Source organism: Archocentrus centrarchus, chromosome 14, assembly GCF_007364275.1.
Source record: "Archocentrus centrarchus isolate MPI-CPG fArcCen1 chromosome 14, fArcCen1, whole genome shotgun sequence".
Taxonomy (NCBI): domain Eukaryota; kingdom Metazoa; phylum Chordata; class Actinopteri; order Cichliformes; family Cichlidae; genus Archocentrus; species Archocentrus centrarchus.
The window spans coordinates 668,491-739,554 of record NC_044359.1 but is presented as its reverse complement, the minus strand read 5'-3'; the positions used below and the strand labels follow the sequence as shown (position 1 = coordinate 739,554).

The 71,064-nt window shown below is 45.6% G+C and overlaps 4 protein-coding genes across 4 annotated transcripts; 1 reads left to right on the top strand and 3 right to left on the bottom strand.

Moving 5' to 3' along the window:
* Window positions 1–3,552: 3,552 nt before the first annotated feature.
* LOC115791932 (GTPase IMAP family member 9-like) lies at window positions 3,553–5,567 on the bottom strand. The gene is made up of 2 exons (XM_030746232.1): window positions 5,514–5,567; window positions 3,553–4,464 (listed from the first exon to the last, which is right to left on the bottom strand). Exons 1-2 carry the CDS (start codon window positions 5,530–5,532, stop codon window positions 3,635–3,637), a joined length of 849 nt encoding a protein of 282 aa, XP_030602092.1. The 5' UTR covers window positions 5,533–5,567; the 3' UTR covers window positions 3,553–3,634.
* A 16,366-nt stretch (window positions 5,568–21,933) lies between these two features.
* LOC115791923 (dachshund homolog 2-like) lies at window positions 21,934–50,491 on the top strand. Its single transcript, XM_030746221.1, has 12 exons — window positions 21,934–22,397; window positions 26,668–26,777; window positions 39,315–39,440; window positions 39,523–39,657; window positions 39,762–39,916; window positions 39,991–40,135; window positions 40,287–40,289; window positions 45,277–45,434; window positions 47,140–47,287; window positions 47,404–47,529; window positions 49,155–49,214; window positions 49,782–50,491. The coding sequence occupies exons 1-12, from the start codon at window positions 21,934–21,936 to the stop codon at window positions 49,817–49,819; spliced, it is 1,668 nt and encodes a 555-aa protein (XP_030602081.1). The 3' UTR covers window positions 49,820–50,491.
* A 4,014-nt stretch (window positions 50,492–54,505) lies between these two features.
* Window positions 54,506–60,799, bottom strand: ik (IK cytokine). Its single transcript, XM_030746222.1, has 20 exons — window positions 60,614–60,799; window positions 59,841–59,907; window positions 59,653–59,745; window positions 59,518–59,577; window positions 58,781–58,948; window positions 58,277–58,391; window positions 58,061–58,131; window positions 57,901–57,947; window positions 57,268–57,431; window positions 57,068–57,176; window positions 56,774–56,813; window positions 56,519–56,684; window positions 56,427–56,445; window positions 56,274–56,358; window positions 55,584–55,670; window positions 55,384–55,441; window positions 55,187–55,275; window positions 54,989–55,097; window positions 54,802–54,836; window positions 54,506–54,697 (listed from the first exon to the last, which is right to left on the bottom strand). The coding sequence occupies exons 1-20, from the start codon at window positions 60,621–60,623 to the stop codon at window positions 54,670–54,672; spliced, it is 1,620 nt and encodes a 539-aa protein (XP_030602082.1). The 5' UTR covers window positions 60,624–60,799; the 3' UTR covers window positions 54,506–54,669.
* Window positions 60,800–61,432: 633 nt separating this feature from the next.
* Window positions 61,433–68,521, bottom strand: ndufa2 (NADH:ubiquinone oxidoreductase subunit A2). The gene is made up of 3 exons (XM_030746251.1): window positions 68,367–68,521; window positions 61,886–61,992; window positions 61,433–61,636 (listed from the first exon to the last, which is right to left on the bottom strand). The coding sequence occupies exons 1-3, from the start codon at window positions 68,468–68,470 to the stop codon at window positions 61,545–61,547; spliced, it is 303 nt and encodes a 100-aa protein (XP_030602111.1). The 5' UTR covers window positions 68,471–68,521; the 3' UTR covers window positions 61,433–61,544.
* Window positions 68,522–71,064: the final 2,543 nt, after the last annotated feature.

Genomic DNA, 71,064 nt, shown 5'->3' with positions numbered 1-71,064 from the left:
TGTCGAATGATGTTAGCGGTATTCCTCGCAAGTGGGAGTGTCGTCTTTGCAACATCTGCACGGGGTAGGTCTGCTCCACCAGATCTAGACCTGCTGCTGTAAATGCTCCCTGTATCTTGTACCGCTTCCGTGGGTTTTCTTTGGGGGAGATCTCGAAGTTAACCTTTGACCCTTGCAGGTGCGTGACGTCCGTCCGTACAGTGCGTAGGGCAAGAGTCTCAGACTCCCCGTTCAGCTGGAGCTGTTGAACTGCTAGCGGCAAGATCATTGTCTGTTGGGCTCCATCATCTAAGACAGCAAAGGTCTCTAGTGAATTGGAATTGTTGTGCAACAAGACCGGAACCACCTTCAGGAGTACTTTACTGGACGCTATACTCGGTGTCTAGTATACGCGACTCTCTAAGGCTCTTGACTCTTGGTTGTTGGAACGGCGCTGGGCAACATTGTGGAGCACTTGGAGGTGGATGTCACCGCAATCGCTGCAGGGTTTCTTGAGGGTGCAGCACTCAGGTGTATGGTTACGCGTACATTTCCAGCAGCGCTTGGTCTCTGTTAGCCATCTGTCCAGTTTTACAGCTGATTGCTCTTTGATGCTGGGACAGCGACTGATGTAATGCTCTTTACTGTCACAGAAGATGCAATGTACTTTAAACATCTTCCCTTTGCCAGGTGGCATGAAGGTGCTTAGTTGACTGGGTTCTGCACTATGGTAGACTGCTACACTCCGACCTTTGCCCCTAAATGGGATTTGCTCCTTCCCACTACTAGCAGGTTTCTCTGATTGATAGCGTTGTGCTAATCTGTTTGACATGCGTTGCTGTTGAGCTTTACTTTGTAGCCAGCTATTCAGGTCTTGCAGGTTGTAAGGGTTGAGGCTTGTGGTGTTAAGCTTCCCATGTAGCTGGAGGTATTCAATGAACCCATCCCTGTGATATTTGGGCAGCTTACTGAGTAGGCGGTCAACATGGGAGCAGCAGTTGAGTTCCATTCCCCGAGGTCCCTCTAAGGAAAGCAGCATGCTCACTAAGAGATGGACTCTGAGAGCGAAGTTCTGGAAGGTGTGTGCATCTCCAGACTTTACATCAGGGATTGTCAGAATAGCTGCTATTTCGCTCTGTGCTAGCTGGTGTGGCTGGCCGTACTGAAGTTGTAATGCTTGCATGGTTGCTGTGTATGGGAATGGCTCATGCCGACATGCCTGGCCAATCATCTGTGCTTCAGGAAGTTTTAGGTGTTCGAGCAGCACATGGTATTTGTATTTCTCAGTCAGTTCAGAATGGGGTTCGAGTAGGTTGTCTAAAGCTAACTTTAGGTTAGCAAACTCCCTTTCACTATCTGCCGTGAAGTCTGGGATTTTAGGTTTAGGCACACCATATATGGAGCGAGGCTGCGGACCAAAGTTGTAAGGATTCATAGTTTGGCCTGTAGGAATCTGTGACTGAGCAGCTGGGAAGCTGTTACTCACCGCTGGGAAAGGTGGCAGAGCCTGGTGTGGAACTGTTGGTGGTTGCACAGGAGCGTAGTGGTGCGAACTGTAGGTTGAGAGATCCTGAGGTAAGGTGTAGTTTGGGCCCATTTGTGATCCATGATAATCCGCTGTGGGCTTATAGGGCACACCTGTGGTCGTCAATAGCTGCTGTACCTGGGGCTGGTGCCTGGAGATAAACACCTCTTCACCGGAATACAGGCCTGTCACTTGGGACGGTGAGGGAACTGTTGTTATGGGATGCTGGTGAGTTGGAGTTGGTGTCACCATACCGGATGAGATGTCTGAATAGGGGGAGTTGGAATGTCTTATGGGTTCCGGACATACCGGTGTGAATGCAGAGTTAGCCCTTTCACTGCCAGCTGCAAAGGTGTGGTCTCTCGGCCCCACCTCTCCTTCCAATGTTGGAATCACACTCGTTGGTGTATGTCTTTCAGTGCGAGGCTCTCTATCGCATACCTGCTTCTCTGTGGATGGGGAGCAGTTTGTAGAGTCGACACAGGTAGGGGGGCAAAGTGGTGCCTGTGTTTGTGTGTGAGTGGGTGTGGTATCTTTCACACGGTGACACTCTTCATTCTCCTCTTCTTCCTGCAGGAATGATGTAATATGCTCTAACAGTTCTTGACGACGACGTTGTCTGCATTCATATTGGCGCAGTTTGTTGGTGACTTGAGCTATTTCTGCTCTTTCTTCCTCCTCACTCCTAGATATAGAGTCAATGAGTTGTTTGAGTGACACTGTGCTCAGTGGGTCACCTGTACTTGACCTGCGTGAGGTTACTTTGGTGCCTAGAAGAAACGCGGCATCTGCCTGTCCGCTGTTCACAATGGCTGCTGCTCCTCTCTGCTCCTCGTACCCTCCTTCATTGGGGTGGGAGGAAAAGGCAGGCTTATGTGGATTGTAGGCAAGGCTGTATTCTTCTAGGTGCTTGGGCGTGCGGTGCTGTCTCACATGTCGCTCCATCACATCTGTGTGAGGGAGGGATGCTGAATGTTCCTCTGATGACATATTCTACAGCAGTCAATTATCCGGCTCGAAGGACCTTTGTTGAGGATTCGACCTCTGTTGCTGGGTACCAGATTAACTGACCACTGCAGGGCTCTGGTCAGAGAGCACAGACTCATCAAAGGGATTTAAACATTTAATGACGAACTGAGGCAGCCTTGATACATGGCAGTTTCTGTAGATACATAACATAAAGAAAGATGCACAGTCATATGAGCAGGCAATCATCTGCATCTAACAGGATCTAACATTGTCAGAAGTGATAACCAACTTAAACATATCATCATGCTTTCTCATAAACACAACTTACATCGTCAGTGACTGCTGTACTGCTGCTAGTATGACAAGCGAAGCTGAACACACACCGGAAAACAGGAAATGAACTAGGCACTTTCAAAATAAACGGGTGTTTCAGAATAAAGGTCTAACTGTATGAACGTCTCTACTTGAAGAATTCTTAACAATACTGACTGTTAATGTAATTGCAAAGTCCCATAAATCATGTGATCAATAACTAATATTGATTAGTGAGAAGCAGATGTGCAGTGAGCTTACCCCCCCATCCTGAATCCACAGCTAGTTATTATTGTGTTCCTCCTGCAGTGTGCACAGGCGCTTTGAATATTTTAATGCTCAAATATCCGTATTGTTAAGTTTCCCAGACGGCGTTCCTGAGCAGGAGCAGAGTTCAGTGTTGGGATGTTGTCCTTGATCCATTTGAAAACATGAATTCAGTTTATTTTTTGCTGATTAAATAACTACATATTTTTTAGTGTTAGACAAGTTTTGCACACATTTCTAAAATATTTGTGTTTTCCTGTTATTAATGGCAGGTGGCCTAATAAACACAGAGCAGCAGCTTCTACTGTGCTCTACTCGTCCCTGAAATAGAAACTGCTGACGGCTCTGAGCTGCAGCTCGAACCGTGACAGAAAAGACAGAACAAAAAACTCGGACTGAACTTTAATATGGACAGAGTGTAAATATTTACAGTTAATGTTTACAAGGGCTGTAAACAAACACACACATACATGCACACACTAATGGGAGGAGCCACGCACATAAACAAACACATGATCATGAGTCTGTGTTGCTGCAAAGAAGATGCGTTAACAGAAAAGCTGCAAAGTTACAGTTTCCATATCACAGTATTCCACATTCTCCGTGTTTGGCTGCTGCTCCTGCAACTCCCATTAATGCTCCCAGAGCTGCTCCCACTGGACCCAACACGCTCCCGACTCCCGCTCCTATCCCCATCGCCCTGATGAACCGGTTCTTCATCTCTGCCCGTCTTCTTGCTTCGTCTTCAGGCATCCCAGGATTTCTTTTGAGAAGCAATGTCTTCCTTTTTACGATGGCTCTCTCGACCTCCATGAACATCTCATTGATGTAGTACGTTCCTCCGTTTCTCTGAACCATGGTGTTGATCTTCTTCAGCAGCACTCTGACCTGAGCGGGATCCTTGCTCCTGTTGTCCAAGACGTGATATCGGTCTCCACACTGACCAATGAAGTCACGCAGGGCTCCATTTCCAGTAATTAAAGTTTCGATGTCGACTCCATCAGCGGTCAGACTGTCTCCGTGGGTGATCAAGGCCATGGTGTAACATGCTGCTTCTTCTCCAAACAGCTTCTGGAGGATTTTCACCGTTTCTTGTTCTTCTTTGGTGAATCTGCCCATCTGGATCACAGCCAGGAACACGTGAGGACCGGGAGCAGTGAAGGAGATGCATCTAACGATCTCTCTCTTCACCTCCTCCTCGGTCAGGGTGGTGTCAAACAGACCCGGAGTATCGACTACAGCCAGCGTCTGACCTCCACACTCTCCCATCTCCTTCTGGCACCTTGCTGTCACAGAAGAAAACGATGACAAAGATTCAAAAGCATTTCTTCCTAAGATGGTGTTTCCTGTTGCACTCTTCCCAACTCCAGTTTTCCCAACAAGCACCATCCTGAGGTGTGGTTCCTCTGCACCTGCCAAAGAACACAAACAGATTACTGTGGGACTCGTCTCATAGAGCAGTTACATTGACAGAATCAGGAGTCTGATGATGGAGGACATCAAGCCGTACTTCAGGAGTAAGCGAGACATCGGCTCACTTATCCACCTCACCAGGATCTACAGAGAGGACATCGGGATGTCATTCCGACTGGGAAGTGTGGCCGGATGGTTGTAAAGGGAAGGAAGGGGATCTAGACTGCAGGCAGAATAGTGGGCGTTGAGGACAGCTAAGTGCCTGCATATCCCACATGCTAGAGGAACCATGATGAAGATGCACAGCCTAAACCGCAGATCCAGGAGCGTACCAGAGGACACAGGAGCTCAAAGCTGTCTGCAGCTGTCACCCATCTCAGGAGGAACCTTCAATAACCCGGCCAACAATGCACAGGGACTAAAACAGGAAACACTAAAGCCAATCACAACAATCCAAAAACCACCGAACGATTATGAAACCAAAGCAAAGAATTTACAGGCTGAACAGGATTCCTCAGTGAACGGCATTTATCGGGAGGAAGTCCCATAAAAGCAGTTTCGGTCATGATGTCAGGGCTGCAGATGCTGAGCTGAGACTTCCAGGGAGAGTTTGGACTCTGCAGAGCCGGAGAAATGAAATCATTTGGTTCCTGTGAACGCCTGCAGCTCTATCAAAGCTCTGTGACTCCAGGATCTGCTGCTTCATGGTTCTCAATAAAAGGCCAGAGAAGTCCTCACAGGTGCATCTGTGAGTCAGTCACACCTGTCGGGTCATCAGCTGCAGCTCTGCTCCAGGATCAGATCTCAGTCCTGTGGTTCTGCTGACCTGAGGTCAGTTACAGCTGTGACTACATTCAGAAACCTTTTTATTCCCACAGACCTGCATAAATAAATCTGCTCACAGCTCAGACACACCGCGGATCCAGACTTTTATCATTTTAAAACTTTTACCTCATTTTAAAGTCGGTGAGAGTTTATTTTTAACAGACTGTTAAATATAAATAAATAAGTAAATCATGATAATTATAAAGGTTGTAAATGTACTCACGAGTTTGCATGCCGGCCATGTTTGTGTGTTTCAGAGGGTCACAGCTTTGTAGCAGCTGGATTCCTGCTGAGCCGCTTATATGAGCTGTGACGTGGCGACTGTCCCTCCCTTTGATGCCACCACAGCCTCCACAGCATCAGCTGCTCAGAGTGGGCGGAGCCTTGGTTTGGGTCCAGAGGCCTGAAGATGTTGCTCCATCCTGCAGCTGGAGGCGTGCCCCTCAGCCCGGCTGTCCTCTGTAATTACTCTGACTTTGGCTCCAGTTTCTCTGAGCTGTGATTGGTTACTGCAGGCCTCTCTCTTCAGGTCTCTCTTGAAGAGCGATTTTAGTGTCAGTGAGACGTTGAGCTGGATTAATCAAGGATCACACTCTCGCTCTCTGAGGCGTTCACTGTCAGCTCAGCGGCGTCTGCAGTGCTGACATCCTGACTGACTCTTTTTTGGGACTTCCTTGGATGAATGAAGCTCACAGAGGAATCCTGTTGGGCCCGTTTGCCCGTCAGTTCCTGTTAGTGGCGATCATTTATGGTTCGCTTTGTTTCCTTGTTTATATATAACAGTGTGGTGGTTTTAGATCGCCGTGTTTACCTCAGAGTTACTTCCTGTTTTGATGCATTCTTAGAAGTTTTCCTCCCTTTCTGGGGTTTTCCAGTTTGGCACAGCCTCCGTCTCACCTGTGCTCCCTTCAGCACCTAAATAACAAAAACATGAAGCAGCCTCACGGAGCTGTTAGACGGTGGTGCGTTTGAAGCCATGTTATTATTATTTATGCAGTGTGAGCTGGTTTCATCTGTCTGACAGAGGTGCTAATATTAAAAATTACAGACAGCAGAATATTACAGTCAGCCTGTTACGGCTCATCAGGCTGACGGGATCATAAATAAGTTTCAGCTGGATTCAGATTAATGGAGGAAGCTGCACCACTGAAATGTTCAGAGAGCCGGCTGACTCCGACTAACTCTATCAGTAATCTGTCTGTCTTCTTCAGCAGATGCAGACCACCTCCATCTCAGGATGGGGCTGCTTGGGAGGATGGAGCTGGGAAGAAAAGCTTTAATATGTTTGCCTTCTTTTTCCTGGGTGAGAAGGAAACAGGAGGGCTCGGACCCGGCTGCAGGTGACCCTCCAGGTCTGAACTGAACTACCTGAAGAGGAGGTGAGGACAGAGATCAGCAGATGCATCTCCTTTGCTGCTCCTGGTCCTCATGTACTCCTTGCTTTGAGCCAGTCGACCAGATTCACAAATGAAGAAGAAGAATTGGAGAAGAATCAGCACGTTACACTGTGGTCTTATTCACCGTGGAGATGATGTGCAAGCAGATGGAGTTGAGAAGAAGAAGCAAAAGGACGGGCAGAGAAGAAGATGATGTTCCTCTCCGGTCTCTTTGTTCTGTGATCTGCAGTCCCTGAGAGATCATTGTTGTAACAGTTCTGACAAGAGTCCTTAGCAACAAAGTGTCACAGAAAACACACCTGAAGGAGGCGGTGGGGTTAAGGACACAGCGCTGACTCAAAAGGATTCCTGGTCAGCTGGAGTGAGAAGAAAATCCTTTCTGAGAGCTCTGAAGGATCCTCATAACTTAGATCATTTCTAAATATTAAAAGATACCTTTTCTCCTTCCTTTCTGCTGTCCTGGTCTGATGGAGTCTGAGTCTTACAGCCAAGGCTGATGTTTGAATTCACAAGAATTTCCGTGCAAAGACTCGAGGACCGCAGGACCCGGGGAACACCATTAGACCAAAGGGGGCGTGGCCAAATGAAGCCTGTGTCGAGGCCCGTTTTGTCTTTCAGAACATTACGTGATCAAAGCCAAATGAGGTCCCATTTTCTGAAATCACATGACTGCCTCGTCATGTGATCGAGAAGTATCAATAAAGCCTCCCTCCATCAAAGCACTTCGTCTGTGTATCCACAAACACAGCACACACTGTCTCTATACAATAATTCATTAATCTACCACAGCTGATCTGTTGATACTTAGATACCACGATCAGCATGGATTCATTTGATCTGGTTTAAAATACCTCAGATGGAGATATTGACATAATAACTGTATAATTATGCTAACAGATTTTCCAGACATGTAACAGAACATAATACAGTACATCAAGTGTCCAGCAGGTGGCAGCACTCCTAAATGAGCCGCTAAACGGTGGTCTGTGTGTTCAGGCTTTTGGGGAAGATGGGACACATTCACAGGGCCTCATCACAAAATCACTACTGACACAACTTAAAAACCAGCTCCATCTGCTGAGTAACCCTGAACCCTGAAACTACACACTAAACTCACAGCACATAACACATGAGCACAAACTCAGGAACCAAACAAGAAAGTCAGAGTCAAAAAACAAGCATCCAGGGTCACCCAAGCACAGGGAACAGGATGAAACCAAAAACACAGGGAGCCAGAACAAAAGCAGCTGGAAAAAAAAGAACAGTCCAAAGCAGGATGCCGTGAATTCAATTCAATTCAATTTTATTTATATAGCGCCAAATCACAACAAACTGTCGCCTCAAGGCGCTTTGTATTGTGGGTAAAGACCCTCCAATAATACAGAGAAAACCCAACAGTCCAAACGACCCCCTATGAGCAGGACTTGGCGACAGTGGGAAGGAAAAACTCCCTTTTAACAGGAAGAAACCTCCAGCAGAACCAGGCTCAGGGAGGGGGGGTCATCTGCTGAGAGGGGGCTGAGGGGAGAGAAAGACATGCTGTGGAAGAGAGCCAGAGATTAATATCAATTAATGATTAAATGCAAAGTGGAGTATAAACAAAGTAAATAAGGTGAATGAGAAACAGTGCATTATGGGAACCCCCCCAACAGCCTAGGCCTATAGCAGCATAACTAAGGGAGGGTTCAGGGTCACCTGATCCAGCCCTAACTATAAGCTTTATCATAAAGGAAAGTTTTAAGCATAATCTTAAAAATAGAGAGGGTGTCTGTCTCCCGAATCCAAGCTGGGAGCTGGTTTCACAGAAGAGGGGCCTGAAAGCTGAAGGCTCTGCCTCCCATTCTACTCTTAAGTATCCTAGGAACCACAAGTAAGCCAGCAGCCTGAGAGAGAAGTCAAGTCAAGCCAAGTTTATTTATAAAGCACATTTAAAACAACGACGTTGACCAAAGTGCTGTACAAGAACTATAACCCTAAGGACTATACTAAATTAAAAAAATAAATAAATAAAAAATAAAATATATATATAATAACAGATAAATAAATAAAAATAAATAAAATAAAGACATTAAAAGACAATAAATAACATAAAACAACTAAAAACATTTAAAACAAATACCATAAAATACCATGAAGCAATCGTCTAAAAGGAGGTAGCACTGCAGTCAAATGCCAAGGAAAAAAAATGTGTTTTTAATAAAGATTTAAATGTGTGTATCGTCTGAGCTGTGCGGATATGGAGAGGTAGATCATTCCATAGCTTTGGTGCTGCTGCTGCAAAAGCTCGATCATCTCTCTGTTTTAGTCTGGTTTTAGGCCTCTGTAAGAGCAGCTGGTTCGATGACCTCAGAGCTCTTACAGGGGTGTGACTGTGAAGCAGCTCAGACAGATACAAAGGTGCCAGTCCGTTTAAGGCTTTAAAAGTAAACAATAAAATCTTAAAATTGATTCTTAAAGGGACAGGGAGCCAGTGAAGGGATGACAGGACCGGGGTAATGTGTTCATGCTTTTTTATACCAGTTAAAAGACGAGCTGCTGCATTCTGGACTACCTGCAGGCGGCGCACAGATGATTGATCTATGCCAAAATACAGGGAATTACAGTAGTCAGAATCAGAATCAGAAGGTTTTTATTGCCATATGGGTGAACAGGTTCACAGCATTAGGAAATTGCTGCGGTACTTCGTGCTTACAGAAAAAAACAAATAAGTATAAAAACTATAAGACAATAGAGCTATAACTATAGCACAATATTACAAAATTACAAAATATACAGTGCAGAGACTAATTAAAAGATAAAAGAATGTAGACTATATTCCACTAATATGTACATCAGTGCAATCAGACAGGTGCATAGACATAGGGTCATCAGCGTTTGTGGAGGGTGGTGGTAACAGTCTTAGGGTTATTGTTCATGAGTCCAACAGCAGAGGGGAAGAAACTGTTCTTATGGCGGGAGGTTCTGGTCCGTATGGACCGTAGCCTCCTGCCTGAGGGGAGAGGGTCAAAAAGTCTGTGCCCAGGGTGAGAGTGGTCGGCGGGAAGTCCAGGCGGGAAGTAATAAAAGCATGAATAACTTTTCCAGGTCCTGCTGTGGGAGATAAGGTTTTACCTTGGCAATGACTCTAAGTTGGTAAAAACTGATTTTAGTAACAGCACTTATTTGCTTCTCCATTTTAAAACTGCTATCAAAAATAACACCAAGATTTTTTACAGCATCACGACAGTGAGAAGCCAAATGACTCGGAGTGCCAGAGGAGTTGCTTGAGGGGTCAAATTTGCCAAAGCATATGACCTCGGTTTTGCTTTCATTAAGATTTAGGAAATTGTTTCTCATCCAAGACTTAATGTCACTTAGACAGTTCAGCAGGGGTTCCCATGGATCTCTGCTGTTCAGTTTGACAGGCATATACACCTGGATGTCATCAGCAAAACAGTGAAAAGAAATATTGTGTTTCCTAAAAATTGACCCTAGAGGCAACATATACAATGAGAAAAGAATTGGGCCCAGAATGGACCCTTGAGGCACTCCACAAGAAAGCTTTGCTGCGGTAGAAAAACAGTCTCCTAGATGGACAGAGAACCTCCTGTCAGTAAGATATGATCTGAACCAAGTCAGAACCGTGCCTTTAATGCCTATTTCATGTTCTAGGCGGGACAGAAGGATCTCGTGGTCCACAGTGTCAAAGGCAGCTGACAGATCTAGAAGCGGGGCTACCAGAGTCAACAGTTAAAAGCAGATCGTTAAAAACTCGTAAAAGAGCCGTCTCTGTGCTGTGACGCAATCTAAAACCTGACTGAAACTTTTCCCACATTCCATGTCCACTTAAAAATGCTTGACGTTGCTTAAAAACAACTTTTTCAAGGACCTTGGATAAAAATGGTAATTTAGATATAGGTCTGTAGTTCGAAAGAACATCAGGGTCAAGGTTCTTCTTCTTGATTAGAGGCTGCACAACTGCATGTTTAAAGGCAGCTGGAACACAAGCAGATGCAAGCGCACTGTTAATCAGAGCGAGGATAGTTGGTCCCACTGAATCAAAAGCCTCTTTAAAAAGGCGAGACGGAACACAGTCTGTGGGAGAGTTTACAGGTCTCATATTTTGAATCACCTCCTTTAGTGTGGAGAGTGTGACAGGCTCAAACTGCTCAAAGACAGCTCTGCTGGGAGGAGGTGCAGATGAGTCTGTTTCAGCCTGAGGTGATGAAGGTCTGAGGGCAGAAATTTTTTCCACAAAAAATTTCTTAAAGTTTTCGCACAGTGCAGGACAGACCTTGGCTTGGTTTACATTACAGCGAGGATCAGCGAGTGAATTAAAAACACTAAAAAGAAAATGAGGCCTGTGACTGTTACTTGAAACAATGTTGGAGAAGTAAGCAGACTTTGCATATTTTACTGCTTTCTGGTATTTCAACAAACAGTTACGCAGGATCTCTAAGGAGACATGGAGCTTATCCTTTTTCCACCTTCTCTCAGCGCGTCTGCACTCACGTCTGAGAGCGCGGGTTGTCTCATCCAGCCAGGGCTGGGAGGAAGGTTTACTACGTTTGGTTGTAAAAGGGGCAATACAGTCCAGTACAGCAGTGCAAGTAGATATAAAAGAGTTAGTGAAGTCCTCAGTACTCAAGCAAAAGTCCAAATTGCTTAAGTCAGAGTTTTTAAAAGCAGTTGCAAAATCTGCAGCACATGAAGAGTTAACCAAGCGCACACGGCGTGCAGAGGATACTCTATTTATCCCAGAGCTGGGGAGCGCTGCTGTAAATAAAACAGGAAAATGGTCCGATATACCACAGTCACGTACCTCTGTGATGCAGACTCTAAGTCCATAAGACAACACCAGATCCAGTGTGTGACCTTTTTCATGAGTGGGACCACACACGAGTTGTGTTAGGTTAAAGGAGTCAATAAGCGAGACAAATTCTTTGACCAGCGGACCACTCTCACAACACACATGAATATTAAAATCACCAACAATTAAAAGATGGTCATATTTTAGTATGAGACCCGTCAGCAAGTCAGCAAAGTCACCGATGAAATCCTTCGTGCACTTCGGTGGTCGGTAAATCACCGCACAGAGCACCGAGGGGGAAGAGTTTATCTCCAACAGCTGCAGTTCAAAGCTGGCGTACAGGTCTGCCGAGACCTGACGACAGCGAAAACTGCATTTAAATATTGAAGCAAGTCCTCCACCTTTTCCAGAAATCCGCGGGGAGCTGAAGAAAGAACAGCTGGGAGGTAAAAGTTCGGAAAAAGGTGCAGACTCACCAGCATGAAGCCACGTCTCAGTCACAAACATAAAATCCAACTGCTGTGCGATGAAAAAGTCATTGAGAAGGAAAGTTTTGTTGGCTAAAGATCTAGCATTTAGTAGGGCCATTCGGATGTCCATATCCTTGTTAGCTGAGGCCGGGACCTGCTCCAACAGGCGAAGGTTGGCATGGTTTACGCCGTCTCCACGATCCCGCATCCGGCGCCAAGACGAAGGACGCTGAGTCTCCAGGATGACAGGTGGGACAATCGGCCTGATCCAACGACGCCCGAAATCCACAGGCAGCCCAGCAGCCTTGAGGCGGCAAAGATCACCATCCAGACTGTAAGGAACAGACAAACCTAGGTGCTCTGTTGGGGTGCTCTGTTGGGGTGATATGATACTATGAGGTCTTTGAGATAAGATGGGGCCTGATTATTCAAGACCTTGTAGGTGAGGAGAAGAATTTTAAATTCTATTCTAGATTTAACAGGGAGCCAATGAAGAGAAGCCAATATGGGAGAAATCTGCTCTCTCTTTCTAGTCCCTGTCAGTACTCTAGCTGCAGCATTTTGGATCAGCTGAAGGCTTTTCAGGGAGCTTTTAGGACAGCCTGATAATAATGAATTACAATAGTCCAGCCTAGAAGTAATAAATGCATGAATTAGCTTTTCAGCATCACTCTGAGAAAGGATGTTTCTAATTTTAGAAATATTGCACAAATGCAAAAAAGCGGTCCTACATATTTGTTTAATATGTGCATTGAAGGACATATCCTGGTCAAAAATGACTCCAAGATTTCTCACAGTGTTACTGGAGGCCAAAGTAATGCCATCCAGAGTAAGTATCTGGTTTGACACCATGTTTCTAAGATTTGTGGGGCGGAGAACAAGAACTTCAGTTTGATCTGAATTTAGAAGCAGGAAATTAGAGGTCATCCAGGCCTTAATGTCTTTAAGACATTCCTGCAGTTTAACTAATTGATGTGTGTCATCTGGCTTCATCGATAGATAAAGCTGAGTATCATCTGCATAACAATGAAAATTGATGCAGTGCTTTCTAATAATACTGCCTAAGGGAAGCATGTATAATGTAAATAAAAGTGGTCCTAGCACAGAACCCTATGGAACTCCATAATTAACCTTAGTGTGTGAAGAAGACTCCCCATTTACATGAACAAATTGGAGTCTATGAGATAAATATGATTCAAACCACTGCAGTGCAGTACCTTTAATACCTATAGTATGCTCTAATCTCTGTAATAAAATGTTATGGTCAACAGTATCAAAGCTGCACTGAGGTCCAACAGGACAAGAACAGAGATGAGTCCACTGTCAGAGGCTCTAAGAAGATCATTGGTAACCTTCACTAATGCTGTTTCTGTACTGTGATGAATTCTGAAACCTGACTGAAACTCTTCAAATAAACCGTTCCTCTGCAGATGATCAGTTAGCTGTTTTACAACTACTCTTTCAAGAGTCTTTGAGAGAAAAGGAAGGTTGGAGATTGGCCTATAATTAGCTAAGACAGCTGGGTCAGTGATGGCTTTTTAAGTAGAGGTTTAATTACAGCCACCTTGAAGGTCTGTGGTACACAGCCAAATAATAAAGACTGATTGATCATTTTTAAGACTGAAGCATCAATAATTGGAAAGACTTCTTTGAACAGTCTAGTAGGAATGGGATCTAACAAACATGTTGCTGGTTTGGAGGAAGTAACTATTGAAGTTAACTCTGAAAGATCAACTGGAGCCAAAGAGTCTAAACAAACACCAGCAGTGCTGAAAGCAGCCGAACATGAAGATAAATCTTTGAGATGGTTATGAATAATTTTTTCTCTAATGTCTAAAATTTTACTTGTAAAGAAATCCATGAAGTCACTACTAGTTAACGTGAAAGGAATACTCGGCTCTACAGAGCTCTGACTCTTTGTCAGCCTGGCTACAGTGCTGAAAAGAAACCTGGGGTTGTTCTTATTTTCTTCAATTAATGATGAATAGTAAGATGTCCTAGCTTTACGGAGGGCTTTTTTATAGAGCAACAAACTCTTTTTCCAGGCTAAATGAGCATCTTCTAATTTAGTGAGACGCCATTCCCTCTCCAGCTTTCGGGTTATCTGCTTTAAGCTGTGCGTTTGTGAATTATACCACGGAGTCAGGCACTTCTGATTTGAAGCTTTCCTTTTCAGAGGAGGATGTAAAACTATTGACGAGATAATCGACCTGACTGGGAACAGATTTTAGGTAGCTGCTCTGTACTGTGTTGGCACTGAAGAGCATAATAATGAAGGAATTAGATCCTTAAACTTAGTTACAGCACTTTCAGAAAGACTTCTACTGTAATAAAACTTATTCCCCACTGCTGTGTAACTTTGTTTTTTGGTGGTCTGGGAGCCGCACCGACTCTATGGGGATGGGGTTTTGGGGGGATGGCAGGAGGAGAGAAGCTGCAGAGAGGCGTGTAAGACTGCAACTCTGCTTCCTGGTCTCAACCCTGGGTAGTCAGTTTTTAGGAGGGTTAATAAATTTGGCCAGATTTCTAGAAATGAGAGCTGCTCCATCCAAAGTGGGATGGATGCCGTCTCTCCTAACAAGACCAGGTTTTCCCCAGAAACTTTGCCAATTATCTATGAAGCCCACGTCGTTTTTTGGACACCACTCAGACAGCCAGCGATTCAAGGAGAACATGTGGCTAAACATGTGGCTCCTGGTCTGATTGGGGAGGGGCCCAGAGAAAACTACAGAGTCCGACATTGTTTTTGCAAAGTTACACACCGAGTCAATATTAATTTTAGTGGCCTCCGATTGGCGTAACCGGGTGTCATTACTGCTGACGTGAATAACGATCTTACCAAATCTACGATTAGCCTTAGCCAGCAGTTTCAAATTTCCATGAATGTCGCCTGCTCTGGCCCCTGGAAGACATTTGACTATGGTCACTGGTGTCTCTAGCTTCACGTTTCTCAAAACAGAGTCGCCAATAACCAGAGTTTGTTCCTCGGCGGGTGTGTCGCCGAGTGGAGAAAAAACGGTTAGAGACGTGAACAGGTTGGTGGTGTACCCGGGGCTTCTGCTTAGGACTACGCTTCCTCCTCACCGTCACCCAGCCGGCCTGTTTTCCCTGCTGCTCAGGATCTGCTGGGGGGGAGCTAACGGCGGCTAAGCTACCATGGGCCGCACCCACTACAGGGGCCTGGCTAGATGTAGGATTTTCCATGGTGTGGAGCCGAGTCTCCAATTCAGAAAGCCTGGCCTCCAGAGCTACAAACAGACTACATTTATTACAAGTACCGTTACTGCTAAAGGAGGCCGAGGAGTAACTAAACATGTGACACCCAGAGCAGGAAAGTGCAGGAGAGACAGGAGAAGAAGCCATGCTGCTAGTGAGTTGGCTAAGGGCTAAGCTACTAGCTGCGCTAAGCTAGCGAATTTCTAAAAACAAATAAAGTGAATAATGTGAATACAGGTGATTCAGCAAAGAGTGTGCTCTAGATAAAGGAGGTGAAGATTACACTAAAATATTTTGTTATCCAGACAGATCGAGCTATGCAGATTTAACAACTAACAGACAGCAAAACACGACTGTGCTCCGAAACAGGAACAGGAAGTGATACAATACCGCAGTGAGAGCCAACACCAAGTGACAGCCGGACAGGAATGGGGCCGAACGGAGGCCCAAAGAGCTCAGGGGTCTGCCAGGGCCCGGATGTTTCCACGCAAATAAAAATAAGCTGAAACATGAAGCTGCTCCCACTCAGAAGCTTCCTGGATGAATCTGACTAGAGGAACAAAACCTGGGGCTACTTCTCTGTGTTCATGACTCCACCCGCTTAAGTGTGGTGCTGAAGTGAACACCACCAGTTTCAGAGTAGAGGAACAAACTTTAGTCAGTCAGGTCTTTCTGGCTGTTTTTGTCCCTTAAAGTGATGAAAGTGTCTTCATGCCGCCGCCTACATCCAACATATGCAGGAGCTTTTCTGATTACAGGTAACAAGCTGCACCTGTCCTTCATTTTCTACACACTGCAGTCCAACACATCCGTCACCACAACCTGATTCAAGGAGGGCGCCGCCAATCTCTGCACGAGTGGACCTGCTGGATGCTCAGTGCATCGATGCAGGCATATTCCCAGGAAACGGAGCCAAAACCGGACGAGTGTCCAGCACCTCACTTTCTTGTTGGGCTTTTTGTGTAGCTGGAGGCTATACACAATCTCAGCACAGGACTTCTTTAAAGAGAGGTTTGTGGTTTGTGTGAGGACAGAAAGCAGGTTAGCCAGGCTGCTGATTAACCTGCTTAGTGTTGGTTTCTCCCCTTTATAAGGAATTTTCACTTATTAGAAATCCTGTTTAGAACTAAAGTCCAGAATGCCAACCCATCATAGGATCATATTCTATGATGGGTTGTCGGAGACGGAGACGGTCGCACTATCTCTCTCTCCCTGCCCTCCCCATCTCTCCGCTTGCTGCTTGCTGTGAGAGCGTCTTTTACACACTGTCCGAATAAGAACAAGATTGAAACATGGATCTGGCAAACTGGGCATTCTCCATCATTGATCGAATTTTTTCCACTATGAGACCCGGGACAGGGGAGCCTGCGTGTCCGAGTGGAACAGACCCGGTTGGATACGTCATCGACTCTTGGAGCTCGTGGAGACCGGTGTGCTTCTCAGCCCTTGGAGTGGAAGACGTGGAAGACGCATATATATTCGGCTTTTTGGTAGCGGTATCTTCTCTGTTTGGGCTCGGTGGATACCTGCTTTACTGGCAAATTAAGAAAATCTGGACGGCGGTTCGACATCTGCAGAGGCTGCCGACCCAGGTGGAAGGGCTGAGCAGAGCCATACAAACTCAGACTCAAAGCCTGGTGGACCTGAGCTTAGATTAGCGGGCGCGCAGGCGAGGGGGGTTAGATCAGGAGATATAGTTCAGTTCTGCACAGTGAGGACGGCAATCAACGAATTTGGAATATTGGATTTTTGAATGGTTTCCCAGTAAGACTGAAGGCTGTTGGAAAAACAAGCAGCCTGTTCCAAAACAACATTTGTTATCAGGAATTCGGCTCCCCTGCCGGCCTTGGGTTGGCAACCATATCTCTCTCCAGGGCTCTGTGTGCGGCTGCTCTTCCCCCCACTCCGCGTGATGATTTGTGAAGCTGGGTCTGGTGTACCACGGCCGCTGATGAAATTCCACCACTATCAGCAAACTGTTTTGGCTGGAACCTGGCATCTGGCTCCACAATGCCCCCACTTCTCGTCTCTGTCTGCATTCCCTCCTGACCTGACCTCACCTACCGCCGCTGTCCTAGCTTTACATGTGCAAATGCTTTGCTAAGGTGGTTTTTTTTGGACCCTGGTATAGTACTCTTTTTGAGCACTGTACCAGATGACTTTTTTTTAACCTAACTTCCCCATGATGTGTTGTTTTCTCCTCCTGCCAAAGGTAGTGCTGCAAGTCGGCTGCATGACCCCAGGACACATATCCCCCCATGTGTGTTGTGTTTTGTGTATTCTTGGATGGTGTTCTGTAACTGCAATTTCCAATGTGTGAACTTGTTCACCCACATGGCAATAAACTTCATTCATTCATTCATTCATTCATTCATTCATTCATTCATTCATTCATTCATTCATATTCTCCTGTGGTGCTGAGACAGAAATCACATTATTCTCATACTGAATATTAGATAGATAGATAGATAGAACTCTGTGCCAGTGGAGGAGATCAGAGGTCAGCCCTCCTCACTGTGAGAGTCCTCTCAGTCCTAATATCCTTTAAGTTAAAGCAGGTATGTTACATTCACTACATCATAACCCAGCGACGTTCTCGAAGCTCACCTGTTTGGAGCCTCGGATAATACGCTGAAGCGGTCTTGCAGAAAGCGTGTTTCTGATCAGATGAAGGTGTGTATTTTCTGTGATTTATTTTGCTATAACGTAGGGGAATCCCCCTGGACAGCCTCTTATTTTATTTTATTTTTTTTAATTCTGTAAAGTCTTCCATATTGAGCAATTGCTTTTGAAAAACTCACTGAAGTTTTTCTGTTTACATTTGTCATGCCCAGGACACTCTTGAAAAAGAGATTTTAATCTCAGTGTGTTTTTCCTGGTTAAATAAAATAAAAAAATAAGTTAATGTCATTGATTGATTGATTTAAGTCTTATATTTTACCAGCTTGCACTTCTTGTATGAACACATTTTTAAATAATGCAAAATATCATTTATTATTGTTATCATGAAAATTACAGAAAATATTGAGCTAGTTTTTGTCAATATCGCACACCCCTACTTCAGATGCTGACCTGCTGATGGAGGAAATGATACGTAGATACTTCTGAGGGTGTTTATAAGAATTCAATTTGAAATGAATAATAATTATAAATCAGAGTATAACGTGCTGACACTGACACTGCAAAGGTTAGACACCACCATGTACTCGTTTACGGTTTGGTTTTGGTGAATGATACAAAACTCTTTCTCCTTCATCATCAGCATCGTCAGCACTACAAAGACAGAGCGCATTTCTCCATATGGGCTTCTCTTCATTGGCTCCCTGTTAAATCCAGAAGGTCTTAAAGACCTCACCATACCGTATCAGCCCATTAGAGCACTTTGCTCTCAGACTGCTGGCTGGGATGTGAAACATGGATGTATGGAGGCTGATTGACAGCATGAGCGGCTCTGAAGCCTGTCATAGGTAGAACTCTGTGGAGCTCGCTCTAATGTTAAAGTTTTCAGAGCATGTGCAGCGCCATCGTGTGGCAGTGCAGACTGTGACACCAGGGGGGGCGCTCTGTGCTTGAGTTTGTTAAACCAAGGACATACTGTCCACTTTAACTTTAAACAAGGTTTAGAGTTTGATTCCCACGGGTTAGTTGGTTGGTTAGTTGGTTGGTTAGTACTGTGTGTGTTGGGAGGATGCTGTTGGCTTATAGTGAAACACAGACGTTCATGTGAAGAGCTGAAATGTAAGCAACTGTTTTCCTGTTCTGAGCTGCTGTCTCTCAGGGTCACATGACCTGTTCAGGCTTCCTTTATGATCGCTGTAAAATCACAGTGAGAAAAGTCCACAGCTGCATTTGAATACCTCGCCACCTTCAGCTTCATCAGTGCCCTAACAGCCAGTCGACCACGGCTGATTCCATCTACGCCACCCTTCATACCCGCACCTGTTACCACCTGAACCAGCCTCCACTTATCTCCTAACCTCAGTCCACCGCGGTCACCTCTGTGTCTCTGAAGGCTTCTTACAGCAAACTCTCAGACCTCCCTCAGCTCTCACACTGAGGTCTGTTCCTGTTCCTCTCACCGATCCATCAGCTGAACTCTTCTCTGAGTGTGGCAACAAACTCCACCCATCTGTTGGAGTCAAAGTTGTTTCTCTTCCCCTCTCACTTAATCTCTGAATCTTTGTTTCAGTGTTTAAAACACTTTGGCAGCTGATCACAACCGTCCTATCAGCACACAGCCCTTGTTAACACTTCATGCTAACGAGCTGCAAAAGGCCGTTTAATGTGAGGAACAGAAGAGACGTCGGGAAGGACTTAAGAGAAGAACGCTTTGTTTCCTCTTTCCAACACACTTCAAAGAAAAGACACACACACACACACACACACACAGTGACAGAGGTAATCGGAGTACTGGGGGGTGTCAGACTGCAGCAAGGTTGCTCTGTGTTGGTTCATATTCAGGTCTATATGAACACAAGCTGATATCCATCAACAAACTGCACATTTAAACCTTTATGTTTATACTTTCTGAGCTCTGTGCAGTGTTTAACGACAGTCTGGTGGGTGGTAATCCCCTCTGTGACCTGATGATGGCAGTGTTGTGTAGACTCACAAATGTGTGAGTCTGTAGTCCTGTCACAGGTCAGAGATGCATGTTCTTTAATGCTGTTTATTAATCATTAGTAACTTTGGAATTACTCCATTAATTTTTATGATAAAAATTATTACAGTAATTACATGTTGGATTTGGAAAAAACGTTACAACTCACTGAGAAACTGAGAAAACCTTGATTTACTCTGGAGGAGGCTGTAAAACCTTATTAAAGAGTCTGAAATAAGTCAACGAGTCAGAGACTTTTGCTGCTGACTGATGGCAGCAATCCTGATGGGACCTGTGTTAGCTGCTGTTAGCTCCTGTTAGCTGTTGTTACCTGCTGTTAGCTTCTGTTAGCCACTGTTAGCTCCTGTTAGCCACTGTTAGCTCCTGTTAGCTGCTGTTAGCTTCTGTTAGCCACTGTTAGCTCCTGTTAGCTGCTGTTAGCTCCTGTTAGCCACTGTTAGCTGCTGTTGGCCATTGTTAGCTCCTGTTACCTGTGTTAGCCAGCGTTATTGAAACATCTTTGATGTAGCTGGTGGATTCTGAGGCTTCCTGAATGAACTTAATTAAACTGAATAAATGAAGTGAGAATGTAATCAAACTGTTTATCAGGATGATTTTAGGACACTCGAGCCTAACGTTAGGCTAAAATTAGGCTAACATTAGCCTAATGTCCCATTCATAAAACCTGAATAGTCAGAAGGCAGACATCCTTCCTGACCACTGTTTCCTTTTTTCCTATTAAATAACCTCCAAAAATGATGGACTGTACCTTTAATCTGAAAACAGTATTACACAGTAATGGTAATGGACTAGTTCTTATACAGCGATTTTCTACTCTGAGCACTCAGAGCACTTATACAACATGTTTACATTTAACCATTCATACAGGCACTTCCATATGTATCTAAGCTAAGTGCTTTTATTGTTTAACACACCAACGCTTGCGTCGGTGTGTGAATTCAGTATCTTGCCCAAGGATACTTTGGCATGCAGCCCGGAGCAGCCGGGAATTGAACCGCCAACCTTCCGATTGGTAGGTGACCTGTTCTACATCCTGAGCTACAGCTACATAAGTGCTGCGTACGTTTTGCAGCTCAAACTCTTATTTTGAAAAGTAAAAATAAGCTGTCAGGTAAATGCAGTGAAGTATAAATGTAGTTTGGTGGAAGTTTAAGGTATCAAAAACCGCAAAACCCAAAGTAAAAGTACACAGAGATCTGCGGGGTTATTAGATCTCAGTGAGGCATAGTGTCTACAGCTGGTTATTAAATGCAGACATGAAGCTCATGTTTGTTTGATGGAGAGGTGTCAATAAAGATCTGTGACAAAAATACAAATAAAATCTTATAATAATGATCACAGCTGAGCTCTCCTTCTTTGGTCCTCTGGAAGCCTCCAGTGTGGCAGCTGCCCAGGACCAGATCCCATCAGGACTTAATGTTCTCACGATGAATACGAGGCCCTCGTTCTGCCACACGATGATCAAACAGACATCATCAGAGCTGACGAGCCATTCAGGTGCTAATCTGCTCTGCAAAGGTTAATCTGAGGCTTTTAATGTGAAAGTCAGCAGACAGATGAAGCTCGTCAGCCTGCTGATTAAAATAACAGCAGTTTATTATCAGTGGAAGCTGAAGCTGAAATGATTGATTAGAAACGGGAAATGAGCATGAAGAACACAGCGATCATAGATGTGAGCTCAGATATAAATGATGGTGAGGGTGAAGGTCAGACTGCTGTTAACCTCTGGATTCATTCATAATCATCAGGAATCCCCACATCTAAAAAAAAAGAGAATAAATGTGTCCGCAGGAATAAACCAGCAAATATACAGATTAATTAAAAAGCTCCGGGAAAACAAAGAAATATAAAATAAACAGAGAAACCAACTGAAAGAATAAATCAGCAGCCGTGAAACTCACCTGTCACTCACCGCTCCAAAGCCCCGCCCCCGAGCAGCGTCCTTCACCCAATGGGAGGCTTGTCCGTCTGTGGCGCCTGCGTGTGATTGGCTGGATCATAATGAGGAGCTGGAGGCAGAGAGCGGAGTGAGAGCGGAGTGGAGTCAGTGTGAGCGTGTCGCGCTGACAGACGCACGCGGGGCGCGGATCAAAGCTCGACTCTCCGCTTCTTCTTCTTCTTCTTCTTCTTCTTCTGTTTTCTGCTCTGACATGGCGGGCTCCTCCACCCCTCCCACCGACCCTTTCTTCCAGTCCGACCCGCCTTACAGCGCTCCTAACCCGGCCACCTCCCCGCACCTCCCCGGAGCGTTCCTGAGCGGCAGAGTCCCGGTCAGCGTGAACGGGACGAGAGGCGGCGGCTGCGGAGGGGAGACCCCCCACACCGAGTGCAGGATGGTGGAGGTGCACGGCGTGAAGGTGGCGTCGTTCACGGTGAACGGCGCGGAGCTGATCTGCCTGCCGCAGGTGTTCGAGCTGTTCCTGAAGCACCTGGTGGGGGGGCTGCACACCGTCTACACCAAGCTGAAGCGGCTGGACATCAGCCCGGTGGTGTGCACCGTGGAGCAGGTGCGCGTGCTGCGCGGGCTCGGAGCCATCCAGCCGGGAGTGAACCGCTGCAAGCTCATCACCAGGGCCGACTTCGAGACGCTGTACCGGGACTGCACCAACGCCAGGTGAGCCGGGGCACCGGGAGGCGGGGCTCGACCGATTAGTGAGCCCAGACAGAGGCTCAAATCTGAGGGATTAAAATAATAACCTCACCTGCTTTATTAAAAAAAACTGAACAATGAAAGCACAAAAAGCTGATTTTTATTTTTTCAAAATGAATCAATCAGCAGCTCACGCTGACGTCACTAATTAAAGTGCAGTGAAATTCAAAATCATCTGTTTTTAAAACATTTGGAGTCAAAGATTTATCAGAATAAATTCTGTTTATTTCTGACAATCAGAGAATTGATCCTGATCACAGCTGATCCTTCAGAATAAAACTAATCAAACTAAATGATGAGCTTATTGATAAATCAGTTTTATTGTTTCAACATTAGAATAAAGCGATGATCAGCCTTTATCAATTACAGATCAATAACTGAACAGATCTTAGTTGGACAGCTGCTGCTGTTTCAGTGACTCAGCCTCCTGTTATTGACACAAACTGAATCCATCAAATTATTGATCTCATCTCACGTTTTATTGATTACTGATTTTTTCTTGAAATAATCAATAAAATATAATAAAAAAATTACGTCTTTGTCAAAAATGAAAATTGAGGAGATTCGGTGTAACTGTTTTTATTGATGAGCTGACTTCTTTTAACACAGCTGACAGACGATTATTGGTTATTCTTAATTGATCACCTCTCAGGTGGGATCAATAATCTCTCAGCTGTGCTTACAGGACGATCACAAAACACTCAGAACGTGAAAATAAGAAACTAAGATCATTTTTATTAAAGCGTGCAGACGTTCTGCTGCAGCCCGATGACACGAGTGTGACATCAGCTGCTCCAGTTTCACATCATTGATCAGATACTTTGTTGTTTTTATTCACGCTGATGAAGAGTGTTTAAGGAAGCTCAGTGATTGATGGTGATCAGTCATCATAATCAATAACGTCAGGCATGAATGTGAGAGCTGCTCTGCTTCCAGCTGTGCTGCTTGTTTCAGTGTTTCAGCTGTGGATGTCTGCATAATCAATACCACCGATCAGCTGCAGCCTCCTTACATCAGACCCTGCACACAATGATCTAAAACAATACTAAATTATAAAAAGGTCAGAGGTCATCAGAGCTATAATCAAAGCCCGGCTGGCCTCCTGACCTTACGGGGACGCGTGCTGTCATCATATCTGCTGTCGGGAGTGTAATAGAACCAAATCCTGCAGAGTCTCCACGGCTTCCACGACCGCCATGAAGTCCGTCAGCCTGGTTCTGAGTGCTGAGCGGCTCCCTGTGAGTCAAAGAAAAATGTTTCACAGGTTGTAGAAATAACTGTTTGGTTTGCAGGTTTGTTTAGTTTTCACCTATAAAACTGAGCATCATTGACGGGAGGAATTTACCTGCAGACCGTGAAGATGTTTATGAGGACACAGACGTCCCCGTAAAACAGAAATGAGCTCAGGCCACACAGGAACACAAAGACGAGTTCACACAAACACACAGATTCTCCGAGTCAGATCAAATTAATGTTTGCATTGCCTGCAGGTGTGTGTGTGTGTGTGTGTGTGTGTGTGTGTGTGTGTGTGTGTGTGTGTGTGTGTGTGTGTGTGTTTAATCTCATGGAGGTAGGTTTCTGCTGAATGTGGATCAAAATGTTTTTTGATTGAATTATGTAAATGAGCTTCAACTAATTAAAGAATTAACAAAGAGAGGCAGTGTGTTTGTGTGTGTGTGTGTGTGTGTGTGAGAGCGACAAGTGTTAAATTAGGACTGTCAGTAAGGAAATCACAGCTTTACTGTGAACAGGCTGTTTGTGTTAATCAGCTTTAATCTCCTGATTCATATTAAACTGACGATTGACATGTGTGTGTGTGTGTGTGTGTGTGTGTGTGTGTGTGTGTGTGTGTGTGTGTGTGTGTGTGTGTGTGTGTGTGTGTGTTTGACTCCTGCGTTTGTTAAACAGTCGCTGGTCAAACGATGGTGGAGGTTTTTGTAGCTTTGCATTAAAAATGCTGTCAGTGGCTCTGGCAGCTTTACCCATCTCTCACCCTCAGACGGCAGCCCGTATTGTTGTCAGTATTTACAGGTGTGTGTGGCTAACCTTCATACAAGACCACACACACAGCAGAGCTGTGATTGGCTGATTGATAGTTGTCCTTTTGCAGCTACCTGCTCTGCTGCCCGCTGAGCAATAACGGCCCTGATTGTGGGGTATCACCTGGGACACCCTGGTTCATGCCCTCTTAGGGCTTTTGTTTCTCTTTTTTCACTTCTGCTGACTGGACAGGTTTAGACCCAAAACTCCCTGATTAACAATGGTTTAACAACAGTAACGATGCTCTCTGACAGACAACAACAGATACCTCCCTGCCAGGCAATGCACCAAGAGGACCCCTTATGAACCAGTTTCATTGGTCAGTCAGGTCATCAGCATGCTTTAAGCTGTCAGATTTTCAAAATAAAAGCCCACTATTTAGTTTTTTTTAATGCTACCTCTCTTCAGCTTTTCTCAGCAGCCAGTTTATCTCCAGCTTCTTAATACCAAGGAACACACCAAGTCCTGCAACAGTAATCCCACCACAGCCTACTTTATTATTATTATTATTATTATTATTATTATTGGTGTGATTAATAATTGCCTTTCTGGGCATGTATGTGTTTTATACTGATGCTGTGTCAATGAGCGCCCCTCCTCCGCTGACAGCACGCAGACACAATGATGCGTTTCACGGACAGTTGGTGTGAATTACGTGCTGTTAGCATCGTGCTAATGCAGCTGATCGGCTGATTAGGGAGGAAGGCCTTGATCCATGGCCTCTGCTTCCAAACATACAGTATACCCCCACAGAAACGCCCATGTGTGTAACTCCAGGCTGCAACTCACAATTTTAAATGTGCACAATAAGACTGTAAACAGCCAAAACGAGACACAAAGCAAAAATATGCACAAACACAAAGCGAGAAAATGACACAAAATGACAAATTACACAAACTGACTCAAACGGAAGACCAACGTGATGCTGAGGAGACCAAAGACTGACCTCACACACTTCTCCGCTTCTGCTTCTGCAGTTTGTTGGTTCAGCATTTTCAAAAGTACCTGAACTGGTCTCACTGTGTTACACTGGGTTTACTCCGTGTGTGTGTGTGTGTGTGTGTGTGTGTGTGTGTGTGTGTGTGTGTGTGTGTGTGTGTGTGTGTGTGTGTGCGTGCGCGCTACATAAAGGACATCTTGTCCCAGTTTAATTAAGTGTGGAAACCCCAGACACACACACACACACACACACACACACACACACACACACACACACACACAGAGCCTGTCATGAGGAATTTAATTTATCGTGTGTGGGTGGGTTGTGTCAGACCTGTCAATCAAACTGTGACCTGTGGGTACACCCCATGATTGTGTGTGTGTGTGTGTGTGTGTGTGTGTGTGTGTGTGTGTGTGTGTGTGTGTGTGTGTGTGTGTGTGCATGCGTGAGTGTGTGTGTTAGGGTTCAGGTTTGTGTCCTGATAATCCCTTATACAACTCAGGTCCCCACAATGTCAGTAAAACAAACGTGTGTGTTCTCAACCAGCTGCAGGGCAGGGTTTCAGCAAGTGAGGTAACTCTGGAACTTTAAAATACATGTAATCTGATTACCCTGTGACATCATCATCTGCACAGGTAAAGCTTCTTTATGTTATAAACTGAGTGGTAATATTTCATAAAATTAAGGAAACACATTGTGGACCTGCTGCGTGACGCCATGACTGAAGCAGATTTATTTTTTTAACCTTTGATCTGATTGTTTTCTGTTTCTATTATTTTAATTCAGTCTGATTACCTTTTATTTTGGTTCTGTGCTTTGTTGCTGATGCCTTTGATTTAATCTTTTTTCACTCACTGTTTTACTAAAATAGCTCGATTCCTGCATCACTTCCTGTTCTGCAGGTAAACAGATAAATCTCAATGTGTATGATTAGTAGTGGTGATGTTTTAGTTCCTGATGTGTGTTTCCTGCCAGTAACGCTGGTTCCATCTCTCTTCACGGACCACGCGATGCGTCTCTGAAAGTCTTCCCTGGGGATGATGAAAGGGCCTTCAGCAGAGATGAGATGAAACAGATTAATTCATGAAGTTAAAACACAACATTAACCTGGAATATTAAAAGTGAGCAGGGAGTAAGAAAGGCCGCTCCTCGTTAATTATTCACTGCTGCTATTTAAGGTGGAATCTTTTAAGGTGTTCAAGCCTTCTTTAATGGAGCGCCCCACCGAGGTTCTAATGTGTTTGCTCCTCTCAGCTCTCGTCCAGGTCGGCCTCCAAAGAGAACTCTGGGCGTGGCCTCCATGACTGACGGATCCAGGCTCCTCCCACACAGCCTGTTAAGCCCCACCCTGCTGTCTCAGAGAGGTGAGTGTGGCAAATGATTAACAATGAAGTGATTGATGATGAGGAGATAACAGCTTCATCTGCATTGAGCACTGAACTCAGTTCATGCTAAAAAAATAAATAAATCAAATAATCAAAAGTAAAAAATAAAGTAGTTTTAACTGATATTTGAGGTGCTGTTAGTTAAAACAAATATTTATCTGTCCAGTCATCCAGCCATCCGTCTTCTTCCACTAATCTGGGGCTGGGTTTGGGGGCAACAGCCTAAGCAGAGAAGCCCAGGCTTCCCTCTCCCCAGCCACCTCCACCAGCTCATCCAGAGGGACCCCAAGGCGTTCCCAGGCCAGCCAAGAGATATAATCTCTCCAGTGTGTCCTGGGTCTACCCCGGGGCCTCCTCCCAGTAGAACACACCCAGAACACCTCACCCAAGAGGCAGCCAGGAGGCATCCTAATCAGATGCCCGAGCCACCTCAACTGGCTCCTTTCGATGTGGAGGAGCAGCGGCTCTACTCTGAGCCCCTCCCGGATGGCCGCACTCCTCACCTTATCTCTAAGGGAGAGGCCAGCCACCCTTCGGAGGAAACTCATTTCTGCCGCTTGTATTCACGATCTTATTCTTTTGGTCACTACCCAAAGCTTGTGACCATAGGTGAGGGTAGGAACGTAGATTGACAGGTAAATCGAGAGCTTCTTTTTTACACTAAGCTCCCTCTTCACCATGACAGACCAGTGAATCATTTGCATCACAGGAGACGCAGTCCCGATCCGTCTGTTGATCTCCCGCTCCCTTCTCCCGTCACTTGTGAACAAGACCCCAAGATACTTGAACTCCTCCACCTGGGGCAAGAACTCGTCCCTGGGCCAGAGAGGGCACTCCACCCTTTTCCAGCTGAGGATCATGGCCTCAGACTTGTCATGCCAGCCGCTTCACACTTGGCTGTGAACCATTCCACTGCGAGCTGGAGGCCACCACCTGATGAAGCCAACAGGACTGCATCATCTGCAAAGAGCAGAGACGAGATTCTCAGGCCACCAAGGAAGAAGCCTTCCGCCGCATGGCTACGCCTAGAAATTCTGTCCATATAAATTATGAACAGAATCGGTGACAAAGGGCAGCCCTGGCCAGGAAACGAATCCGACTTACTGCTGGCAATACAACACGAGCTCTCACTGCAGTTGTACAAGGACTGAATAGCCTGCAACAGTGGTCCAGACACCCCTTACTCCCACAGCACCTCCCACATGATGAGGCAGGCCTTCTCCAGGTCCACCAATCACATGTAGACTGCATGGGCAAACTCCCACACACACTCAAATATCCTCAAGAGGATGAAGAGCTGGTCCAGCGTTCCATGACCAGGATGAAAACCACATTGTTCCTCTTGAATCTGAGGTCAACCAACGGACAGACCCTCCTTTCCAGCACCCTGGCATAGCCCTTACCGGGGAGGCTGAGGAGTGTGATCCCCTGAAGGTTGGAGCACACCCTCCGGTCTCCCTTCTTAAAGATGGGGACCACCACCCCAGTCTGCCAATCCAATGGCACTGCCCCAGATCTCCAGACCATGTTCCACACCTCCATTGTTGAGGCTGCTGCTCAGAGCTGTGGCTGCAAGGTGGTTGGTGCCTGTTGTGGTGGTAACCCCCAAACTAGATGGTGGTCACCAGAGATGAAGGGAGCCATCAAGCTGAAGAAGGAGTCCTATCGGGTTTGGTTAGCTTGTTGGACTCCACAGGCAGCTGACGGGTACCGGCAGGCCAAGCAGAACGCAGCTCGAGCAGTGGCTGAAGCAAAAATTCGGGTGTGGGTGGAGTTTGGTGAGTTCATGGAAAAAGACTATTGTAGACTATTTGCTATTGTAGCAAACCGTCAGGCAACTCGGGAGGGGAAAACCGTGCTCTACTCACATGGTCTATAGTGGGGGTGGGGTGCTGCTGACTTCAACTGAGGCTTTAGTCAGTCGGTGGAAGGAATACTTCCAGGACCTCCTGAATCCCATCAGATAAATATACTGATTATGGAAATAAAATGTAATGTAACGTGGCAGATGGTGCACCCTCAGAGGTCACCGTCTTAACTGAGGCACCAACGTTTGATTAGCCACAGAATCATTAATACATCATCACAGATGGAGGCGCACAGGTGACCTCAGCCTGCCGATAGAGAAAGCTGCAGGGTTTGGGTTAAAATGCAATATGATGGAAATCATGTTTTAATGTGAGGAAGGTCAGAGTTTATTGCTCCACAGAGCTGATGGCTCTGTGGTGTTGTGGGTGGGCTTTAGGGGCCGGGGCTCGCCCACTTGAACATCCTGGCTGCCCGTGAGAAGCATCAAAATAATTACTGTAAAAAAATAAAATTAACATCTTTAAAGTTTATCACAGATGGATTCTGACCACACTGACCCGTACCTGTGAAACATGAACCAGGTGAGCAGAGGATGAAGAAACTCACCTGTATTTGAGCGTATCCTGCTGTGGGAGGTTCCCTCAGGTTGAGTCTGAGCTTCCTGTTGCTGTTTATGACATATTTACAGTCTCAGTGGGAAAACTCATTCTCCATGAAGTTGTTAACAAATAGGTCAGCTTTTTCATTTTTAATAAGAGTTTTAATAAGAGGAAGGCTGTGCAGTATCCGGTTACAGCTTCCAACATTTCCTCCTGGAACCAAAATAAAAACTAGAGAACAATGAGATGGCAGGTAGAGCCGAAGGCCTGATTTATTTTCTCTGAGCTGGTTTCTGTTGATATGAATCAATTTGCAGCTCAGTGCATCGCTGATGTCACCCAGCAGCCTCTCTGTCACCTATACCACAGTAATCCCTGATGTTCATTTGATCACACTTTGGATCTCTGTTTCAGTGGATGGATGGCACAGACTGGTCTAGTACTGTTTCCCTAACTTGTACCCGAGTGCTCTCATTTGCAACAAACAGAAGCATTAAAAACCTGAACTTCTGCTGATAAAAACTGCAACTGTCCAAAATTAGAATCCTGCAGCCGCTCAGTGGTTTCATAGTTTTTATTTTTCATAATTTTAAGATACAGACGTTTGGAGACAGAGTCAGAGAGGCTGAGATGGTTTGGACATGTGCAGAGGAGGGAGGGTGGAGCTGAAGATGGAGCTGCAGGCAGGAGCTCAGAGGAGGTTCATGGATGGAGGACATGCAGGGGGGGGTGGAGGCAGATTACACGATGTAACAGTGTTTGTTTTTAATGGTAAAACAATAGAAAATGTCCATTAAACTTTGTGTTTAATAATCAAGGAGGTTCCTGAAACTTCTGAATCTTCTGAACTCTTGAACTTTGGTGTTTGATCTGAATCGCTAGAGAAAGACTTGATCAGACTGAATATTTGTTACATCAATTTGTTATTTTTCTTTTAAATGAATTTTCTACCATTTTAGAAGAATTTGAAAAAAGGTTCAAAGCTAAATGAAAATTATTAGTTTGGTTTTAAATGGGAAAAATTTTTAAATTCTTGTCTGAATCACTAAAACAGTGTTTTGGCCTCAAAATATTATTTTTAGTTTTTGATGTACAGAAGAAGAAAAACAGTTTAAACCAAAGAAAAGACAAAAGTAGAAATTTGTTACCTGTGTAATCTGCTGTAGCGCCCCCTAAAGGCAGCAGACAGAACAAAGAAAAAGTGACATCATTAAAACATTTTAAATGTTTTCCTGATTTCATTTTTATTTTTCTGCAAGTAAACATGAAATCAGGCGGGAGTGAAAGTGAGCAGCTTTCAGGACAAACACATTTATGATCTTCTTAAGCAGCTTTAAAGCTCATCAGAAGATGAAACACACACACGCACACACACACACAGCTTCGGGTGAGACTCCAATCTGTCAGTCACTTTGACAGCTGCTAATTAAGCCTGCTAATTATAGCAGTAATCCCACAGTTGGAGTGTGCAGTAACTCTGAGTGATGCTCAGGCAGACGACAGCCAAACATCTTCATTCGGTTTCTTTATTAATTCGACGGCTTGCCGTCAGGCAGCGTTCAGGGTCAGATCTGCACCGTGGGCCAGCAGCTCATCGGGGATGTTACAGGATTGTGTTTCATCAGGATTATGAGTGGGGTCCACTGCAGGGTTGGCCAGCTGGATGAGTTGTGACCTGTGATTGGTCGAATCCACCACTTCTCTGATTTTGTACCACAGTACCACACCTAACATGTGTACTGCACAGTTTAGCCTTCAGGTGACCCCATAGCCCTGCACTCCTCTGTACCACTAACATATTATTAATTATGAAAATGTTTCCTAAACAGTTTTTACAGGAACTGGTCCGCTGGTGTGGAGAGGAGAGCAGGAAGTGGAAATCTTACAGGCTCTGATCTGATTGGTTTGGTAATCATTCCATAATGAGGCGTCCCGTTTCTCAGCATGCTCTAAAGTGTAAATGGTAATTTAAATACCTTTGTCTGCAGAGCTGTGTGTGCAGTAGAAGCTTCCTTTCGGCTGCTCCCTGATTCACAGCGTGTAACTCCATGTTTGATTTCATAGATTCATGGGTTTTACACTGAAACATCCTGATATAATCCCAGAGAGATTCATGTCTCCTGCTGGGATTAAACCAGTAACCTTTCATTAATTAGGCAGGTATGTAAACCAGTACACTGTGATCTAAGTGTTCAATACAGATGTTATCCGTTGTGGCCCACCCTGCTCCATAAAAGCAGTCAGTCAGCAGTTTTTATTAGTTCAAAGCAACAGACCAGCTCTCAGCCAATCAGTCTTCATCAGATCAGCTCTGAAACTGGGAAACAGCCTTCCTCCTTCATCTTCCTCACTGACAGGGTGACTAAAAACACCTCCTCTTTCTGGCTTCTTCAGTTTATCTTTAGTTTGCAAATGATGTGTTTCCTGTGGCTCCACAGTGTGATCGATCAGTGAGGAGGATCAGGGAGGAGGATCGGTGAGGTGAATCAGTGAGGTGAATCAGTGAGGTGAATCAGTGAGGTGAATCAGTGAGGTGAATCAGTGAGGTGAATCAGTGAGTGGAATCAGTGAGTTGGATCAGGGAGGAGGATCAGGTGGAGAATCAGTGTGGTGGATATTGTAGTGTCTGTTAAGACCTGGAAGAAGATGGTGAGAGATTGCCAGTAAAAGTTGCCCTTTTATTAACAATTACATGGTTGCTGTGTGCCGCAACCACACCAAAAAAACAAAACGGGACTCCAGCTCTGACTCTCGCGCTCTCTCCCTCTGTGCACACATATGTTCAAGTACCAAAAAAACGGTGGGAAATCACAGAACATCTGCATAGAACCATCTAACTTTAACAGAATCACTACAATATGAAAGTCACTTTGCCAAAAACTGACTGCAGCTTCTACCATGTGACAGAAATGTTCTTTATGACTCAAAATGAATTGATATCATTCATAGGAGATGATGTTTGAGATATCCTTGACAGATTATAGGCCCGCAAGTCATTTACAACAATATAAATACCAGCAATAATTTTGGGGGCAAATACTGGAAATCACTCTTTGGCTCAAGACCGGCTATTCAGATGGCAAACTGCTCCACTGCCACTGTGTACAGTGTGGCAGCGTGTACATTTTACATACATGCAGTACAGTACACATTCACATCGTCGCAGCGACGGAGAACTTTATACAGTCTGAGGAGGGTTTTTTTTAAACTCCTGATCCACTCCATTCCAGTAGGTGGCAGTAATGCAGCTCTAAGCTAGTTAGGTCAACCGCAGACCCACAAGAAGAAGATGACGACAGAGAACTGTAATGCAGATAATGTGGGTCGGATTGGGGGGGGCCTCTGGAAAATGTCGATATCTGTGAATCGTCCCTAAAAACAAACTGCTCTCCCTGCTGTGTTGAGTCTTTGTGGAGGAGAGCGCAGCAGAAGCAGCTTCCTGTCTGTGATGTCGGACTCTTTCAGCTTTCCTTCTTATCTTCTGTGCAGCGGTTTGATCCGAGTCTGCTGAAACATTCTGATCCCACCTGTTCATGAATGCCGCTGTTCAACAAGCGCCTTTCCTCTGTTTTCCATTATTATTGAGTTGGCCTGAAAGTCCTGTGATGTCATTTGTATGCGACACAAACACAAACAGTGGCTCCGCCCAGCTTCTTCTGGATTCTGTCATCATTCGAGCACACAAACATCTGTCGGTTTGTTTGCAGATGTTTCTTTTGCTGCCGGGTTTCGAAAACAACAGGTTTGATTCTTGTGAAGTAGTCGCTCTTGTGACACGTCTAATGACCTCACTTCCTGACCAATCAGATGCATGCAGGCTGTTGACATCACATTTTTGGCTTGACTCAGAATCCTAGCTGAGTAGGTACTAAAAAAGCACCTGGTACCAGGTACTAGCGCCTGATGGAAAAGCCCATAAACCTGGGGTATGCCTGGAAACTCAGGGCTCAGTCATTCAAACTTAAAGCAGCCGGCCTGTTTCAAACAGCTGTTTCTCTGTTGGGGGCGTGGGGTCATCAGCAGCCATTGTTGAGCCTCGATGAGCTCATAAAATACAGGAGCGTACACCACCTGTCATTGGGTGAATCTGGGCCAAAGAGGCTGTGGCTTTTATTTTGACAGAGTCCCTCAGCGTAGCTTCCCTCTCCGGCTCCTCAGAGTTTATTACCGAAACCTTTGAGGTGGTGAAAGAAGAAAAGAGGAAACATGACGCTGAGATGCAGCCGACTGAGCTCAGAATAAACAGACAAATAAGAAGCAGAGGCAGAAATAAACACATGTCACTTTGATGAATTTGTCCTGTTTCCTGTCTAAATTGTGTCCAGTGAAGGAGGAGCAGCTGCTTCCTGCCGGATCGGCGCTGCCGTCCTCTGCAGGACACACAGACTTTCCCTCCCTGCATTTTAATTAACTGTGTGTGTGTGCAGAGTTAATCACTGCCGTTTGATCTCTGCGTCTCTGACCCCGCGGTGTTTAATAAAAGCCGGACTGTGTTTTCATTAAGCTGTCAGGTCTGTCAGCGAGGTGACAGAGGTGAGGGTTCGGTATGCGCTCCGTCCTCGCCGTGACCGGCCGAGCGTCTCGGCTCGATTAAAGCTGAAGCATCACAGAGCTGCTTTGTTTCTCCCTCAGAGACTCCAGCAGCCTGAAGATCACCCAGCATTTAATAAAGTCAGGAATCATCCAAACAATGTACAGCTCAGCAGCACTGAGGCAGCAGGCAGAACCCTCAACCAGCACCGGGTCTGTCCAGGATCCACAGGCTTCCCCCACAGCCAGCCTCCATTACTGTACATGCACTCATCCCCAGTGTGAGTGTGCCCCTCCCCCTGACCCGGCCGAGTCCTCCCAGCTCAGATCAGCGTGGCCTTCAGCCGACAGCTCTGATCCGAAGTTTGGAATGACTGCTGTGAATGCATTAACCTCTGAGGCCGTGTTTGAGCATGAATATGTGAAAGAATCAGATATTTAAGTTTTAATCAGAGAACTATCAGGAAACTTTGGGCATTAAAACAAAACTTTCTCCATTTTTGGGACAGTTTCATGATTAAAAGTATTCTGCATGCTTTATTTTACAATACTGAGAAATTTAACTAACATTCACAACTTGTCTTCTGTAATGTGATGTTTTTGTATTAGTGTGCGCTCAGATATAGGATTGTGTCTTCATATTTTAACTAGCAGACATGTTTAGACAGATTTGTCCCAGATCACAGATCCTGGTGTTGATCGTAAGAATGACCAGTGAAAATTTCAGGCTTTGATATTCATGTTCAAACAGAAGTGGATATATAAACAGCATATTAATATTCCCACTAGGGAAAATAATACATTGGATCACTGCTATACAGTACTTAAAAACTCATATCGCTCTGTTCCTCGGGCAGCTTTGGGACATTCTGATCACTGCCTGGTTCATCTCATTCCAACATACAGGCAAAAGCTAAAATCTGCAAAGCCTGTTGTCAAAACTGTGAAGAAATGGAGCAGGGAGGCAAAGCAAGAACTGCAGGACTGTTTTGACTCTACCGATTGGAGTGTCTTTGAAGCTGCTACTGAAAATCTGGACGAACTGACTGACACTGTGACATCCTACATCAGTTTTTGTGAAGATATGTGTGTGCCAACCAAGACCTTTCGCACATACAGTAACAATAAACCATGGTTCAGCGCCAAGTTAAAACAGCTTCGTCAGAATAAGGATGACGCCTGTAGAAGTGGGGACAGAGACCTGTACAAGCAGGCCAGGAACACACTGACAAAAGAGATCAGACGGGCGAAAAGAACATACACAGAGAAACTAAAAAACAGGTTCTCAGCCAACGACCCGGCATCAGTGTGGAAAGGCCTTAAAGTCATCACAAACTACAAGAGTCCACCACCCCCTACTGAAGCAAACAAAGACCTGGCTGATGATCTCACCAGCTACTACTGTAGGTTTGAGAGAGACAAGTCTACATCTCCCACTCACTCCAGCCAGACAACAACTGCCCTCTTCACACCCTTACCCTCTCTCCCTGATCAAACTATTGTCAGTCAATCTACTGGAATGACAATACATGAAAAGGAGGTGAGCCAGCTTTTCAGGAGACAAAAGATCAGGAAGGCACCAGGCCCAGACGGTGTCTCCCCCTCCTGCCTCAAAACCTGTGCTGACCAGTTGGCTCCGGTCTTCACGCAGATCTTCAACAAATCCTTAGAACTGTGTGAAGTCCCCTCCTGCTTCAAAAAATCCACCATCATTCCAGTACCAAAGAAACCCTCCATCACTGGATTAAATGACTACAGGCCTGTCGCACTGACGTCTGTAGTAATGAAGTCCTTTGAACGTCTGGTGTTGGCTCACCTGAAGAATGTCACAGGACTCCTGCTGGACCCCCTGCAGTTTGCCTACCGAGCAAAAAAGGTCAGTGGATGATGCTGTTAACATGGGACTGCACTACATCCTACAACACCTTGACAGCCCAGGGACATATGCTAGGATCCTGTTCGTTGACTTCAGCTCTGCGTTTAACACCATAAAACCCGATATCCTCTCCTCCAAACTCTCTCAGCTCACCGTACCTCCTGCCATCTGTCAGTGGATCACCAGCTTCCTGACAGACAGAACGCAGCCAGTGAGGCTGGGGGAAATCACTTCAGATACACTGTCAACCAGCACTGGAGCTCCTCAAGGATGCATCCTGTCCCCACTGCTCTTCTCCCTCTACACCAACGACTGCACATCGACAGACCCGACAGTTAAACTCGTTAAGTTTGCGGATGACACAACAGTCATCGGACTCATACACGATGGTGATGAGTCTGCATATCGGCGGGAGGTTGAACAGCTGGTGCTCTGGTGCAGTCAGAACAACCTGGAGTTAAACACGCTTAAGACTGTGGAGATGCCAGTGGACTTCAGAAGACACCCCTCATCAATGATCCCCCTCACTATAACCAACAGCCCTGTGAAGAATGTGGAAACCTTCAAGTTTCTGGGAACCACCATCTCTCAGGACCTGAAATGGGAGCTCAACATCAGCTCCATCCTCAAAAAGGCCCAACAGAGGATGTACTTTCTGCGCCAACTGAGGAATTACGGTCTGCCGCAGGAGCTGTTGAGGCAGTTCTACTCCGCGGTTATTGAACCTGTCCTGTGCTCTTCTATTACAATCTGGTTTGGAGCAGCAACAAAACAAGACAGAAACAGACTGCAGAGAACTATTAGAACTGCTGAGAAAATCATTGGTGCTCCTCTGCCAAACCTTCAGGACTTGTTCACTTCTAGAACCAGGAAACGGGCAAAGAAAATCATCTCAGACTCCTCACACCCTGGACACACTTTATTTCAGCTCCTTCCCTCAGGCAGGAGATACAGATCACTGTACACAAAAACCACCAGACACTCAAACAGTTTCTTTCCTCATGCCATCACACTCATTAACAGCTGATCAGTAACATTGATCTCTACACAACTGCCTAATGTTACAAACTTTGTTGTCACACTACAATGCACACTACACTTTATTTTATTTTATTATTTATTAGATTTTGGATATTGTAGTTCTTAAATTACACTGCACCTTCCCTTCCCAGACCTGTATTGTATATTGTGTATTGTATATTGTATAGCATTTAAGTTAAATTATAGGACACTGTATAATACTAGAGAGACACCATCAACCGGAACCAAATTCCTTGTGTGTGTAAACATACTTGGCCAAAATAAACCTGATTCTGATTCTGATTCTGATCAATGGGCCATTTTTCAGGAAACAGAAGCTAAACTTGGGACCAGAAGATCGTTAATAATCAGAGACCGTCGAGCTCAAAGTGTTCTAACAACCTGAGATGACTGAGCCGGGATGAGTCCCGGCACACGAAGCCCAGGCTGGATATTTGATATGAATATTCTGTGAAAGGAAGTGTTGAAGCAGGGCAGTAAATGCTGCCCCAGGTGCTTGCTGCAGGTAGAAATAAAGAGGAGCCGAAACACCTGTTTGGGTTCTTGGTCTCCACCTTTTTCCTGCTCACTGTCAGAGAGACTGCAGCTCCACCAGAGGCTACAGCAGCTTCATCTTTGCTGCTGCTGCTGTTTTAAACCTTTAACTGAGAAAATCTTAGAAACTTTGATTCTCCCACCTGAGAGTCTGAATGTGTTCCTGCAGCAGCACCTCCTTCATTTTCTACAAGAACAAACCTTTATTTCAGTCGCCTTTTATTTTCCATCTACCGTGACCAGGGGTGAAAGTAGTTTTAAATTCTTGCCGATACTATGACAAACACACACACACACACACACACACACACACATATATATATATATATATATATATATATATATATATATATATTTTGGTTGTTAAGGAACTGAGATTTTTGCACACTTACAACTGATGACCACCTCCACGCATTCTGGCTCTGTCCACCAACACAAAACTTCCAGACAGAAATAACCACCAAACTTTCTCAAACCTCAGTCCTCTTGGCATCTACTGTGTTTTGGAGCTGAATGCGCTCTCATGTAGCGTAAATGAAATCTCTGGTCATAAGCAGTGTTTTTGAGCTGTGCTGTGTTGTTGAAATTGAGCAGAATAACATGAAACACAATTAGTTAATCTCTCTTTGTTTTTAATTGAGATAGTTTGTAACAAGCAGACTGACATTAAACGTAGCGGTGAAAGTTTTAACCTGTTAACTGGCTGAACCAAAATCACCTGAAAAAACTACGCCCTCTGGTTATTATTGGCTCTGGAAAACCCCTGTCGTTGCCCGTTAACTTGCAGTGTCCTGTCCTCCGGGATGTAGTGTATTTTATATGACAGGCTAGACCCTCCCATTTTGATTGACACCTCATTCGGCCAATCATATTAAGAAATGGGTTTTCCAGAGCCAATAATAACCAGGGGGTGTCACGTAGCGTTTTGGTTGATTTTGGTGCACCCAATTACATGATTGGCTGAATGAGGTGTCAATCAAAATAGGAGGGTCTAGCCTGCCATATAAAATGCACTGCATCCGTCCCGTAAGCAGAACGGATGCAGTGCATTTTATATGGCTGTCCTCGATCTCTGAGGGGAGAGAAGCTAGAGACTTGAGGCTCCAGCATAGCACGAACAGTTCAGAATCAATTTGAAATGAGAAAAAAAAAGCAATTTATTAACTGATTACGTCGTGTTTTAGACTGCTTATTGCTAGCGGATTTATTCTGACCCAAAGTGCAGCTGTGACCGGTTCTGAATGACGGCTTTACAGCAAACAGCCGCTCCAACTTTTGCCGGTACTGCGTACTGGCGCAGAATCTTTTAGTGGTACACAGTACCGGACCGTACTGGCTTACTTTCACCCCTGATCGTGACCATATTAGAAAAAAGAGAATTGGACCTTTCTGGTCCTCTGAGCTGAAGTAGCTGCTGTGGCCTCGAGGCCTGTGTGCTGCTCTGTGTCAGCTTTGGCTGAGATCAGACTTCAACACCCTCAGCAAATTTGAGTTAATTATACCTGCGCCCAGACTCAGGTGACCACCCTGATGCTAACAGTTTCCCCTTGCTTCCAGTCTTTGCACTACGCTAGGCTAATCACACCTCATCACAGAATCTGCTGCAGGAACAAGATTCAAACTTTCTTTGTGTTTTTGTTCATCGGGAGGAGTTTAACGAGCCGCAGGGAGGGCCGACTGCTCGTTAGTAGGATTCCCTTGTTAATACTAAACGAATTAATTAGTGGAGCCAATTAACTGGGCCAAGTGGCTGCAGGGAGAGAGACGTGGGCGAGCGACACTGACAGTCACTGGAGACTTTCAGGCTGCTGGGTTTATTAATTATTAATTATTGATCAACTCAACTCAGTCAGTAAGTTCCTAGAAACACTTACCTTCATCGACTCCTCCTCCTCCTCCTCTCTAGGTATGAAAAACTTTTATGACCAACAGTAAAAAAAAAAAAGAAAGATGATTCAGTTTAGTTCTGATTTCTGAACAAACATTCACAAGGTGAACAAGCACTGCAGGGTGACATCATTTCCTGTGATATTTACAGGAGACAAAATCCAAACATTCCTGATGTGAGTGCAGCAGCGCCCCCTTCAGGACTTACTCTACCATCATTCTTTGCTTTCCTGCCTTCAGGTTTGACAGCGGCGGCAATGGCCGAGGCTCTGAAGCTGCAGAAGATGAGGATGCTCATGCGTTTCCATGGCAGCAGTGATCAGCAGCGACATCACAGCGGAGCCGAGTCAGAGAACGATGACACAGGTTCGATTCCTTCAGTTTGTTCTGGTCTGACTGTCCAACCAATCAAAAGAGAGCACCAGAATCTAAAAGTTTATTCCCTCAGCAGGAGGCAGTGAAGGATCCTGGGAAAAGGAGCAGCAGCTCCTCTCTCCTTCCTCTTCGATTGTAGCGCCACCTGCTGGTTCAGCATCTCTACACTTCAACACTTTGCAGCAGCAGAGCTCGCTATTAACCAACCGTGAGTCACAGCTCTGCTCTGATTGGATAACTGACCGTTATTAGCTTATCATTACAGTGTATAAATATTTGGTAACCTCTCCCTTTTCATTTTCCTCCCCTCAGGTCTGTCGGACCTTCCTTTCATGGTTATGCCACACCCCCTCCTCCCTGTGGGCTTGCCTTCTGCCAGTGTTGCTATGGCGATGAATCAGATGAGTCAGCTCAGTAGTTTAGCAAACATGGCCGCTGTGTCACGGGCCCAGACAGAAGAGAGCAAGGTGAGGCTAGCAGCAGCAAAAATAGCACGGCTAACGCTACCAGAGCTAACGCTAACGGTCTCCTGTGTGTTCAGACATCTCCTATAGGAAGCTCCTCCCCATGCCCCACTCCAAGTGACGATGAGCTACACCCCCAGGAACCAACCAGCCAATCCCCTTCCAGGGCATCTTCATCTGCGTCATCATCACCCCCTCCTCCAGCACACACGCCAGAGCTGGGTAACCACTCACAGCTTTGCGCTTTCTGTCCCCAAAAAGAGGTCAAGTCCTTGCAATGTGACTGTGTAACATTATGTCCCCACCACACGTGTAAACAAGAATACACACAGTAAAGCATAGAGAACAGTCACTGCTCTGCATGTTTCCACAGATGGTGAGCCAGAAAACATTAAAAAGGCTTTGAAAGAAAAAGGTGAGTGAGTGTGTGTGTGTGAGTGTGTGTGTGTGTGTGAGAGACGATGGAGCAGATGGTACATGAACAGTAACATGTCCTGAGGTGTTTGGATACAGACTCATATTTCCTCATATTTTATTGATGTCTCTGGGTTTATGGCCCTGATTCACTCATCCTGCATCCTTTCATACTCTGATGGACTCGGATCATCCAGCAGTCCGTATTTAATTGTAATTTACAGGAAGAGTTTTGGCTGATTTCAGGGAAAGGTTCAGGAGATGCTCGTGTAACTCAGGGACAACCAGCAGATGATGTTTGGACAGACTTCAGTTTTGTCATTACACTGTTAACCACGCCCCTTTCACTTGCTTCCTGTACAAAAGCATTCAAAGTCCAGATCAGGTGTCAGACGCCCTCTGGTGTTTGTATCAGCGGTGATCAGCCAGCTGTGCCCAAATTCAGGGGCTGCATCCTTCGAAGGACCCGTCCTCCATAGACCGGGTCCTTCGCGGCCCACGAAGACCACAAAGGCTGGAAGTGACCGTCTGTGAAATTGGACGGTCTAGCCTTCATATCAGCGTCACCTGTTCTCACCTCTGCGTAGCTCATGTTGCCTAGCAACCGTGACAGTGCGAAGCACAGCTGTGTAAAAGCAGCTGGTTAAACGGAGAACGAACTTTTGCTCCTTTTTGTGGTTTGATTTTAAATCTTTAATTCAAAATAAGCTGTTAAAATAATAAACACATTTCAACATCAAGGAATACAGCTGAGCGAATGATTAATATCCAACTATATTAAGTGAGGCATTAACGTTTAATTAAAAATGTTTAATAAATATTATGATGCCTAATTTTAATTTCAGCTAAACCGATTTGCTGAGGAACAAATGAAACACGGAAACAAACCAAACATCAGCTGTTAGAGATCATCTGACTGAGTTATAACTGTGCTTAACTTCTACTCAGCGGTGAAAGCCAGCTGGGGTTTGAAAAGGATGTGCCGGCAGTTGGACGTTCTCTCCGGCTAAAGCTCGCCTCCATAGCCCGGTCAGCACACAGCTAGTGAGGCGAGCTGCTGGTAGAGCAGCAGCAACAGACAGCTCCGAAAACAGAGGAGCACTTTTTGCAATTAAGCGATATCTTGATAAAACGAGCTGATATTTGAGGTTTACACATTTACATTCTCGCCTGAAAATATTTTAAAAGTTTATTTTGTGTCACAGAAACAGTTATTTTTCTAACTCTTTGGCCACTATCCTCCGCCATTGTTGTACTTAAGTTTTCATGCACAATGAATCATGGGATATGGTAGGCCAGGAAGGATACACGGACCCATCCTTCAAATTCGAGAAAAGAAGGACGCATTCGTTGACCGCATTTGGAGGTGTCTTCGAATTTGGACAGCCTTCGTCGCCTCACTGTGACATAATAGGCCTTCAAATGTGGCCTTTGAAGGATGCGGCCCCTGAATTTGGACACAGCTACTGTAACACATGGTGATGTAGTGACACTGAGAGGACAGTATGGAGATAAAAGGAAAGGAGCCCACCCACCACTTTAATCATACTCTGGATCTTGTCCTAACATATGGCATAGAAACTGAAGACTTAACAGTATTCCCTGAAAGCCCCCTCCTGTCTGATCATTTCTTAGTAACATTTACATTTACTTTAATGGATTACACAGCAGTGGGGAATAAGTTTTATTACAGTAGAAGTCTTTCTGAAAGTGCTGTAACTAAGTTTAAGGATCTAATTCCTTCATTGTTATGCTCTTCAGTGCCAACACAGTGCAGAGCAGCTACCTAAACTCTGCTCCCAGTGAGGTCGATTATCTCGTCAATAGTTTTACATCCTCACTGCGTATAACTTTGGATACTGTGGCTCCTCTGAAAAGGAAAGCTTCAAATCAGAAGTGCCTGACTCCGTGGTATAATTCACAAATGCACAGCTTAACCTGTTAACTGGCCGCTCCAAAATCCCCAAAAACACCTAAAAAAATATACCCAAATTAAATCAGCTGCTGTTCCTGAACTCTTTGGAGTACATGCAAAAGTTCGGTCTCTTTGTGAAGAAGACAACAGGGCTTTCAAATTGTTTTGGAGTAGCAGGGGGGCGTGCCAAAGTGACAGAGACCTTTGCTGTCCTCCATGGGCGTCTTTTCCCATCTGTTTCACTTTAATGAGTATTATCCAGTGTTGCCAGATCTCCCGATAGAAACAAGCAACCAGCTCTATGAAAACAAGCCTAAAAAATGAGGCTGCTTATAAACAGTATAGCTCCAGTGCAATATAGCTCATTTCTTTGTTTTGTCTCATTGTGTTTTGGAGCAGTGAAACCTGTTTCTTAGCCTCATAGAAGAGAAGGGTGCACAGTTTGTTTTGTGTGCTTCTCTGTATTAGCACGTTGAATTAAATCAGGGTGGTGAGCTCATATTTCACACTTGCAAAATCTGAAGAATGCCTTTGATATGTCTCCCATCAGGACCGCAGCTACCCCCCCCCCCCCCCCCCCCATAACACACACACACACACACACACACACACACACACACACACACACACCCTCTCAGGGTTTACTCTGTGTTCATGCCTGCAGATCTCACCTATTCATTGACTTATAAAATACAAGATTTCTATTACAGGCTTTTATTTTCTATCAATCACAAACAAAAAAAAATGTGTGTATGGGGGGGGCGACAGGCGGAGGGGAGGTGAAGGAGCACAGGGGTGCCTAATCAGCACCGTGACTCTGTTATTGATCATATCATATGCACAGTAAATACAGAAAATGCAACTACAGAAATAATTTTGCTGCATCTTTGGCGCGCCCCTCTTGTGCGGCGCCCCTATGCACTGCATATAGTGCACACCCACTTCGTGCCCCACTGTCTCCCATCTGAGCTCAGATCCATTCTGTAAGTGCGCTCTCTTTCTCACACTCTTTATTATATGTATTCTATATTTTCCCCACTTACTGGAGTTCATTCTTGCGCTGCCTCCTCACTCTGGGCTGTTATGAGTGTTTGTTTGGGTGTGCGCCCGGTCAACTTGGGCGGAAGCGATAAACAGGAAACGGGGGCTTGGAAGGGACAAACTACCTACCACTCATCTTTTGCTTTATTACGGGGCGCCGAGAGATAATCAACGAGATTTACTCGTAAAGAAAGTCAAGCCCAGATAAGCAACTTGACGTTCAAAAACAAGCCCAAAAAACCGCAACCCGCGTCTCACGAGATTTGCAGGCGACTTTAGAAAAAAACAAGCCCAAAGTCGCTTATAATAAGCGGACTTGGCAACACTGGTACTATCCCCTAAATTTTATTACTTTTTAAAGACTTTCATTCAATACTCCCATAAATATATCAAAGTTACTATAAATGAACAACTTCTACTATGAAAGGAAGAAATGCCATGGCCGATGTGTTCACAAACCATTACTTATATACAATGTTATGGTTTAATTTTAAATAATTTTTAAAGTAAATCTTCAAAAGTACAGAAGCATATTATTTTATGGTCAAACTTGCCCCTGAACGAACAGCACGGTCTGCTCTGAAATTCATCATCCAATCATGCAGACGATCACCTTCCACGAGGCCGGCGACCTTTCTCTCATCTGATCATTAGAATTCTATTCTTCACATTGATCATGTATACCTCGATCACTTACTTTCAACCTCGGACGTGGGCTTGAACCGTTTCTTAAGCCCAATCATCTGGTCCCCATGCCTGGCAGCCACTTGTGACATCTGCTGTTTTCTCTTATTTCTCTTACATGCATGAGAAGCCATGACAGCAGCAGACGATATTAATAGTCACATGGCAGTCGTGAACCAATCAAATGGCTCAGATTGAAAGAATGTAAATATTGCCACGTGCGTCCACATGGCTCTGGAAATGGAGACGGCGGACGGCGCAAAATTTTTTTTTTAGGAAAATTAAAAAGTAGACGGTGCAGAGTGGTGGAGTAGGTGGAAAATGCACCTGCTGCCGGCATAATTTGAAAGCCCTGAATTTCAGTAGTTACTTCCTCCAAACCAGCAACAAGTTTATTAGATCCCATTCCTACTAGACTGTTCAAAGAAGTCTTTCCATTTATTGATGCTTCAATCTTAAAAATGATCAATCTGTCTTTATTAGTTGGCTATGTACCACAGACCTTCAAGGTGGCTGTAATTAAACCGCTAAATGTAATTAAATTAAATCCTTCTCCTCACATACAAGGTCTTGAATAATCAGGCCCCATCTTATCTCAAAGACCTCATAGTACCATATCACCCCAACAGAGCACTTCACTCTCAGACTGCTGGCTTACTTGTGGTTCCTAGGATACTTAAGAGTAGAATGGGAGGCAGAGCCTTCAGCTTTCAGGCCCCTCTTCTGTGGAACCAGCTCCCAGCTTGGATTCAGGAGACAGACACCCTCTCTATTTTTAAGATTAGGCTTAAAACTTTCCTTTATGATCAAGCTTATAGTTAGGGCTGGATCAGGTGACCCTGAACCCTCCCTTAGTTATGCTGCTATAGGCCTAGGCTGCTGGGGGGTTCACATAATGCACTGTTTCTTCTCATTCACCTTATTTACTTTGTTTATACTCCACTCTGCATTTAATCATTAATTGTTATTAATCTCTGGCTCTCTTCCACAGCATGTCTTTCTCTCCCCTCAGCCCCCCCTCAGCAGATGACCCCCCCTCCCTGAGCCTGGTTCTGCTGGAGGTTTCTTCCTGTTAAAGGGAGTTTTTCCTTTCCACTGTCACCAAGTGCTGCTCATAGGGGGTCGTTTTGACTGTTGGGTTTTCTCTGTATTATTGGAGGGTCTTTACCCACAATACAAAGCGCCTTGAGGCGACAGTTTGTTGTGATTTGGTGCTGCATAAATAAAACTGAATTGAATGAATGAATGTGAGGTGGATGTGTGTATTTGTTGTTTCACCATTGTGTGTTTGCTTTTTGCCTACCTGTAGAAGACAGCCTGCTGCCCCGCCCCCTCATCAAACCAACCTATGAGAAGCTGGCACTCACCTCTCAGCCACTTTCAATCAACCACACACACACAACCTTTGGCCCCTTCCTATTGGCTGACGGTCTGTTGTCCATGGAGACGCTGCTGACCAACATACAGGTGATAATGTGGAGGTGGTGAAGGTGCGAAATTAAGGCGGAGCCAGCAGAGGTGATAAGGACAAACAGAAACTGATGCAGAGACAGGAAACAGCAGATGGGAAAATATAAACCAGGAACAGGAAGTGACAGAATAGTTTGAAAACAAAAATAATGGGTAGGTATTAAAGTACAGTACTGTGCAAAAGTCTTGAGTCAGCCTTCATTTCTTATATTTTGCTATGGAAATGGATGAAATGTGCAAACATACATGGGAATATGAGGCTGTTCTAACGAGCTCTGCTGTGACCTCTGAACTCTCGGAGGCAGCTTCCTGCAGTTTCTCTAAGCAGTCTGCAGGAACAGGTCTCCAGGCTTCCTGAAGGACCTTCAGAGCTCTTCTCTGGATGTTTCCACCTTTGGTTCTGATCTCTGTCAGGATGATCCAACATTGCCTCAGTAATGCTGAGGTCCGGCTCTGGGGGGCCCGTGGCCTCCTCACAGCTGATGGCATTTCTGAGGAAGCTTCAGGAAGAGCAGGTGGATCAGCTGAAGGTCCAGATGATCTCTCACCAGATGAGCAGGATGCTCGATACTGACGTTTCCAGACTGCATCGAGCTTCCGAACCTCAAGCTGCTCTGAAGTGTGACTGGAAACACTCGGATCATGTGACTGTAGCTAATTGAGGTGTTGGCTGAAGCTGCCTCCGACAGCGTTTCCCTGTTTCCATGAAGATGTCTCCAAAACATCTTCATCATAATTACTGAGGTGTAATGAGACCTGATCAGCGGTGTAATAAGACCTGATCAGAGTCATTGTTAGAACAGTGTGATCAGGATGTGCTGATAGTAAAAGTGTCCAGCAGGTAGCGCTGTGGAGCTCTGCCCATCACTAACCTGCAGCCTCTGAGTAACAGCAGACAAACCTTCATGATGATGATGATGAGTTGAAGCATGAAGGGAAACACACACACCACAAACACACAACAGACTCAAGGGAACTAAACACACCTGACCTACCAAAATAAAACAGGACACAAATATACATAAATGACAGAGAATACTACATAAAAGTACAAAGACTCAGAAACAGGACACTCGGGTCCTGTCGGGATCGGTTCCTGTTTCTGAAGGGCGTGATGTCACATCCTGATCATCTTCGTCCTCTGTCCTCCAGAGTCTGTAAGGACACCGTGCTGGGATCTTTGGGGATCAGCTTGTTGGTGCTGTTTTATGCTGTCAGACTGTTATCTTCATGGAGCTAAAGGAACAGGAACAGATGATGCTCCTGTGACGGCTGAAAATGAGTGAAGAACTTTGAAGAGCTTCATAACCTGAGAACTGTTCCTCAGGAACACTTTAAACACAATAAGTCTGGCTGTCGGGAAGCTCAAGACTTTTGCACAGTACTGTAGAGGTGATGATACAGAGACATGAATGTAACGTAGCGACGGTGAAGCAAAGGCTGGTTTACTAAAGTGGAACCAGAGATGACCTGAAACATTTCACCATCATCATAAACATTTTATTCATCATAGATGGAAAAATGAAATCAAATCAGCCTATAAGCTGGTTTATTGTCTACTTGTTTTTCTGTTGTGTTTAATACACAAAGCAGATGCTAATGCAGCGGTGTTAGGGTGCAGAAACTTTACTGAGCCAGGCTGTAACAGACACAGGTTAGGACGACAGCTCACAAACACTGCTCACCTGTGTGCGTGTCTCAGGGTCTCCTGAAGGTGGCGGTGGAGAGCGCTCGCTCGCAGGACCAACAGAACCAGCAGGAGAGGAAAGACATGAAGCTGGAGCTGCAGAGAGAGAGGGACGCCCGGCAGAGCCTGCAGAGACAGCTGAGCTCCGAGCTGCACGCCAGAGGTGAGAGAGGGCAGAGGTCAGACAGGGGAGATGGGTCAGACAGGTGAGGCAGTCAGAGAGGTGACAGACTGTGGCAGTACAGCAGCCCGTTGTCACTGCCTCCTCTTCCTCGTCAGTGTCGGTCCAGAGGAGGCTGAAGAAGGAGAAGAAGGCGAAGAGGAAGCTGCAGGAGGCGCTGGACTTCGAGTCGAGGAGGAGAGAGCAGGTGGAGCGAGCTCTCAAACACTCCGACTCGCTCACAGGTGAACACAAACACTCTGCACCCCACTGTGATTTTAATAGTGTCACACAGACACACAGGAGCTCTGTGATTGGCTGAGGTGGTGACTAACACCTTAACCTGTATAACAGGTGTGTGTGAACATAAAAAACTGAACTCACCTGTGTGACTCTGTGCTGAGACAGCACCGTCCTCTTCATCGTCTTCACTGCACCATCAGTGCTGCTCTGTATGATAGTTACATGTTTTCATTTGTTTATCAGCTGTAAAACCTCATAATTTATACACATTGATCATTGGTTCAACCATTCGTCAGCATTTTTAAATTTTAGTCTCCATCTTGTATCTATTACTACTTTATTATCTCTGCATTTCTCTGATCAGTTCTACAATAACATGTTTTTATACACTATACTGCCAAAATTGTCCACTCACCATCCAGATCACTGAGTTCAGGTGTTCAGTCACTTCCACAGGTGTATAAACCAGCACCTGTGCAGACTGCTGCTTCACTGCATCGGTGAAAGAACGGGTCGCTCTCCAGCGTGGTACCGGGATCAAACCATCAACATAAGGACTCGGGGGGGGCTGAACCTGTCAGCGTGGACATGAAGGAATGAACAAAGTGAAAAAAAGCAACAAAAACTAGAGGGACAGAAATGTTTACAGCCGAAAAACAAACTGAGCACAGAGAGGGAGGAGCCAGGAGGGGAAGGTCCCAGCATTCTTGTTTCTGTCGGCACCGCAGGTGAAACACTGGGACACGATTAACACACATAACAGACGTCCGCCACTCGCGTCCGCCAGCACAGCAGATTCAGGCCTAGCAGTGAGTATCTAACTGAGCTAGCACCTCTGAGCAGCTCCTCCAACAGAGAACCAGCATCGCAGCAGGTGACCATAACGGACCGTTTTCAGTGAAAGAGACAGATACATATTTACAGACATATACACCTTCAAGAGTTTATTGGATTTTTCTTTGTGTTGCTCCCTGTTGATGTCTCGTGATGTTCATGTGTGTCCTTAATATTACACATGTAACACATAATGCTGCTGTGAACAGTCGGTTGTTGAATACAATTTTTAATGGTATAATTTGTTGGTCTTATTACACAGTAGTTACTCTCGCACCTGACAAAGTATGAAAAACTAAAACTAATGAAAACTAAACTAAAACTGAGCTTAAACAAAAACTAAACTATGATGTAAAATCCAGAACTATTATAACCCTGGTGGGATCAGTTTGGGGATGGCCCCAAAGCAGGTCCATTAAGGCTCTGTCACCATCTCTAAATAATAACATTACATCATTGTTTATTGTCCTCATTATTAAATCATCTCATTAACAGTTTATCCCGTTTAATAATTATCATCTGTGTCTTTGATGTTCTGTTTGAATGTAACGATCTAAACGTGCAGTTTGAGTCATTCTGTGATGATGGTGATGATGATGCTGTGATGTGATGATGATGTCACACTGATGATGCTGTGATGATGATGATGGTGATGATGATGCTGTGATGTGATGATGATGTCACACTGATGATGCTGTGATGATGATGATGGTGATGATGATGCTGTGATGTGATGATGATGTCACACTGATGATGATGCTGTCGCTGTCATTGGCTTCCTGTTGGTTTTTAGATGCTGCGACTCCTGAGAGCGAGCTGGAGAACAAACAGCAGGAGAACTCAGCAGCTCACGGTAACACACACACACACTCAGTGTGAATCTGTGTGTCCGCCGTGAAATTGAATCGTGGAAACAATCACGAGGCGAGCAGCAGAACCGAACACCTGACGGGCGCGTGGCGGCAAGCTTCCTACACACGGACGTCATAATGAGATTCATTAATCACAGCCGTCACCGTGTCATCAGCTGATCTGAGCTGCTGATGACATCACAGCTCAGAGGGAGGTGCTGCAGCCCAAACAGAAGAATTACAAACATGAGGCTCTGCAGTAAATCCTGTGGAGCAGCTCAGGCTGATTTTTATTAATCACATCAGTGATTTTTATTTCCAGCCTCTCACACCGACGCTTTAATTCATTTCATATTTGAGTCCTTTCATTGGTTTTGCTTTAAAAGAAGGAAACAGGATTTAGTTTTAGATTTAAAAAAAACATCTTTTGGTTTGGAAACACTTGGCGGTCTCCTGATGTTCGTACCTGCTGCTCAGACCTCACCTGGTCGTGTTAAAGAGCTGAAACAGGAAGTGTGACGCAGTGATGGCGTCTCAGAGGCTTTTTTCTTCTTCTGTGTTTTCTGCAGAGAGCCGAGTGTTCAACAAACCTCCGCTGCTCTTCTGAGACGCTCGCTCCACGACTCAAACAGCCACCTGTCTGACCTCATTATGAAGAGTGTGGAGGACACCAGGAAGAGGGAGGCGTTTGTGATGTCATTAGGTGAAAAATGACCTCACGAAAAAGCTCCACCCATAGGATCTGCTCCTGAAACTAATGTGGAACTGGGCTCAGTGTGAACTCAAGCCTGCCGAAAAGAAAGATGTTCTCACCTGAAGGGGCGGAGCCACACCTGGACTCTTTTTTTTTTTTCTCTTTTCTTGATAAACTTGTATCTGATGTTTGTTACCTGAAACTGATGCAGCGACACAGGTGTGGTTCTGCTTTGGTCTTTATGCTCTTCATCACAGCTGGGTGGCGACACGGCTAACGAGCTGAGTCTTAATGAGGCAGCAGTCTCTTTCTGATTTATTCTGTTCTATTTACTGTACAGTTTCATTATTTTGATTCTATTTTGTTGTTGTAAAAAAAACGAATCCCTGATTAACTCGTTTCATTGACTTTGTCGATGATTGCAGACAGAACCGGGACAGGCAACTAATTACTGATTATTGATCAACAGTTTGGTCCTGAACGACTCTTCAGACCTCACATTAAACTTTGTTTTAAAATCAGCTGAAATAAATGTTTCTAATCTACCTGCTGCTGACCAATCACACATCTTCCTCCTGTCCTGCGTCCTGATTGGCTGGTTGTTGGGTCACATGGTTAAAGGCGTCTGTACGAAAAACCAGTCCAGCAGAAACTGATGATTAAAGCCTGAATATTCATATTTCATGTGTCACCGCCTCCTCCTTTAACCTTTTTCCCTGAGCACAAAGTTTATCCTGACCAAAGGGCACAAACTGAAGTAATGATGTCACAGCCAGAATCACCCGTCTCACGTTTGAAGGTCCATCAAACATTTTCATGTAAACACACAAACGACCGTCTGAATATTCAGATTTGATTCATGAAGCGAGCAGCTGAGGAACAAAAACGATTCAAACTGAGAACACTGAACTCTGTTTCCTCTTATAGTGACCTTTGACCTTTAGTACAGTGACTGCATTATGCTGTTTTTACAAACAGCATTTCCTGGATGTTCACTTGACCAAAAATGTTTATTGTGAAACATTCTTACTTTTATGTTGTGTTCAGTTAACTAGGAGTCCTGACCGAGAGTCCCACACACACACACACACACACTAAAGAGTAAAAATCAACCAAAGCATGTAAATCTGAACATTAGTGAAGCATCAACATCTGCAGCTGAGTCTGAGACTCTGAGTCTGAGACGGCCTGTAAGCTCTCCCATTGGCTGAGAGTCACACCTGAGAGCCGCTTCATAATTCACATCTAATCCCACTAAAGTGGAGGACGAGCGGGCGAGACGACTGAGAGACCTGAGGAAGACGCAAAGGCTGATGAAGAGGGTGAGCCCAGCCCCCTGTGGTCACCTGACCTCCTCAGCACAGAAACTTTATTGATCCCAAAAGTTTGGAAATTCCTGCCGAAGCCAAAACACAGAAAATAGCTGATTAAAATAAAACCCCTGGAGGAGGAGCTCAGAGAGGGGAGAGAATCTAACAGTAACAGTACATTCATGCACACCACATAACAAGAACCATAGGTCAGAGGTCACAGGTCAGAGGTCACGGTCGTGTGAAAAACAGGATGTTTGCTTGTCATTGATTGGTTGGATTGAACAAACCAATGAGAGTCAGAGTCAGATCCACGACAGCTTCATCCCCCCCCCTGCAGGGGGAGCTGAGCATCACCATCACACAAGCTGACAGCACATCACCATGACGACACGCCAACATGAGTTTCTGATGCTAAATGGAAACAAAGCAGAGCTACAACGAGCCGTCCACCCAGTTATTATTATTGTTTTATTATCAGTTTGATAATATTAAGACCAAAAATTTAATGGACAAAAAAAAAGAACGTGACTGTATCCAAGCATCCGTCATCATGAGAAGGATTAAAGTTTATTAACAGAAGCAGATGAAACAAACGAATCTGTGCTGACAAAACACTGAAGCTGATGAAACATCTGGAACCCAACATGGCGGCTCCACAACTGTCTGACCCCATGAGAGGACCCTCACCTCAAACATGCTCCAGGAAATCAACAAGTCACAGAAAACAGGCCAACAAAGAAAGAAGAAAGCAGCTTCATCGGGGTCCTCAGGAGCAGCTTCCTTACAAAGATCATCTTCTTTCAATCAGCTGGAGACAACATCCAGGTGTGCTAACGATGCTTCAAACAGACTTCAGTGCAGATTTAAAGACACACACACACACAGACCTGCTCTCTCCATCCTCAGCTTCATCCTCAACGAGTGCACACACACCTGTGAGCACTCACACTGTAACGAGTCAGGTTTTCTGAGGATCAGGGACCGGGGAAGGCATGATAGAAATCAGGGTCCCATAAAGATGGAAAGGCCAGTGTGTGTGTGTGTGTGTGTGTGTGTGAGTGAGTGAGTGAGTGAGAGAGAGAGAGAGAGAGAGAGAGAGAGAGAGAGAGAGAGATGGTGGTGGGAATTGTGTTGTGACATTAACCTGCTGTGCTTTAACCTAATTTCCACTCTGTAACACACACACACACACACACACACACACACACACACACACACACACACACACACACACACACACACACACACACACACACACACACACACACACAGCTACCTTGTTCCTATGGTGACCCAGTTAAGTAAATGAGGACTGTGGGTCACCTTTTCGCCTCACTGGCGTGCGCGCGCGCACACACACACACACACACACACACACACACACACACACCTGCTGTGTTTGGAGCCAGCGTGGTGGTATCTGATTGGCCAACTCATTCTGTCACTGATGGATGATATCACCAGCAGAGCAGGACAGTGGCGAGGTTGACCAATCAGAAATGAGCATCAGTGTGTGTCTGAGGCTCGTTTGTGTTGCTTCATCAGGAATGATCTGTGTTACTGAGGACAGTCTGAGCCCCATCACCAACCACGGTGATCAGAAACGATCAGTAACGAGAATCAGCTCAAAGAAACCAGGAAAGACTCACAGCTGCAGCCGGCCACGCCCAACCTGTCTGTCACACAAGAAACAAAGTCCGGTGATTACCGATGAACACATTTATGATGGACCAGAGTGAAATATACATGCAGTGCTGATTATTCCCACACTGAAGCTCACTGCTGGACCTTCACTCAGAGAACCTGTTCTCACCAGCTCTCAGTAACCACCACAGCTCAGACCTGTGCCGCTGAGCTCGGAGGATGCAGAGGAGTGTGTCGTGTGTGTGATGCAGTCAGCTGAGCAGGTTTCATGTTTTTAGTTTAAACTAACTTATATTCAGTGTAAATGTCACACAGACCGCCTGCTCTCCCTGATTGCTCACTGCTGATTTGACCTTTTAAAGTTCATGTTAGTGCTGCAGGTTTCACTCTGCCTGCAGCTCCTCCTGATGGGGCCGAGGGTGCGAGCAGTAACATGAAAACAGCTGAGTCCGGATAGGCTGCTCACACCGGAGCTCAGAGTTTAACAAGTTAACGAGGAGAAGATTGATCATTAAATTAAAGAGTTTGAAGTCGGGTCCTCTTAATAAATCAGGTCATAAATATAAAAAAAATTAAAGACAAAGTTTGTCTTTGATGTTCATACAACCACTTCCTGTCAGAACTTCAAGTGGGCGGGGCTCCGGGGCCTCATTAACATCTTGTTAGCTCCTTGAGATGCACACAGGTCCATATTCATCAGTCCAGCCGTCCATCACACTCTGAGGGGAATTAGCTGCCTCTCGTTAGCCTCTCTGATGCTAATTTGGGGATGAATTCATCCAAAGATGCCAAACAAACAACAACAAAGAGTTTGATCTCTTAACGAGCTGCTGCGGTCTCCTCGTTACAGTAGGTGTTAACGATTCCTGTAATGAGGAGGATGCTTAATGAGATCAACAAACACTGATTAGTACAAACAAGCTGTTTGTACACACACACACACACTCAGCAGGGTACCTGGTCTAAAAACAGCACTCTCACTGATCTGCTCTGATCCAGGTTGAGGGTGAAGTTCAGATCAGTTTGATGGACTTCTGCTTGTGAACCTCATTAAACCGTTCTCCAGGATCTGTGATGACCTCTGACACGAACGCCTGGTGTGCAGACCTCAAACACAGACGGAGGTCAGACGAGTACATTGTGACCTTTGCTGGAAGGAAACCTCAGCTGGGAAAGAAGATCGTACATGAAGCAGCTGCTGCACGTGCTCGCCATCCTGAGACCACCATCTGCCAATCAGTGTCTGTGATGTCATCATTCCAGTTTATTAGTGTACAGCTGGCTAGTAAATATAGTTATATTAGCTTCTTAGATTAGCATTCTTCCACCATTAAGATGATCTAGAGTTGGTGTTGTGTGTGTGTGTGTGTGTTGGAAGGTTAAATGTAAGCAGCACCACACTGACACACCTGTAAGACACACCTGCTGATATTAAAGACTCATTTACATGAGAACGATGCACCAGAAACTGAATCTTTTTTTAGCATGCAGACTCAAAGTTTTAAAAACGATCCCCATTTACGCCGAAGTGCGAGAGTGCTGCAGTTTCCAGCCCCCCTCCCTCCCAGATGATTCGTGGTCTGGCTGCTGATTGGCCCTTTGGAGTCAGAGGGTGGGACAGGTTTGATCATTCTCAGGGAGCTCAGAGAAACCTCGATCACAACACAGTTTTATTCAAGCTGATCAATAACAAACAATAACACACTAATCAGGGTCAGTGACCTCTGACCTCACAGGGTCTGCACATTTACATGTTTCTAATCACTACATCATCAATACAGATCCTGGGTCTGCAGGTGGAGGTCTTCAGTATTTTGGTCTCTTCACGTCGACCCTGGGAAGTTAGAAAACAGGTTGTTTATCTTCCTTTATGAAGTCATGAATAAAGTCAGACTGCTACTTTCTGATTGGCTGAGGAGGTAAACAGGAAGTAGTTACCCGTCAGCCTCCATCTTCTTCCTCTTCTCGATGATCTGAAACACACACAGCTCCTTCAGCTCCGCCTTTCTTTACATGTTTGTGCTGTTTCCTTTATTTACAGGTGTTACCTGATGTCTGCTGGTAAGTGTTGACTGTGTGTGCAGCATGTTGTGTAGTTTGTGTGTGTGTAGTTTGTGTGTCTCACCGCGCTGATCTTCTTCCACTGGCGGTCGAGCTCCGCCTTCTCGTTGGTCTCTTTGAAGCGGCGCGTCTTCCTCCCTTCAGACATCTTGATGCCGTACTGGAAGGCGGCCCTGCAGGGACACACAACCTCACAGTGATCTCACACAGACACACAGGCTGCTGCCTGTCAGTCACAGCTGAGGGACACACTGACACATACTTGGGCAGCGCCTCCTTGTTGTTCATGTAATCTGAGTACTCCTCCTGAGTGTCGAAGTCCCAGCGGCCCAGAGGACCCTTCTTATTGCCCTGAAACACACACACACACACACACGCACACACACACACGCACATCAGCCACTTCATTGCGTTGCTGTGTGGGGATGAGCTGCAGTGCATGCTAGGAGTCAGCGTTACCTGGTCCATCTTACTGTAGTCCACCTCTTCATCACTGTCCACGGCCAGGTCGTCCATTCTACACACACACACACACACACACACACACACACACACACACACACACACACACACACACACACAGAGATTTACAGTCACAAACACACCACACAGAGCAGGTATGAACATTAGAGGTGTGTGTGTGTGTGTGTGTGTCTTACGTAGCAGGGTAACACTCTGCGTATGAGTTTGATCCTCCAAAGAAATCTCCCAGCTGCTCTTTACTGGAGTCTCTCCTCTGAGAACCAGTACACACTGGTTAAGGACAAATGCTGCAGTAATACCACACAGAGTACTGCAGTATAGTAATACTACACTGAAAATCCTTTAACCTGCAGGCTTTTAAGTGGCCTGCAGGGGGCGTGTTTACAGAAAGCCTTCAGTCAGCCCTCCGCTCTGGATTATCCAGGTGTTGGCTCCGCCCCTCACATCCACTTTCAAAGCTCATGGCAGATACAGAGGGTTACCTAGGTGACCAAAGCCTGAATGACTCCAGCGACCAACCAGCAGACACGCTGAGAGCTCTGACATCACCACAGACCTCCCACTGAGAGGTTTTCACACAGAGACCAAACAGGTGATCAGCGTCAGTGTGAGGGAACGCATCACCTGAACGGAGCAGGTGTGCCAGCCCTGAACATCCAGAGAACGTAACGAGATCCAAACAGCTGACCTGGAAGCAGCCAACAGGTGAGCACGTGCTCGGACACACACACCTGTGAGCAGCTCTACCTGTGGACAGGTAAACCCAGCTCAGAGCGAGAACCTGCTTCATGTTGGAGGTAATAGGTTAACACTGTGATAGAGTAAGCTCCACCCCCTCAGAGGAGTCCAATCATAAGAAAGGATATGGCTCCTGGCCCTGCCATTGGCTGCCTGCTGCTCCTGCAAACTTCTCATTGATCATCTTGATCTGGTCTCTGACTGATCCAGGACCTGCCGGACACACTCGTTACTGACCAGCATGATGGTGTGATAAAGGTGAGGCGGAGTGAAGAGCTTACCTGTGTCCACCTCCATCACCTGCACACAGAGACACACAGTTAGAATCAGACAGAAAGATGAAGCACAAACACCCTCCTCCTCCTCCTCTGACCTGGTGCTCGTCTCCTCGCGGCTTTTCGAAGTAGCTGTGTCTGCGGCTCTTGGCCTCGTCCTCGCGCTCTCGCTCTCGCTCCCGCTCCCGCTCCCGCTCTCTGTGCCGCTCTTTGTCTTTGGTGGGTTTGGCCGACGGGATGTAGTCACCGATGTCATCGAAGATGCTGAAACACACACGCACACACAGAGGCTCAGCCAAAGCTCTGAGACAGGAAACAGTCTGATGAGGAGGAGTGATGATGAGTGAACTGACCTCAGATCAGCCTCAGGAGCCCTCTTATCGTCCAGTTTACCTGAAACACAAACAGAAGGGTCAAAGGCTCAGTCCTGTCTCAGAGGAGGCAGAGCTCCGTGATCAGCCCCACACTGATCAGACTGCTGCTGGAGCTCAGCTGTGATTACCACAGGAGGCTGATGATGATGATGATGATGGAGGAGGACCGGTGTTCTCCAGGTAAACAGCAGCAGTCTGACACACAGACTGGAGAACATCTGGCTCCTCCTCCTCAAACGTCTCCATCACCTGGGGGTTAACTGCACGCCTCACCTTTGTCCTTCTTCTTGATCTTCTTGTGTCGGGTTCCCTGTCTGAGGTAGGACAGGATCTGAGTCAGCTTGGAGATCACGATGTCGTTGGTGGTCAGCGTGGTCTGAGCCTGAAACACACAGAGAACCTCAGGTCATGGCGCTCTGCAGCATTTAAATCCTTCTGAGCAGAACTTCCACTTTCCCGTCGGCGCTCCTCACCTCCATGCTGGGACAGTCGGCTTTACTGCGGATCAGCGTCGTGGGAATGTCGGTGTCGGTGAACTCGTCGTCCAGGTCGACCACGTACGCCATCCTGCCGGGTAGGAAGAGCTCGTTCCTCTCGGGCACTCCGGACCTGAACACCACGCGGTAGATGTTCCTGCCTGAGGAGAACACGGAGGCATCGGGAACGTTCGGAGAACATTCAGGACTTCACAAATGCGTTTCTTCCAAAACATTTACAACGGCCCTGAATTTGTTCACGTTCCCCTCAAAATGTTAACCCTGAGGTGACCCGCCTGAATATTCCAGCTGTTCTCAGTCATCTCGAGCTTCTCTGATGATTCTCCGCTTTTCCCCCACAAATTCCCGACTCTCTCCAAATATTCAGACTTCTGCTCCCTCAAAGTATTTTGGCTCCAACTCAAAAATATTCTCAAACTACTCTTCACCTCACTACAAATATTCCAACTTTTCCTCTCAAACTATTCCAGACTTTCTCCTGCAATTCCAACTTTTCTCACCTCCAACCTTTCTTTTTCTCAGTTCCCAGTTTTCCTCCTAAACGATTCCACTCCAGAACAACATTTTAGTCCTCAACTTTACTCAAAACCATGTGCGATCAGGACTCACCGAGACGCGTCTTAAACTCCATCTTCTCCTCGGGCTCCACGTCTTTCCTGGCAGACAGGTGAGAGGTCAAAGGTCAGGCAGACAGGTGAGTCTCAGTGAGTTATTGATCATCTATCAGAAACTGATTCAGGGACAGATGGTTTGTTTCTCCGTTTCTTACTTGGCTTCTTTCTGGACCTTCTCCATCATGTCTTCTTCTTCCTTCTCCTTACTGGTGATCTCAGCTCTCACCTGTAACACACACACACACACACACACACACACACACACACACACACACACACACACACACACACACACACACACACACACACAGGTAAACAGGTGAGCAGGTGATCTGCCTGCACACATTCTCCTGATGCCTGCAGCCGCTGACCTTCTGCAGCAGAGCGAAGTCCAGACCTTTCACCAAGTGAGTGTGCTCCATGTCACCTCCCAAGAACTTGGACTCCTGGATCAGCTGACGCCGCTTCTCTGCCGCCGACTTATCACTGACACACACACACACACACACACACACCCCGATGTGAATCATCTCTGAGGAACATCAAAGTGTCACCTCGAGCCTCGTCTGTCAGAGACCTGCAGAGACACCTGCAGCCTGCAGGGGGCAGCCTCAGACAGGCTCAGCTTCAGCTCCTGCTCTTCACAGGTTTACAGCAACAATAGAACAACAATAGAAATATAATAAATTTAACTTTAAATTTAATTTAAAACATGAACTCTATAAAACCTCTTTCCTCTGATTCAGGATTGAAATGTTTCAGCTGTTTCCCTGAAACAAACTGTTTTTAAATCAGGGTTGGCGTTGCGCTCAGAGCTCAGCGGCTTATCTCTGATGGCGCGTTTCGCTCGGCGACTGTGCGGTTATCGTACTCACGCCTCGGCGGTGGGTCCCACGGCGCGGTAGTTGGCCGTGGTGCTGATGAGCTCGGTCTCTTCGTAGTCCTTGTTGACGCCGTCTCGCCGCTCTCTCGCTCGGTCTCGGTACTTCTCGGCGAGCTCGCGCTCTCGTTCCATCTCCTGCTGACGCAGCTTCGCATAATAACTGCAACAAACCACAACCAGCTGTTAGTGATCACATCTGATCAGGGATCAGTAACCGGGATCTGAGGGCCAGAGTAATCACACTACTGAAAACACCTTCCAACCACGGACAGCGTCACGGCCTCCAGTCCGCCCCCATTCTCCCAGAATATTCCAACATTTCCCCAAAACACTCCAAACTTTTCACTTTATTTTATTCACATTTAAATAGATTTGATTACTTATTTTCCAACTTTGTCTACAATTTATATCCCAAAGTATTCCAACTTTAATCTGTGTCAAACCTTTCCCACTCATTGGCTCCTTAACATGTTTTTGATCATTTATTCAAAAATGTTTCTTTAAATCTTCCAAACAGATTTTTCTTAGAACAAATCCCAAAATTATTCCTCGGAACAATCAGACGTTCCTTCCTGAATATTCCCACCTGTTCCCGGGATAATCCCCTCTAACAATAATCCTGTGATGTGTCTCAGCTTCCAGCTTTTACTCAGCGAGCCTCTGTGGGCTTCAGGTGAACTCTGACCTCCTGAAAAACCCAATAAGACGAGCCGGCCAATCAACACCCACCTCTTCTTCTTCCTCCTCCTCGCAGCGGGGTCTTCATCCTCGTTGTAGTCCCTCGGCATTCTGGGAAATAAAAACATCAAACTGTAACATCTGCTCTGAGTAAACACCTGTCTGCTCCTCTATGACATCACTCACTCATGATGTCTGGACTTGGAGGGCGGGGCCGAGGAGGGCGTCGCCCGCGGTGTCATCAGCAGCTTCCTGAAGTCATCATTGGTCAGTTTGGACCTGAGGACACACACACGCATTAGAACACACACACTGGAGCACAGCAGCAGTAAAGGGTGTGTATCTGTGTGTGTGTGTGTGTGTGTGAGACTCACTGAGCTGTAGCTCGGTGGTCGTCCACATCGTGGCCTTCAGGAGCCAGAGGGTTGGAGTAGCTCTCAGCTGGAAACAGACAGAGGTTAGAGGACAGACAGCAGGGGGCGCCGCGCTCACAGGTGTTAGAGGACAGACTCTCTGCTTCCTGTGAGTTTAAGTTATTTATGGACACCTGCAGATGTCACCTCAGAACAGTTTTCACCAATTTCCATAATCTTATTGATCAGCTCATCGACTGATTGATAGACAGTCAGCTGCAGCCTGATCTGAGGAACAATCGGGATCAATTATAATCAATCAGGCTTTACTGATTCCAATCAGAGAGCATTAAAATACATCTGAAGGTTTGCCTGTATCCGGGTACAATAACTTTATTTAAACGAACACAGCTGTTTGCAGCTCTGCTCTTCAGTCCAGATGTTCAGTAAAAACAGAAACTCTGATTTCTGGGATGAACCGGCTCAGCCGACTTGAACAGGGGCTCCTTCGCTGTGCTGGAGTTTTACCAACAGCGTCTCATCAGCGCTGAGTTTCTGCCGATGTGCAAGGCAGCTTTAAAGCGGCAGAAATGTGAGCGGAGTCTGGTGTGGCGCAGCGACAGAAGCTCTGCTAACGGCTAACAGCTGCTGAGAGGCTTCTCCTGGTTAACCTTTGACCCAGCGGAGCCACAGCTGCGTTTCATTTAATCATTTAATAATTATGGTTTTTATTGTTGTTCTCATCAACCACATCTGCTAACGGCTAACGGCGCTAACACGGAGACAACGCTTACTTTCAGGCATCTCTGCGGTTAGCTGTTCCTCCTGCGGCCTGAACCCGATCCAGACCGATCCGGTCTAAGGGTAACACTGAGGTTCGGTATTCGGTTCCTCTGAGCCGCTGCAGGTCGATCCGATCCAGTAGCCTCAGGTTAGCTTCAGGTTAGTTCTGCGTATATCCGCGAGGCTTCGGCGTCACTTCCGCTTTAATCACACAGCAGACACAGCGCCTCCTGCAGGAGGGGAGGAGACAGCGCAGCTCCGCGGAGAAAGCGTCTTTAAAAAACTAAGTTATCACAAATGACAGAGTAAACAGTAACACAAAAATCTGAGTTTAATGATCATTTTCATGTAGAGTTTGAAATACGTGTTATTAGATTTTATGATGCAAATGCGTTTTTCTTCTGGTTTGATATGTGTTTTTATTCTGGGAGCTTCTAACGGCTGGACTGTTCCTCACTTTCAGCTCTGATGGTTTCACACAGCGCCCCCAGCAGGTCAGCAGAGTCACAGCTGAAGGTTCTCCAGGACCAGCTGGAGCTGCTCCACCTTCATCTGCAGACCCACAGAGCTGCTCCAACAGTCTCCAACCGAATCCAGCAGTTAGAGCCAAATAAACCCCACAAACCCTCATTAAAACACCCGACACCCCCCCCCCCCCACACACACACACACACACACACACACATATGAAGAAACGCAGATACACAGCCCAACATCCTTGTGTTGTGGTGTGTGTTTGCGTGAGCCTCCTTAAATCCAATTAACCCAGTTGAACCCTGCTGATAACCATTAAAGCCAGTGACCTCTCAGTAAAAGCCTCTGAAGCAGAGTCGTTCATAAGGTTCACTTTATTCACATCAACACATTTACAGGAAAAAGAAAACATAGAAAAAAAGGTGAGTCGATGGACTGAACCACTGCAGCTCAGATGGGGGGTGGGGTCTAGGGTTTGGACTGAGCCAGAGTCTGCAGAGCTTTGGCCACCTGATCAGCTGACATGTCCTCCACGGAGACGCTCGTCTCTTTCCCGAAATCTGAACAAAGAATCAATCGACACAGCGTCAGTAACTCATCAATATCAGGTCAATAACAGGGTTGAAAACAGATCTGTAACAGATGGATATCAGGTCAAAATATCAGGATCAAAAACAGGTCAATAATAGGTCGATAACAGAGTCAAAAATAGATCTATAACAAATGGATAACAGGTTGATAACAACAGGATCAATAACAGATCGACACACTGGTGATCAGATTGGATTCTCCCATGATGCCGAGCTCACCGTAGCGGGCCCAGAGCCGGGCCTGGACTCCGGAGCACTCCCGGATGAGGAAGGGGAATTCTGGGTTGGACTTCTTCAGGGTCACATAGTTCTGCTCCACAAAGTCTCTGAAACACAGGGGGGAGGGCGGGACAGTCAGCTGACCTTTGACCTCACAGAGGGAGCCTCACTTAGCCAAGCCACATTTATTTATAAAGTAAGTAAAACTTTATTTATATAGCACCTCTCAAGACAGATGTCACGAAGTGCTTCACATCAGCTATACACAGTAAGGGAAAACAAACAAATGCAAAACTAAAAAGATGAGTTTTTAAAAGTCCTTTAAAAGACGTCACTGGACCCTCCGCTCTCAGATGGACAGAGTTCCAGAGACGGGCAGCTTTAAACTGAATTCTGAATTTCACGGGGAGCCAGTGCAGCTGGATCAGTATCGGGGTGACATGTGAGTACTTAGAAGATTTAGTCAGAAGCATTGCTGCAGCATTCTGGACAGCCTGTAAATGTTCTAGGGAATGTTTGATAAGACAGGTAAACAATGCATTACAGTAGTCCAAACCTGAGGATATGAATTCACGAATAACTATCTCAAGTTCAGTGGAATCCAGCTTAGCAATATTCCTTAGGTGGTAGTAGAAACAAGAGTGTGCCGAGCATTTGACATGGGTGTCTAAAGTAAAGGCAGAATCAAAGGTTACTCCAAGGTTCCCTATGGAAGACTTAGCAAAATGAGCAAGGCTTCCATTATATTAGGGACAGATCTGTCTAGAGCACAAATAAGGATTTCAGTTTTATTCTCATTAAGTTGGAGAAAATTGTCAGCCAACCAACTTTTATTGGAATCTAAGCACATTATTAGCACCTGTAGCTTTGAAACATGTTCATGCCTGAAGGAAATATACAACTGGATGTCATCCGTACAACAGTGGTATGATATTCCTTCAAAGGTGCTAAGGATATGCCTTAAAGGGAGCAAATATAACAGGAATATAATAGAGGGCCCAAAACAGAACCTCGGGTGACACCGTAAGCAGCATAAACTCAGAAACAGCCACATGAAAGCGTTGTTACGACAAGTATGAGGTGAACCAGTCCAAAGCAGATCCTGATACACCCGCGCATTTTTGCAGATCCAACATCAACAAGACGGAACATTCTCCTGCATCTCTGTAACAGAATATCATTAGAAACTCTAAGAAGAGCTGTTTCTGTAGAATGGACTCTACGAAAACCGGACTGAAATTTATCCAAAATATTGTGTTGTTCCAAAAAGTCTATAAGCTGGTTTTCAACAACACAATATTTTCCAAGATCTTAGTTAGAAATGGTAATTTAGAAATCGGTCTGTGTTTATTTATAAAGCACTTTAAAAACAGTAACACCGACCAAAGTGCTGTACATGAAACACATCAGGACAAGAGAAAATTTAAAAAGGTAATTAAAAATTTTTTTTTACATAGATAACATAAAATAAATAACAATAAAATACACAGTTTATCCTAAAAACAGCAGCTCATACTAGTCAAAGGCCAAATGAAAAAGATAGGATTTAAGAGCAGATTTAAAACTGGCCAATGAGGAGGCCTGTTTGATGCCCAATGGCAGAGAATTCCAGATTTTAAGAGCTGCCACAGCAAAGGCTCGGTCTCCTCTGAGCCTCCGCTGTGTCCTTGGCGCATCATTGTAGAGCTGGTCAGCTGATCTGAGTGACCGGGAAGGAGCATGTAGGTGCAGCAAGTCAGAGAGATAAGGTGGGGAAAAGCCATGTAATGACTTAAAAACAAATAAAAGAACTTTAAAATGGACGGGCAGCCAGTGCAGTGAGGATAGAACAGGAGTAATACGCTCCCTCTGCCGTGATCCCGTCCAGAAGACTGGCTAACACCAACATACAAAGCGTTGCAGTAATCCAGCCTAGCTGTGATAAAGACAGGGATCACTTCTGCAAAGTGTTTTTTTGATAAAATATTTTTTTTATCTTTGCCAGCTGCCTCAAATGAAAGAAACTAGATCTCACCACTGCACTGATCTGACCCTCCAACTTAAAACTCTCATCCATCATAAAACCCAAATTTGTGACAGACGGCTTCACATATTGTGATAATGGACCCAGGTCCACGGGTGGAGATCCACCAGTGGTACGAGGGCCAAAAACAATCACCTCCGTCTTTTTTTCTTTAAAATGAAGAAAGTTTAGAGCCATTCAAGATTTAATTTCATCAAGACACTTAATTAAAATCTGTACAGAGTTGGCTTCCTTGCATTTTAGGGGCATATAAATCTGTGTATCATCCGCATAGCAATGGAAAGCAATTTTATGCTTTCTAAGGATGGAGCCGAGGGGGAGTAGATATAAAGAAAACTAGAGAGGTCCAAGTTTCGAACCCTGTGGCACCCCACATGACAAAGGAGCAGGGGATGATCTAAAATCGCCTTGGTTAACATAAAAAGACCTATCAGCCAAATATGACCTAAGACACTCTAAGACAGTGCCTTGGAAAACCACATACTGCTCTAAATGAGAAATTAAAATACTATGATCCACAGTGTCAAAGGCGGCTGTCAAATCTAAGAGAAGTAAAACCACGTAGTCTCCTGCATCTGTAGCTAAAAGGATATCATTAAAAACCCTCAGCAACACAGATTCAGTACTATGAAGAGGTTTAAAGCCAGATTGAAAGACCTCAAGGATTTTATTTTCACCCAGGTCTCCGTCACACAAAGGAAATCAATCCATTTGAAGTGAAGAAATCCTTAAGAATAAAAGTTTTATTTGAAAGGGATCTAGCATTTACCAAGTCAATCCTAACAGGAACCGGCGGGGCCGGGATGCTAGTACTGCAAACACCCCGACAGAGAGCCCGGAGATTCCTCAAATCCACTCCCTGCTGCTTGGAGTGACACGAGGAAAAGTGGCGAGGCCACGACCGCTGGAACACCAACCAGGTGTAGACAGGCTCACGAGAGCACCAGAATAAACTTCTTTCAGTCGCCTCAGCATACTGCGCTAAGCAGACCTTCAACCTCACAAGCCTACCGCTCCATCTCTCACGGGAACGGTGGCGCTTTCTCTGGGAAGGTGGAGCCAGAGTGCAGAGAAGGTATTCCTGAACCTCAGACAGAACCGGAGGCAAAGTTTCTTGCCTCAGCCAGGGGTCGAAGATCCAGAAGAGTTTGGCGATCGTAGACCAGTAGAGTGCTGATATAAAAATTCTGAAAAACAAGTGTTGATAGTAACACCAACGCAAGCAGACAAGGTAGTGACAGATGGCAAGCCATACACACGGCACCTACACCTGTTTATGCTAAATAAACACACTGGCTGAGTCCAAATTCAGGGGCCGCATCCTTCAAAGGCCACATTTGTAGGCCAATTACGTCACAGTGAGGCAACGAAGGCTGTGCAAATTCAAATTCGGTCAACGAATGCGTCCTTCATTCTCGAATTTGAAGGATGGGTCCGTGTATCCTTTCTGGCCTACCATATCCCATGATTCATTGCGCATCAAAACTCAAATACATCAATGGCGGAGGAGAGCGGCCAAAGAGTTAGAAAAATAACTGTTTCTGTGACACAAAATAAACTTTTAAGATGTTTTCAGGTGAGAATGTAAATGTGTAAACCTCAAATATCAGCTCGTTTTATCAATATATCGCTTAATTGCAAAAAGTGCTCCGCTGTTTTCAGAGCTGTCCGTTGCCGCTGCTCTACCAGCAGCTCGCCTCACTAGCTGCCAGCTGACCGGGCTATCGAGGCGAGCTTTAGCCGGAGAGAACGTCCAACTGCCGACACATCCTTTTCAAACCCCGCTGGCTTTCACTGCTGAGTGGAAGTTAAGCACAGATATAACTCACTCAGATGATCTCGAACAGCTGATGTTTGGTTTGTTTCATTTGTTCCTCAGCAAATCGGTTTGGCTACAATTAAAGTTAAGCATCATAACTGGATAGTTTTATTCAACATTAACTTTAACTTAATATAGTTGGAAATTAATCATTCTCTCAGCTGTATTCCTTGGTGTTGAAATGTGTTATGCTTGTTTTAACAGCTTATTTAGAATTAAAGACTTAAAATCAAACCACAAAAAGGAGAAAAAGTTCGTTCTCCGTTTAACCAGCTGCTTTTACACAGCTGCGCTTTGCACTGTCACGGATTCTAGGCGACATGAGCTACGCTGAGGTGAGGGTAGGTGATGCTGATATGAAGGCTAGACTGTCCAATTTCACAGCCGCTCACTTCCGGCCTTTGCTGTCTTCGTGGACTGCGAAGGACCCGGGATACGTAGCGGGCCACTGGCTGGTAGCTGGCCTGGTGAGACAAGGTTCTGTTCCACAGATATCCAGAACATCTCTGTGGAAGTGCTGCAGGTAAATCCTGCAGGTGAGCAGCACTGAAAAAGACCTGAGAGGTTCTCTTTGCTCTGAGAGCCACTCACCTCAAACACCTCAAACCTCAATGAGGAGAACGTTCCCATACTGCTTCACCTGTGCTCTGACCTCCCGGTTCCACTGTGGGAAGGATGCTCTCTGTTAGAACCTCTAACACAGATCTCCTCCTCCATGCTGCTGGTCCTGGATCAGCTCTGCAAGGTCAGACCAGGACCTGCAACAGGAGCTTCATGAGCAGAACCAGGGTGACCGGACTCTGCAGGTTACAGGTGTGACAGTGAGTAGATATATTTTAATCTGACAAAGCTCTGAGGAAGTTCTCTGGTCTCTGTGGTTCCACCATGACGTGACTCCTGACAGCAGGAGACGTTTACGAGCTCCTCACTCCTCCTCTGCCCATCAATGTGCTGATGCTGCTCAGCCCCACAGACAGGGATCCACGATCATCTGAGCAGAACCAGGCCCAGTCCCAGAGGAGGTCACTGGATAGTCCTTCTCACAGTCCACAGCATTAAAATGTTCAGAGCAGGCCTCAGTGTGTTCCTAATCTGTTCTTGTAGCAATGTTCACCTCAGGAACCACTACAGGAGCAGGAGACCCTCCTGAACATCAGGCTGTGTGAAGACACTGAGGTCGTGATGAAACCAACTCTCTGACCGCTTTTCCATCGACGGGGTTCCGGTGCCAATATTTGAACCATTCAGCGGTTTTTCCACCGTGAATGCACTCGGTGCTTGGCCAAAATACGGGTACAACCCGCAAGCTAGCAGGTCTCGAACCAAGAACGCATGACGAAAGCAGCAGAAGGACGTGACTCTGCCATCTCAACATTAAGTTTTTTACGTGTTATTACATGTAAGTTATTACATGTGTGTTACATGAGAAAAGGAAGCGATTTTCACGGCTGTGAATTAGGTTGGGCTCTAAGGCTGAACTTGCTGTTTGTATCAGTTCATATCACAGATAAAAGGACACAAAGTGCGTACTTGTCGTCTAATCGCTGTCAGCTCCTAGTCTCCCTCACTGAGGAGCGAGAGGGCGAGCAGCATTGGCGGTTCTAGGGGCGGGGCCACAGGGGTATTGGCCCCATCTGAAATCTGATTGGCCCCCTGAAGTGCCCCTGTCCTGTCACTCATCTCTCCTTTGTCTGAGAGCAAAGATAAAATTATAGGTGAATGCAATTCCATGCTGAAACACCAGTAGCGCTAATGAGCCAAATAGGAACGTCCAGCGTGAATAAAGCTTAGAGAAGAAAAAGATTTGAACGATCTTGTGGAGAAAGTTTTTTAACCTACAACTGATGCCAGTCTAGATTTTGAGGAGTTTGTTGGTAATGATAAGTCATAAATCCCTTTTTACTCACAGCTGTCACAGCGAAGTCTGATAAACATTAAATTAAGAAGCAAAGTTAGTTAAGAGTAATGTTAACTGGGGCATTCTTGTGTTTGGACATGAATGTTAGCATTTCACTAATTCATGTACTTCTTTGTAATTTGCATTTGTGTGTTAACATTAACTATAAAGTTTGGCAGTGACAGAGAAGAATATGAAAAGAAAGGGTCAGTCTCAGGAGGGAATTCAGCAGTTTTTGAGCAGAAGAGTGAGTCTGCAGCTGAAGATGAGCAGGCAGAGAGCAGCAGGACACAGCAGACCAGAGGCTGGTCAGGAGCAGGACACCTCCAGTCCCTCTTCATCAGGTCAGAAATCATTTAGGGAGAGCAACAGTAAATGCTGTAATCTATGAAATGTCTGATATTGTTATTTAGTGAAATGGCACATAAGTTCACTGAATTCTTACACCTCATATTGATAAGATTTACCATAACTTTAATGTAATGGCTTTAATTTTTATTGGTCCATTTATCACCACATCTACCACAATACTTGGCCCCTCGATGGCCCCCTACTCAGAAAAATCCTAGATCCGCTACTGGCGGGCAGCCTGCTGCCGGCCGGAGAGTCCGAACCTCCGAACCTCGGAGCGGAGCCTGGATCCGCGCTGTTAGCCGTTAGCAGTTAGCTGTCCTTCATTAATGACCTCTCTGTAAAACAATCACCGGCTCTTCCCGCCTCGGCAGGCCGGCTCTGAGCTCACCTGGCTCCCTTACTGGCCGCAGAGGTCTGGCACAGGTGCAGGCGGATCTCTCGGAGGTTTTTACCCAGAGTAGAGCCCAGGCTCCTCACCGCGGCGGCCGCCATCTTAGCTTCCTCTGGCTGTCAAGGACGGAGGGAGGAGGGTAACGAGCCCCGGGTTTATCCTGACAGGCTCAGACTGCAGCCCCGGGTTTATCCTGACAGGCTCAGACTGTTTAGCATTATTATTGCTGTTTAAAGCAGTAAACTGTTTTATAACTATTATATAACAGTACTCGCTCACATTTCAAGACTTTAATAATTTAGTGCTGATTAATGGTGAAGAGTCCTAATAAGCATGTAACGGTTTCTAAGGATTCTACTGTAATAAAACGCTGAGTTTGGCAGAGCTGCAGTTATACTGCAGTCATCCACAGGTCAGTCAGGCAGCAGTTTGTTTTTCCAGCTGTTTGATGTTGCTGTTCACAGTCTGACCAGCAGGTGGCGCTAACAGCTCATTTCACAGGAAGCTGTCCTAGGATGTGTAGCTTTTATTTTGGAGGCAGTGATTTCCAGTAAAACCAGTGTCTCCAGTGCTGCTCAGCCCCACAGTCTGAGTGTGGCCAGGTTCCAGATCCATGAGCCACATGTTGTTACCAGGAAAGCTTTCGTGATAATGGGACTCGTGCAGCTCATTATCATGGAGGAGCGCAGCTGGGAAAACATGCTCATAACCTCATCAGCAGAAATTAGACAGGCTCAGACTATGTGCTGGAGAGGAACTCATTACTTTATTCATTACTCTCCTTCAGCTCCATCAGAGGAATGGTGCTCCTTTGGTTAAAACGTGACCAAAGCTGAGCAGCTTCTCAGTCACAGATGTTTTAATGATATTTCTGTAATGAGACACTGAGAGTGTTGAGGTATTTTAATGCAGTGTGAATTTAACGTACAGCATGATGAAGGCTTACCCTCCTCCTTCTCTGCTGTCACAGGAAATATTTGGGTTTGTGCTTTTTCCTTTAAGACCGAAAAGAAATGAAAATAAATTCTCATTAATGTGACTCCTTCAGACCAGCACAAGGGTCCAGAGATCCGAGCTCGGGAGGAGCCTGTGGTGGACCTGTTTGGATCAGGGAGGAGCAGGGAGGAGCAGGGAGGAGCTGCGGCAGCACAGAGCCAAGCTGCACCCTCAGGATCGCTCCAGGACCTGATGTTCGGCAGGATTCGCAGAAAACTGGAGTCCAGGATTCTGGAAGCTTCTGCAGGTGAGGAATGGGGTGAAATCTAAAGAGAGAAACTGGAGGACTCAGAAATCTGCTGATCCAGTAAAATCCTGACTGAGCTTTGGTCTGCTGGGAGGTGTCCATGAATCAGACATGTTTAACATCAGCCCTCCGTCCTCTCAGCCGCCATCATCTCCACTGTCTCCTCCTGCTCTTTCCCTGAGTGCAGGGAGACTGATGGGTTGGTGTCTGTAGTGATGAGTGTGCTGCACCAGGAGAGAGAGCCGAGGTGAAGGTGGAGCTGCTGATTCACCTGTCCATCTCTGCTCCTGCCCTCACCTGTGCTCACGAGCTCTGGGTGGTGTCTGAAGACTGCGCTCAGCCTCGGAGACACGGTGAGGAGTTCATTCTGGGCAGCAGTGGCGCAGTGGGTAGGTGCTCACCTCACAACCAGAGGGTCGCTGGTTCGCGTCCCCCTCTGAGTCCGTGCTGTTGTTGTGTCCCTGGGCAAGACACTTAACCCACATTGCCTAAGTGTGAATGTGGTTGGTGGTCAGAGGGGCTGTAGGCACGAATCAGCAGCTTCTGTCAGACTGGCCCAGGGCAGCTGTGGCTACATCAGTATCTTACCACCACCAAGTATGATTGAGGTGTAAATGAATAGTGCATGAAATTGTAATGTGTCTTTGAGTATCTTGAAAAGCGCTCTATAAGACTAATTTATTATTATTATTATTATTATCCAGTCAGGAGGAGCTCAGAGCAGAGCCGTTACTCTTCCACACTGAAAGAAGGAGCTGAGATGATTCAACATCTGACCAGGATATCTCCTGGACCCTCCTCGGTGAGATGCTCCAGCTGTTCCACCTACAGGGAGACCCTGGCTTAGATCCAGGACAGGCCGGAGAGATTATGCCTCCCTATGTTTGGGAATGCTTCACTGTCTTCCCCAGAGAGCTGAGGTGGAGTCTTCATACCAACATCTGGTTCTAGTTTAACACTGAAACACTCCTCATGAAGGCATTTATTCAGACCTGACCTGAGGCCTGTCTCTGTGACCTGGTCAGCATAAACTGATCATTATAAACCGTGACCATGGACAGTCAGATGGATGTTTCTCTTCTGCATAAATGAGTTCTGATTTATTGACCTCTGACAGAAGGAGGCTGGATCCAAACACCTTCACATGTTGAGCTGATAATCTTTGTTTGTTCTCTTTGGTTTGAGTTTGATTCGTCTTCGTTTCTGTAAAATCTTTATGAGCACACGTTTCCAGACTGACGTTCTTCATCGTCCTGCAGATTGAAGGCCTCGCTGCTCTGACAGCAGATCAGTTCACACTCGCTTTGATTCCTGTTTTTGTGGTTTTCTGGATGAGACGCAGAAACAAACACTCAAACCATGTGAGAGGACTGCCTGTTTCTAAAGCAGTCAGCTGTTTCCACTGAGCGCTCGCTAACGTGATTCATCGGATCTGAATTCAGTTTGATGGCA

Coding starts and splice junctions, on each gene's coding strand:
- ik (XM_030746222.1), bottom strand. Junction 55,442..55,583: donor GCAGAGTGTTACCCTGCTAC/GTAAGACACACA, acceptor GTGTGTGTGTAG/AATGGACGACCTGGCCGTGG. Junction 54,698..54,801: donor AAGAAGATGGAGGCTGACGG/GTAACTACTTCC, acceptor CTAACTTCCCAG/GGTCGACGTGAAGAGACCAA.
- ndufa2 (XM_030746251.1), bottom strand. CDS start 68,470: ATGGCGGCCGCCGCGGTGAGGAGCCTGGGCTCTACTCTGGGTAAAAAC. Junction 61,993..68,366: donor GCGGCCAGTAAGGGAGCCAG/GTGAGCTCAGAG, acceptor CCTGTGTTTCAG/AGACTTTGTGGAGCAGAACT. Junction 61,637..61,885: donor CCGGCTCTGGGCCCGCTACG/GTGAGCTCGGCA, acceptor TTCTTTGTTCAG/ATTTCGGGAAAGAGACGAGC.
- LOC115791923 (XM_030746221.1), top strand. CDS start 21,934: ATGGCGGGCTCCTCCACCCCTCCCACCGACCCTTTCTTCCAGTCCGAC. Junction 26,778..39,314: donor CACCCTGCTGTCTCAGAGAG/GTGAGTGTGGCA, acceptor TCCTGCCTTCAG/GTTTGACAGCGGCGGCAATG. Junction 45,435..47,139: donor CGCTGCTGACCAACATACAG/GTGATAATGTGG, acceptor TGCGTGTCTCAG/GGTCTCCTGAAGGTGGCGGT.